Source organism: Lactuca sativa, chromosome 4 (genome assembly GCF_002870075.4).
Source record: "Lactuca sativa cultivar Salinas chromosome 4, Lsat_Salinas_v11, whole genome shotgun sequence".
Taxonomy (NCBI): domain Eukaryota; kingdom Viridiplantae; phylum Streptophyta; class Magnoliopsida; order Asterales; family Asteraceae; genus Lactuca; species Lactuca sativa.
The window spans coordinates 93,863,292-93,935,380 of NC_056626.2; the positions used below are offsets into that span (position 1 = coordinate 93,863,292).

General features: G+C 40.3%; 1 protein-coding gene across 2 annotated transcripts; it reads right to left on the reverse strand.

Moving 5' to 3' along the window:
- Window positions 1-29,027: 29,027 nt before the first annotated feature.
- Window positions 29,028-34,885, reverse strand: LOC111897134 (alpha-farnesene synthase). 2 transcript variants are annotated; one of them, XM_023893100.2, is made up of 7 exons: window positions 34,740-34,885; window positions 34,381-34,651; window positions 31,595-31,958; window positions 31,238-31,456; window positions 31,021-31,159; window positions 30,663-30,911; window positions 29,028-29,473 (listed from the first exon to the last, which is right to left on the reverse strand). In XM_023893100.2, exons 1-7 carry the CDS (start codon window positions 34,851-34,853, stop codon window positions 29,189-29,191), a joined length of 1,641 nt encoding a protein of 546 aa, XP_023748868.1. In that variant the 5' UTR covers window positions 34,854-34,885; the 3' UTR covers window positions 29,028-29,188. The 2 variants fall into 2 exon arrangements, with proteins under 2 accessions (XP_023748868.1, XP_042757797.1); XM_042901863.1 differs by having other exon boundaries at window positions 29,357-29,491.
- Between the last annotated feature and the right edge of the window lie 37,204 nt (window positions 34,886-72,089).

Sequence of the window (72,089 nt, forward strand, 5' to 3'; positions counted from 1 at the left end):
TTGTTTCTTCCTTCGAAGCACAAAGTGTCTGCAAAATTAGTGAGTAATGGAGTTCTCAGGCACCGAATTAGACTTTGGGACGTAGGCACGGGCTTTAGACTTTGATTGTGACTTAGGAACAACTTTGTGTTTCTGGGTGGTATGCTTTGAATTCTTTGGAAATAGATAGAAGGCTAATGTCTTTTCATCTATCCAGTAGCCATGTTCAATGACTTGAAGGTTCCGAATGGTCTTCTTCAGACCTTTGACTTCTGGAGTGTTGGTAACATTTGTAACCTCCGCAATTAGTGTTTTATCAAAGGAAGTTTTGGCTTTCCACACAAGATTTTTCTTTGAAGATTTTGAAAAAGATGTTTTCTTTCATTTGTGGATTTGTTGGATGACACATTGGTTTTTGAAAGATTTGATTTAAAAATTGTGCCATCAGATTTTGCAACAAAAACAGATGAAACAATCTGAGGAGAAGTGTTTTGGACTATTGTGTCATTCATATGAGATTCAGGCCAAGTAGAATTGTCTACTTTCATGGGTTCTACACGACTAGGAGATTCAGAAGATCTTTTGAGGATCTTAGTAGGAGCTAAGGAGTTTTAACTATGAGCTGATGCATAAGAATTCCGAGATACACATGGTTTGGAGTTTTCAATGAACCTGGAATTTTGTCTAGTCTTAACTTCCTTCTTATGTGCATTTAGAGCTTCTACTTTGGGATCAACAATATCCTTCACATTCAACATTGGTTTTCTCCTAGATGAGGATTTTGAATTTTGTCCTACGGATGGATTACTAAACTCAGGAGTAATGGGAATCAATTTCATTTTTGAAACTACTAAGGGATCAGATTCGCAAGAATCAGAGCATACACAACTTGATTATTCAACTTTATCATCTAAGGATGCCCATACAAACTCAGAGGTATGAGTTTCAGTTGTTAGGGAAGGAATTTCTTCAACTACGCAGTTGTTTCTATGATTACTCCTTGGAACATAATCTACGCAATTTGGAAGACTGTAATGAAATTCCGTGGTCCTATTAAGGTCCAGGTTTATCATAGGCAGAAGTTGCATGGAATCAGGACACTTGACAACAATTGGTTTGAACTCAGGAATTAAGGATCCAAAATGGTTTGTAGTCTCAGGAAGTGAAGACAATGGAGAAATAGGGGTATCCGAATGTTTGATGTTCGGAACCTCTCCCATGAATGCCAATTTTTGAAATTCCTTCAAGGGACTACCAATTGGTTTCGGAAACTCGCTTCCGAGACCAGGTGATTTAGACCATGGATGACGAAAATTATGAGTCATCCGAATGTCCGCTTCAAGCATGTCTACAGAATTATGCAAAGCATCTATCTTTGCATTGAGACGTTTGTTATCAGAAATTAAAATATTTCGTTCAAAATAGTTGATTTCACATTTGTCTTTAAAAATGATACATTCGTCTTTTGACATTACAAGCTCATGCTCTAAAGACTCGATTTTCAATTTTTTATCCTCAAAACGTAACCTAAGACGATTTAGTTCACAATCCTTTTTCTCACAGGCTTCTATGACAGACTCATAGGCTTTATAGATGGTGTTCATATCTGTTTGGATTTGGGTCAACTAAGGTTCACAAAGAGATAAATCAAAATTGTTATCAGAGACCATAGATTTTACCTGTTGAACAATGCTTCGACCTGGTGGATCATTGGTGGCCATGTAGCAATAGCGAGGTTCAGCAACATCATCTTCATCTTATAAACCAAAAGACCAATATCCTTCATCACGTTCAACCGTTTGTCTTTCCATCAGACACATATTCCTTCCAGTTACCATGTCATCATCATCCCCAGATGACCAATATCCTTCAACATCTCTTGACACTGTTATCACAAAGGCTTTTTCACTTTAAGCTATCTCTTGTGCTTTTCGGACGTAGTAGGCAGAATCCTTGATTTTTGGTTTCTATGAAGCATCGGCCAGGCAATGTTAAGCAAAATGATTTGCATGTCCACACTTATGACACATAATTTTTGGTTTGTCAGATTTGGAACTCTGAGAAGGTTTCGAAGTAGAGTTTGGCTTAGAGAGGTTCGATTTATATGCAGGAGGATTTTCCGAAGAAGGTTTAGGTTCCGGAGCTTAGTATGGTTGAGGATTGTTCTGGGGAGGAGCATGGAATTGGTTTTGGTAAGGTTTGTAAGGAGGATGGAAAGGAAGTTTGTACTTCATCGAGAGTATAGGGAACTCCTGCTGGGAATGGAGTTCGGAGTCCATGGCTTCGGAATCATCAACATGATAGATTTGTGTGGGTAAGGTGGGTGCGGATGTTTGAACATATGGAACAATGGGTTGGAAGGGATCTGAAGTAGATGAGTTCAGAATGGTTGATTCAAAAGAACTAACAAGGGCCTGAGGACCTCCGAAGAGTTCCCTTATGGTTTAAGGAAGTTCATCAAAAAGTTGATTGAGCTTCAACTTTTTCAAGGAATCATTGCTTTGAAGACAAGATTTTACATTTCCCCATCCTTTGCTGAGACTGTTTATGAATTTGAGATTGTACTCCAAAGGAGTTCGGACAATCCTAGCTCATGCGTGAAGACAAAATAGAGATTGTACTCCAAAGGACTTCAATGGCTTCTTCTATTCATGTTAACCACGATATGATAACGGTTGGAGGTTGAGGCAACTGATTCACCAAGAGTGGTGGTGAAGGTGTCGAAGTCGTTAACAACTGAGGTGAGACGCTTGACTTTCATATCTTCCGAACCTTCAATCAGGTCCGGAAGAGTGTCCCAAATCTCTTTGGCTGATTTGCATAGCTTGATGTGCTCAAAGAGTGAAAGAGGAACAACAAATACCATTTCTGAGAACGCAACTTTATCAGCATGCAACTTCTCGATATCATCTGCAGTTAGAGGAGCTGGGCGAGTTTCGTCTTCACGCATGAGTTGAGGGCCACCCACACTATTCGCAATTTGCATTGAGATCATTTGCTGAGGATTAGAAGAAGCCATTGAAGTTAAGATATCTTCAAGCTAAAGTGGTATATAGAAGAACTTTTATCCTTAAAACAGAAATGGTTGAAATAGCTAGGTAATATCAAACCAACTATAATATGATCTTATGGATTCAAAGGACAACCACTCAAGATGTGATACCAATTGAGAGAAAAAGATCGATCTAATGCGCATGGATAAGGATTGAAAACTCAAACCTTGAGTGAATGCTTAAGATCAATGTCTAGTTGCTAATAAATGTTCAAGTCAAGCCTGGAAAGACCAGTCAAGTCTTGGATACTAGATTCAGCAAATGATCAAGTCATTTAATGAATAATGAGAATAAACGATCAAGGTAAAGTCAATAAATGAAGAACAAGAAGAATGTTTGAAAGAGGTTTGAAATAAATTAGTAAAGTGCCAAAAATTGAATGAAAGATCCGTAATTGACTTGTATTGAATGCTCCTATAAATAGGAGTGAAGGTTACAATGAATTAACTATAGTGCTTACATAGGACTGGACAATAGAAATGTTATATTCTGATTGATCAAATACAACAAAATACTAAGTCCTATGAAACGTTACATCAATACAAAGACAAATTTAATAAATGTACTAAGAAAAAATAGAGTTGCGCCGGATCAGCATCCATTCCGGACATGAGAGCCATTCTGGAATGTCTTCAGCATCACGTCATCTTCTTTCCTTATCCGGACAGATTCTAGACCACTCTCCACTTCGGAACATACACACTTCGTAATGAGTACTTAGGATTGCTAGAGGTTCACTTTCAGTGTAACAGCCCAAAATCTCAAGTATTGTTAAATTGCATTTTGGGGGTGTTTTAAAGGGGAGACTCGGCGAGTTGGAGCCAGACTCGCCGAGTGGGGTCGCAGCTTGGGTCGCGGGTTCGCGACTGGACTCGACGAGTCCAGGTATGGACTCGGCGAGTCGACGCTGTTCAGTGGAAAACCCTAGCCGTTCAGTATTGGGTCGTATATAAGGGTTATTATGTCGTCATCTCACGACTTTGGATCGATTGGAAAGAACCCTAGGCGACTGGGGCGGCTAGAGCAAGTTTGAAGGTCATTGGTGACCTTGAAGGAATTGTTGTGCAAGGAGGAGAAGGGTTTTAGCTAAAGGAACTGCAGGGAGTTCGAGTTCTGAAGTTTGGGGACATGGAAGGTGCATCATTTAGGTAATAATTCGGATTACATTCTCCTGTGATTGATGTGTATATAGATTTAGGGTTTATGGAACCCATTTGGAGTCTAGATGGATTGTTGTGTTGTTATTCAACGTTTATAACCTTGTATTAGGACCCTTAGAGGTCCAGAAGGTCCTATGTTTGTATATTCGGGGAAATATGTATCTCAGGAAGCAGTTTGATCGACTGCATGGCGTGGACTCGCCGAGTCGGATGATCAGACTCGGCGAGTAGCTTGAAGATTTGTTGGGACTCGCCGAGTTGTTCTTCAGACTCGGCGAGTGGAGTCGGGGTGGCCCCGCGATTCTTCCAGGAGTGACTCGTCGAGTCAAAGAGGATACTCGACGAGTAGAAGGGGAATCTGAGAGGATTGAAGGACGACCAGACTCGCCGAGTCGCCAGGGAACTCGCCGAGTCCAGTCGAGCTGACAATGGTCTGTTGATCAGAGTTGACCGATGTGATTTCTTAGGGTCAGTTAACGTGGGAGATAGAAGTATTAATAAGGGATATATGGTGTTACAGGGAGCTTGTAGCTCGGAGGATCAAGTGCAAGAGATTTCAGGAGTTGCTATCTTCCAGTGTCCGCGAGGTGAGTCTTCTCACTATACTGCACCCGGAAGGGTTTGACTGTGTGACCGGAAGGTCGGATATGATATGTGATATGTATGCTATATGTGGTAAGTTATTTGTTATGTGTGCTATGTATGTTATGGGCCGGAAGGCGATTATATCATGGGCCGGAAGGCAATATTATGTGGACCGAAGGGTCCGGGCCGGAAGGCAATGCTATGTGGACCGAGAGGTCCGGGCCGGAGGGCGTATGTGCGTAAGGTATATTGGGGAACTCACTAAGCTTCGTGCTTACGTTGTTTATGTTATGTTGTTTCAGGTTCTTACAGTAACGCGGGATGGCAACGGTTGGAAGAATGGTTGTGCAAGGAAGAGAAGGGATTGGCTAAAGGAGCAGCAAGGGAGTCACATTCTGAGGATTGGGGGCAAAGAGGATACATTATTCAGGTAAGAACTCGAATTATCCTCTGCTATGTTGATGTGTTATGGGATTAGGGTTTGTGAAACCCATTTGGAGATTTGATGGATTATTGTGTTGTTATGCAAAAGTTTATACCCCAGTAATAGGATGATTAGAGGTCCAGGAGGCCCCATGATTGTGTATTTCGGGACCATACGTATTTCAGGAAGCAGTTACTCGTCTGCATGGCATGGACTCGCCGAGTTGTTCTTCAGACTCGGCGAGTAGCTTGAAGATGTACTGGGACTCGCCGAGTTGTTCATCAGACTCGGCGAGTAGAGTCGGGGTGGCCCCGCGATTCTTCCACGAGGACCTCGTCGAGTCAAGAGGGATACTCGACGAGTAGAAAGGGATTCTGCAGGATTTGGTGAGGACGACTAGACTCGCCGAGTTGCCAGGGAACTCGCCGAGTCCAGTCGAGCTGACAATGGACTGTTGACCAGAGTTGACTGGTGTGATTTCTTAGGGTCAGTTAACGTGGAAGATAGAAGTGCTAAAAAGGGATATATGCTGAGACAGGGAGCTTGCAGCTCGGAGGATCAAGTGCAAGGGATTTCGGGAGTTGCTATCTTCCAGTGACCGCGAGGTGAGTCTTCTCACTATACCTCACCCGGAAGGGTTTGATTGTGTGACCGGAAGGTCAAGTATGTTGTGTGTTATGCTTATATGCTATGAATGGAAAGTTAGTTGCTACGCGTGATATACATGATTATATATGGGCCGGAAGGCAAGGTATTATGTGACAGAAAGGTCAGGTATGATATGTGATATATGTGCTTTATGTGTTAGAGTATTTGTATTATGTGTTATATATGTGTATGGGCCGGAAGGCAATTATCTTGTGGACCAAAAGGTCAGGGCCGGAAGGCAATGTTATGTGGATCTAAGATCCGGGCCGGAAGGCAATATTATTTGGACTGAAAGGTCCGGGCCGGAGGGCGTATGTGCGTAAGGTATATTGGGGAACTCACTAAGCTTCGTGCTTACGTTGTTTATGTTATGATGTTTCAGGTTCTTACAGTAACGCGGGATGGCAACGGTTCGATTGTACACACCGAAGAAAGAGTTGTGTTTTGGAGGATCCTGGTCTTCTATTATAATGAAAATGAAACTATGTTTTGAAATTCGAATGTGAATAAGATATTAAATAAGTGTTTTAATATTAATTTGATTATCTAAATAAAAATTTTAGTTTTGGAAAATCACGGTGTTACAAATTGGTATCAGAGCCTTGGTTTGAGGGATTCGGACGCGCCTACGGGTAAATCTGGACTCAAACTGAGGAAGTAAGGAAAAGTTTTCCAAATAAATGGTTTTCTAAAAGTGATTAAGAGTTCAAAGAGAAAGCAAGAAAGAGCAGTGTGTACAATCAGCCAGAGCCAAACGGTGATTTCCCAAAATACCCTTACTTTTGTATTATGAAATATCTATTATGCACTTTATGAGACATTATTGCATGCTAGAGACAGGCTAGGTATTTCACATCTTAGGACTAGAGTGGCCTGATTTGTGATGCCTTAGTCTAGGGTTTGCTGTTATATGTGCGTTATGCTTTTGTGTGTATGTGATGAGTGAGAGTATCTAGTTAGAACGCTCAAGAGGTAAAGCTACGGGGTACAGAGGTACTTCCGAGGATGAGCCGAGAAGGTGGAGCTACCACAGATGGGGAGTCCTATGTATGCTTCAATGCTCGAATGCTGCTTGCTTTGTGCTTTGTGGAGTTATTGATGATGGGAGTCAGCTACCAAGTGAGTATGACGATACTCAGGAGGTAGAGGGCTGGCATCATTAGGAACTCTTCAGCAGCTGATAGCAAAGAAGTGGGAGGACGGCGGAAGGGACTAGGGAGTAAACCTAGCCAGATGAGTGCGCGGGTAGAGTAGAAGATTTCGCTGGAAAGCGAGCACGCGCGATGAGAAGGGGTGAAAGAGCAGGTTTATCAGCTACTTAGGAACTCTGGGATGGTCCGTGTGGAAGGTATGGGTAGATGTGGCAGGTAGTATGGGCCCGTACTACTGAAAGCAGAGGACCCATACTTGATACAGGGGGCATTCTGAAGGTCCTAAGGAACCGATTGAGGGATGATGTTATGGTTCGGATACCATACATCGGAGCGGATACAGAGTGAAGTTATGGTCCAGGCACCATACATCGGAACAGATTGAGATGGCTGTTGTGGTCCGAGTGCTATACAATGGAGCAGATTGAGGAGTGGTGCTATGGTTTAGGTACCATACACTGAAGCATGTTGAGGAAGGATGTCATGGGATGAATACCATGGTTCGTAGTGGATGATGTTTGTGACTATCTTGTTATCCGGTTATCGATCGGACGGGCACGAGCGAGCGGGATGCGAGGATTCGCGAGATCCTGCGTGATGAGATTGCTGCATTGTTGCGGGCTGAGTCGCCAGAATTGTTTGGGTCGATCAGGACCACTATGATTGAAGTAGTTTGATGAGCGATATGCGGTTTTCGCAAGAGACGGCTGCCGCGGCGGTTACAGCGGCTGTAGCAACGGCAGAGAAAGGGGCTAGTCGGGGTTTTTAGTATCGGGACTTCTATCGTGCGAAGCCTCCCACATTCGATGGAGTTCAGGACTCGATTGTTGCTATGAGATGGTTATCAGATGTGGAGGGGTGTTTCTCCATGGGTTTATGCCCTGCTGATCAGAAGGTGAAGTGTGCTCTGAACCTATTGAGGCTCGGGGCGAAGGATTGATGGAGATTGACTACGAGGTCATTTTCCGATGCGCCGAGGACTGCGGTTTTATGGGATCAATTCATAAAGATGTTCAGTACTCGCTATGTTCCGCGAGGTGAAAAGGAGAGATTGGCTTGGGAATTCCTTAAGCTGAAGCAGGATTTGGAGTCGGTGACTGAGAGCACCGGGATGTTTATTGAGAGGGCGACGTTTGCCCTGAGTTCGCTTCGGAGCAGGCTCAGATGCCCAAATATCCGAGTATGCTCAAAGGGGTATCAGACAGTTCGTGTCTGCGCAGAGGCGCGAGACCGTGTTGGTATCGCAGGAGGCCGCCATGTGGCGTGAGTTAGAGGTTGAGTAGCAGTTGCGTGAGATGAGGCAGGCCCCGATGCAGTCGCAGTCGGCGCCGAAACGGTCCATGACCATAGACGTTAGAATGGGGGATCGGAGCGGTCACACTTGTGGGAAGTGTGAGAGAGATGGCACCGGAGCTTGTTGGCCCAGTGGTGCATGCCGCAAGTGCGGAAAGGAGGGGCATGGTGCACGGGATTGTCGGCAGTCAGTGCCAATTCGGGATTCAGGATTTGTTATCAGTGTCGGCAGGTTGGACATTTGAGGGTCAACTGTCCACAATTTTTCTGCAGGACCGGTGCAGGCTCTAGCACCGGCCACCTCGAGGAGTTCAGGAGGAGGACAAGATGGAGCGGAGCCCCAAGGGCTCAGGGTTGTGCTTATTGGCTTGCGACAGGGGGAGACGGAGCAGTGCCGGAGGCAGCTGCGGGTATGATGCTGTTTTGACGTCTTGATTAGCTTACGTTGATTGTGGTGTATTGTTGGGCTGGTAGTGTGGATTTCGATGCGGTATTCGTTGTTTCGCGGGATTGGCATGGTTATGGATTGGTGCTTCAGGTTTTCGCTTTGGCATTCGTTATTCCCTGATGGTTGGATATGGTGATAATTGGTGTTTTAGTGTCAGTAGTCTTGTGCGGTTTCGATGTGGTGTTCATCCTTTGGGCAGATTGTGAGTTTGATTATGGGTTATTGTCGAGGATTCCTTTGGTTATCGTTCGTGGGGGTTGTTAGGGGAGACGCGGCACTGAGTTGATTGTCGGGTAGCATCTACAGTCGGGAGTGGATGATTGAAAGATCGGATTCTTTTGAGCGGATGGGTCAGGGAGGAGATGTGTTTTGCTGAGGGTTGCTTACGCTTGTGGGAAGCAGTCAGTGGGTAAATGTTCTCCTTGTGCAGGATGGTTCTGAAAGGTCGTTAGGTGACGATCGGTGGCAGTTAGTCAGTGCTTTAGTGGGGGAGAATTGTAAAATTCTCCGGGAGATCGATGAGTATGTAAGGGTGCTTAGCTGTTGGGATTCAGCAGTGTTGTCAGCGCAAAGTATAGACCGACGAGAGCGAGTGTTGAGTATGCGGGGCGAGATACAGACCTAGGGCATTTGATTGTGGAGGCCTGAGAGGAGGTCGGGATCAAGCTTGAGTAAGTAATTGGAATTTTGCGATCAGAGTATTGGTACGTTTGAGGTACGTGATGGGTTGTACTGCATTAATCCCACGGGATTATGTTGTGCATGTTTCTAGAGCTGGAACCGGAAGGTTCCCAGAGTTCGAACCTGAGGGTTCGCAGAGTTGGGTGTACGGACCCACAGAGATATAGCCTCGAGTGGCTAGTATGTATTATGAGAGTCGGTCCAGTCATACTGGAGACTCTGTTGGTATTGCTGGATTAGTTTGAGATTTGCAGATCGCGTATGTTGCAGTGTGATTGCATTGGAAGGTCTGGCCTCAGGTTATTGATCTTGTTTAGCGGGGGTAGTGATTTTGATGAGTGGAGAGAGTGTGTGGGATTGAGAGTCCCTGCAATGAGAACCAGAGTATGTGAATAACAGCTACGCAAAAAGGGTGGTGTCGCTTGGGGCGAGCACCGTGACACCGGTTGCAGTGGCATTATGTTCAAGAGAGTTCCGTGGAAAAGGAAAAGAGGAGGGTATGTAACTCCGAAGGGGGTGCAAGTTCACGAAAGTGAAAGCTGCAGAGCAGAATATGATCAGAGTGTTTCGAGTATGGTTTTGAGCATCGTGTTAGCGGCAGTGGAGTAGGAACCCATCCGGTTGGGATGTCTGTTAAGGCTCAGAAGGGATGCATGGAGAGAGAAAATTTTAAATTCGCAGAGTGAATCTGATCAGAGTGTAAGGTGGATGTAGTGGTTCATCTTGGGAGGTGTTCGAGGATATCATCAGTGTATCGGGTCTTTCCACCTGCGGGTGTTGGGACTAGTTCAGTACGTGTATGTGATGGCAAGAGGGAACTTGTGAGAGTTGATCTGAGAAGGGAGAACGGATCTCTCAGTCGGTCCGGAATGGGCAAAGTAGGCTTTGGATCGGGGTTCCGGTGGTTCAGGGTTTCCTAACCCTTATGGGTCGAGTGATCGTTGAGAGTTGGAGCAGAGAGTGATGAGCAGTTCAGAGTTCGTAATTAAGTTGTCAAAGCAGACTCAGCAGGTTAAAGAGAGTTAGTGATCGTCTAGAGTTAACAGGAAAGTTATGCAGGCAGACGCCGTTACGAGTATGGGATTCAGGTCAGCGACTTCGTATTCCTGAAGGGGTGCTTCGATTTAGGAAGAGGGTTAAATGGGGACCCGGTATGTTGGGTCTTTTCGTGATGGTGCGTAGGTAGGAAGGGTGGCCTATCGTTTGGAGCTGTCAGCGGAATGGGGACGGATCCATGACACTGGTATGTGTCGCGGTTGAAGAGGAGTATAGCGGATGAGTCAGCAATGGCTCTACTGGAGAACGATTAGGTGGATGCGAGCCTGTGTTGCGTCGAGAGGTCAGTGGCCGTCGGAGATCGGAAGATCAAGGTTCTGAGGAACAAGGAGGTACCTCTGGTATTGGTTCAGTGGCAGCCTCGGAAGAGATCGGTAGTGGCTAGGGAGGTCGGAACGTGAGATGCGGGAGCAGCATCCGGCACTATTTTCAGAGTGAGACTTCGAGGGCGAAGTCTAATTCTAGTGGGGGAGAATTGTAACAGCCCAAAATCTCAAGTATTGTTAAATTGCATTTTTGGGGTGTTTTAAAAGGGGGACTCGGCGAGTTGGAGCTTGACTCGCCGAGTATGACCGCGGACTTGGTCGCGGGTTCGCGACGTGACTCGACGAGTCCAGATATGGACTCGGCGAGTCGACGCTGTTCAGCAGAAACCCTAGCCGTTTCGTATTGGGTCGTATATAAGGGTTGTTATGTCGTCATTTCACGTCTTTAGGCCGATTGTGGAGAACCCTAAACGACTATGGCCTCTGGAGCAAAGTCTTAGAGCTATTGTTGATCTTGGAAGAATGGTTGTGCAAGGAAGAGAAGGGATTGGCTAAAGGAGCAGCAAGGGAGTCACATTCTGAGGATTGGGGGCAAAGAGGATACATTATTCAGGTAAGAACTCACTAAGCTTCGTGCTTACGTTGTTTATGTTATGTTGTTTCAGGTTCTTACAGTAACGCGGGATGGCAACGGTTCGATTGTACACACCGAAGAAAGAGTTGTGTTTTGGAGGATCCTGGTCTCCTATTATAACGAAAATGAAACTATGTTTTGTAGTTCAAATGTGAATAAGATTTTAAACAAGTGTTTTAATATTAAATTGATTATTTAAATGAAAATTTTGTTTTTGGAAAATCGGCGTTACAAATTGGTATCAGAGCCTTGGTTTGAGGGATTCGGACGCGCCTACAGGTGAGTCTAGACTCAAACTGAGGAATTAAGAAAAGGTTTTCAAATAAATAGTTTTCTAAAAGTGAATAAGAGTTCAAAGAGAAAGCAAGAAAGAGCAGTGTGTACAATCAGCCAGAGCCAAACGGTGATTTCCCAAAATACCTTTACTTTTGTATTATGAAATATCTATTATGCACTTTATGAGACATTATTGTATGCTAGAGACAGGCTAGGTATTTCACATCTTAGGACTAGAGTGGCCTGATTTGTAATGCCTTAGTCTAGGGTTTGCTGTTATATGTGCGTTATGCTTTTGTGTGTATGTGATGAGTGAGGGTATCTAGTTAGAACGCACGAGGGGTAGAGCTACAGAGTACAGTGGTACTTCTGAGGATGAGCCGAGAAGGTGGAGCTATCACAGCTGAGGAGTCCTATGTATGCTTCGATGCCCGAATGCTGCTTGCTTCGTGCTTTGTGGAGTTCTCGATGATGGGAGACAGCTACTAAGTGAGTATGACGATACTCAGGAGGTAGATGTTTGGCATCATCAGGAGCTCTTCAGCAGCTGATAGCAAAGAAGTGGGAGGACGGCGGAATGGGCTAGAGATTAAACCTAGCCAAGATGAGTGCGCTGGTAGAGTAGAGGATTTCGCTGGAAAGCGAGCACGCGCGATGAGATGGGTGAAAGAGCAGGTTTATCAGCTACTTAGGAACTCTGGGATGGTCCGTGTGGAGAGTATGGGTAGATGTGGCAGGTAGTATGGGCCCGTACTACTTAAAGCAGAGGACCCATACTTGATACAGGGGGCATCCTAAAGGTCCTAAGGAACAGATTGAGGGGTGATGTTATGATTTGGATACCATACATCGGAGCGGATACAGAGTGATGTTATGGTCCGGGCACCATACATCGGAACAGATTGAGATAGATGTCGTGGTCCGAGTGCTATATATTGGAGCGGATTGAGGAGTGGTGCTATGGTTCAGGTACCATACACTGAAGCATGTTGATGAGGGATGTCATGGGATGATACTTGTGGCTATCTTGTTATCCGGTTATGACCGATGAGGTAGAGATTGGACGCTATGGGTTTCAGGCCTGTAGACCATGATTGAGTACGGAGAGGCGTTCCTCGAGGGGAAAGTCAAGTGCCTAGCAGAGTATTTTGGTAAGAGTCAAAGACAGGGGAGAATTTCAGTTGAGTCGAGCAATCAGACGACAGAGGAGAGGTCACCTTTTGGGTGGGTAGTGTTATTTATGCTCGTGTGCAAGACGCGAGAGGTCTGGTGTTTCAGTTCTGGATTTGGGAGTACACCCTGCAGGTAGTTATCGATAATGACTTCCCTCAGGGCATCAGGTAGCGGGTGTACCTCGAGACAGAGATTTACCGTGAACGGACAGTCAGTTGGGGCTGAGGTAGTCGAGAACCACACCACACCTAATTGAGAATAATAGGTTGGGTTATAGTGGTAGCAGTGAAGAGTTCAGACGAGTTTTGCAGTGCGGGGAGTTGTCGTCTATGTTGAGAGTAAGTCCCTGTTCTTGGGATAAATCCGACGTTGGATACGGATTGATGAGTTGAGATGAGAGGAACGATGATGCTGCAGTGCATTCTACGAGCCAGATATGTTATCGAGCAGTGCAGGTGCTTAGTATTAGATCAGTATGGGACTTGGAACGATTAGAGGCAGCCGTGATGAGAAGTTCTTGGAAAATTAGCTAGAGGTTCAGAGTATGGGGGATTGATTGACTCCATAAGGGGAGGGACTATCGGGTGTTGCACAGCACTTTTTCTGGAGCAGATACGACTTCGCTGGTGAAAGATAGTCGTGGGTTGATTGTATACTAATTGGTGTTGGTTCGAACCCTAGTGGGGGAGAACCGGGTGCAGTATGTAAGAAAGCAAGAATTGTCAGGAGTAGTAATAAGTGGAGTATAGAGATGCAGTAGGAAAGCATGAGACTATAGGTGTCGATGATCGAGTAAAAAGAGGGTTACATCGGAGCTTGCGGGTCCGGTGGTGCATGCCGCAAGTGCGGAAAGGAGGGGCACTGTGCACGGGATTGTTGGCAGTCAGTGCCAATTCGGGATTTGAGGAGGACAGGATGGAGCGGAGCCCCAGAGGGCTCAGGGTCGTGTTTATCTGCGTGCGACAGAGGGAGACGGAGCGGTGCCGGAGGCAGCTGCGGGTATGATGTTTTCATGATGTCTTAATTGTCTTGCATTGATTTGGCGTAATGGTTGTGCTGGTATCTGGTATGGTTTTCGATGCGGTATTCGTTGTTTCGCGGGTCTGGCATGGTTATGGATTGGTGCTCCAGGTTTTCGCTTTGGCATACGTTATTCCCTGATGGTTGGGTATGGTTATAAGTGGTGTTTTAGTGTCAGTAGTCTTGTGCGGTCTTCGATGTGGTGTTCATCCTTTGGGCAGATTGTGAGTTTGGTTATGGGTTGATGTCGAGGATTCCTTTGGTTATCGTCCGTGGGGGTTGTTAGGGGAGATGCGGCACTGGGTTGATTGTCGGGTAGCATCTACAGTCGTGGAGTGGATGATTGAAGGACTAGATTCTTGCGAGTGGGCTGATCAGAGAGGAGGTGTGTGTTGCTGAGGGTTGCTTGTGTTTGTGGGAAGCAGTCAGTGTGTAAATGTTCTCTTGTGCAGGATTGTTCGGTAAGGTCGTTAATGACGATCGGTGGCAGTTAGTCAGTGTTTTAGTGGGGGAGAATTAGAAAATTCTCCGGGAGATCGATGAGTATATGAGGGTGCGTAGCTGCCGGGATTCAGCAGTGTTTGTCAGCGCAGAGTATAGGCCGACGAGAGCGAGTGTCGGGTATGCGGGGCGGGATTCAGACCTAGGGCATTCGATTGTGGAGGCCTGAGAGAAGGTCGGGATCAAGCTTGAGTAAGTGAACGGGGTTATGTGATCAGAGTACTGGTATGTTTGTGATACGTGATGGGTTGTACTGCATTAATCCCCCGGGATTATGTTGTGTATGTTTCTAGAGCTGGAACTGGAAGGTTCCAGAGTTAGAACCTGAGGGTTCGCAGAGTTGGGTGTACGGACCCACAGAGACATAGCCTCGAGTGGCTGGTATGTGTTATGAGAGTCGGTCCAGTCATGCTGGAGACTCTGTTGGTATTGCTGGATCAGTTTGAGATTGCGGATTGTGTATGTCGCAGTGTGATTGCATTGGAAGGTCTGGCCCCGGGTTAGTGATCTTGTTTAGCTGAGGCAGTGATTTTGAGGAGTGGAAGGAGTGCATGAGATTCAGAGCCCTGCAATGAGAACCAGAGCATGTGGTTAGCGGTTACGCAAAAAGGGTGGTGTCGCTTGGGGAGAGCACCGTGGCACCGGTTGGAGTGGCATTATGGCCAAGAGGGCTCCTTGGAAAAAGGAAAAGAGGAAGGTGTGTAACTCCGAAGGGGTGCAAGTTCACGAAAGTGAAAGCTGCAGAGCAGAATTATGGTTAGAGTATTTCAAGTATGGTTTCGAGCATCGTGTTTGCGGCAGTGAAGTAGGAACCCATCCGGGTTGGGATGACTGACGAGACTCAGAAAGGATGCAAGAGAATAGAGAATCTTGAATTCTCAGTGTGATTCTGATCAGGGTATAGGACGGATATTAGTGGTTCGTTTTGGGAGATGTTCGAGGATATCATCAGTGTATCGGGTTTTTTCAACCTGCGAGTGTTGGGACTAGTTCAGTATGTGTATGTGATGGCAAGAGGAACTTGTGAGAGTTGATCTGGGGGAGAGAATGGATCTCTCAGTCGGTCCGGAATGGGCAAAGTGGGCTTTGGATAGGGGATCCGGTGGTTCAGGATTTCCTAACCCTTATGGGTTGAGTGATCGTTGAGATTTGGAGCAGAGTGCATCTTGGGTAATTTCCGATTTCAGAGAGTGATGAGCAGTTCAGAGTTCGTGCTTTAGTTGACAGAGCAGACTCAGCAGGTTAGAGAGAGTTAGTGATCGTCTAGAGTTAACAGGAAGGTTATGCAGTCAGACGCCGTTACGAGCATGTGATTCAGGTCGACGACTTCGTATTTCTGACGGGGTGTTTCGATTTAGGAAGAGGGGTAAATGGGGGGCTCCGGTATGTTGGGTCTTTTCGTGAAGGTACGAAGGTAGGAAGGGTGACCTATTGTTGGAGCTGTCAACGAAATTGGGACGGATCCATGACGCTTGTATGTATCGCAATTGAAGAGGTGTATAGCGGATGAGTCAGCAGTGGTTCTACTTGAGAACGATTAGGTGGATACGAGCCTGTGTTACGTCGAGAGGCCAGTGGCCGTCGGAGATCGGAAGATCAAGGTTCTGAGGAACAAGGAGGTACCTCTGGTATTGGTTCAGTAGCGGCCTCGGAAGAGATCGGTAGTGTCTAGGGAAGCCGAAACGTGAGATGCGAGAGCAGCAGCCAGAACTATTTTCAGAGTGAGACTTCGAGGGCGAAGTCTAATTCTAGTGGGGGAGAATTGTAACAGCCCAAAATCTCAAGTATTGTTAAATTGCATTTTGGGGGTGTTTTAAAGGGGAGACTCGGCGAGTTGGAGCCAGACTCGCCGAGTGGGGTCGCAGCTTGGGTCGCGGGTTCGCGACTGGACTCGACGAGTCCAGGTATGGACTCGGCGAGTCGACGCTGTTCAGTGGAAAACCCTAGCCGTTCAGTATTGGGTCGTATATAAGGGTTATTATGTCGTCATCTCACGACTTTGGATCGATTGGAAAGAACCCTAGGCGACTGGGGCGGCTAGAGCAAGTTTGAAGGTCATTGGTGACCTTGAAGGAATTGTTGTGCAAGGAGGAGAAGGGTTTTAGCTAAAGGAACTGCAGGGAGTTCGAGTTCTGAAGTTTGGGGACATGGAAGGTGCATCATTCAGGTAATAATTCGGATTACATTCTCCTGTGATTGATGTGTATATAGATTTAGGGTTTATGGAACCCATTTGGAGTCTAGATGGATTGTTGTGTTGTTATTCAACGTTTATAACCTTGTATTAGGACCCTTAGAGGTCCAGAAGGTCCTATGTTTGTATATTCGGGGAAATATGTATCTCAGGAAGCAGTTTGATCGACTGCATGGCGTGGACTCGCCGAGTCGGATGATCAGACTCGGCGAGTAGCTTGAAGATTTGTTGGGACTCGCCGAGTTGTTCTTCAGACTCGGCGAGTGGAGTCGGGGTGGCCCCGCGATTCTTCCAGGAGTGACTCGTCGAGTCAAAGAGGATACTCGACGAGTAGAAGGGGAATCTGAGAGGATTGAAGGACGACCAGACTCGCCGAGTCGCCAGGGAACTCGCCGAGTCCAGTCGAGCTGACAATGGTCTGTTGATCAGAGTTGACCGATGTGATTTCTTAGGGTCAGTTAACGTGGGAGATAGAAGTATTAATAAGGGATATATGGTGTTACAGGGAGCTTGTAGCTCGGAGGATCAAGTGCAAGAGATTTCAGGAGTTGCTATCTTCCAGTGTCCGCGAGGTGAGTCTTCTCACTATACTGCACCCGGAAGGGTTTGACTGTGTGACCGGAAGGTCGGATATGATATGTGATATGTATGCTATATGTGGTAAGTTATTTGTTATGTGTGCTATGTATGTTATGGGCCGGAAGGCGATTATATTATGGGCCGGAAGGCAATATTATGTGGACCGAAGGGTCCGGGCCGGAAGGCAATGCTATGTGGACCGAGAGGTCCGGGCCGGAGGGCGTATGTGCGTAAGGTATATTGGGGAACTCACTAAGCTTCGTGCTTACGTTGTTTATGTTATGTTGTTTCAGGTTCTTACAGTAACGCGGGATGGCAACGGTTCGATTGTACACACCGAAGAAAGAGTTGTGTTTTGGAGGATCCTGGTCTCCTATTATAACGAAAATGAAACTATGTTTTGTAGTTCAAATGTGAATAAGATTTTAAACAAGTGTTTTAATATTAAATTGATTATTTAAATGAAAATTTTGTTTTTGGAAAATCGGCGTTACATTCAGGTTCCAACAGTGAAAGGAATGGTTGCATCATTAAAGGGAAGTTATGGTGACGTATATTTGTGGTGAGTATAAGTAAAAACAGACATCACAGGGTACCGTTTTTTGTAGTTTCTCGATCATTTTTTGATAACCGTCACCATAATCTACTTTCCCTCACAATTTGTTTTGTTTTCATGACTATTATTCACTTTTAGTGGCACTTAATATATCAAAACATGACCATAAACGAATATTATTCACATGTTTTTTCATTTGTTATATCTATTATTGACTTTTAGTGACACTTAATATATTTAACCAAGACCATAACCTACTTTTAGTCTCACATTTTGTTTGTTTGCATGACTATTATTGACTTTAGTGACACATAACAGATTAATCGGTGACCATAAAATACTATTAATCACATGTTCTTTTGTTTTTCTTGACTGATGTTGAATTTTAGTGACATGTAATATATTAAACTGTCACCATAAACTACTACTCCCTCCGTCTAGTAATTATAGTCCATTTTTTCCTTTTTGGTTTGTCCGAAAATAATAGTCAATTTCTAAAGATAAATAACATTTTTATCAAAATACCACCTCCTTATTACTTAACCAACTAAGCATTTAATGAAACATTAAATGCAAAGTAAGGACAAAATTGTCATTTTATTGTGTAAAGTTAGTGGTAATTAATGCTTCCTTAATCTGTGTGTTTTTTTGTAACTGGACTATAATTTTGGGACGGAGAGAGTATTAGTCACATGTTTCTTCATTTCTCATGACTACTGTTGACTTTTAGTGACACTGTAACATCACGAAATAAGGTATGTTTTTCATTCTTGAATCTTTTCCTAATGTGTCAAAATTAGTCACTAATAGAGAAAAGTTGGCAAGAGTAGTATGCGGGGCTTACGCGTGAGTACGTGCAGCTTACTCATGCACCATGCATAATCGTGGAGGACCACCTAGTATGCTGGGCGTACTAGGCTAAGGTTCAAAACATTAAATTGGAGTTGATCCTTATTTAAAGAACATTATGGCTTAATTTCAAACCACCCTTATCAACCTCCAACCCTCTCATAAACCCTAATCATGTGTGTGTGGCTTGTGAGTGTTGTTGCATGTTTTGACTGTTCTTGGCTCTTGTAGTTGAAGAAGGAGGTTAGAGAAGAAGGAGAAAGTGCTAGCAAGCTTAGAGATCCAGTAACTTCCCACCTTTGTGCATCATTTTCAGGTGTAAAGCTTATACCTTGGCGAGTGGCTTTCTAGATCTCTTTAGTTAAGATCTATGAGCTAAAGTGCCCAAGTTTGGACCTTTTTGGAGTTTGGGGCTCTCCAAAGAGTTTAAGCTATCCTTTCATGCGTCTTAGGACATTTAGATTTATAATAATACCTGAGATCTTTCCTTTTAACTCATGCATGAGTAAAGTGGACTAGAATGGGTAAAATGATTTTTTTAGCCTATCCAAGCCATGCAATGGCATAAAGCCCATGACTTTATGGAATAAGAAGCTTTAAGTTAGTAAGATCTGAAGTTAGGTTAAATGTCTTAACGGATTAAGACATTTATTGGAGGATTTGGATATATGGGGAGTAGGTCGTGCATACTCCTTGCTACGCGCAACATAGTCTTACTTTCCCCTGTCGCATGATTATTCAGTTGTACGACCAGCATTAGGTGTAGTACGCCCAATGTACTCGCTTGGTGTTGAATTTTTGTTGACTTTCATTAACTTTGACGCTTGGTTAAAGTTCGGGGTTTTTGGACCAAGGGAACGGAAAAATGGTCCTTTTGCCCTTAGTAGGTTTAGTCATGGTTTCCGACAGTTGGGGTGCTAGGTTTTTTGTGTCGTCAGTATCAAGTGAGTCGCCTCACTTACTCTTACCTATATGATATGATAGTTGTATTGTAATGACCAGCTGTGTCTAGCTGCCATGTGATGTTATGATATGATAATTATATGTGATTAAGGCTATTGATATCCATTTAGGGTTGCTGATAACCCTACGAGCGTGGTGTTAGCTCACGGGGACTCCTTATAGCCCAAGGGTTGTAGATAACCCATAGCTGTTTAGTTATGTTGTGTTAGATGTGGTATCTTGGAGAACTCACTGAGCTTTTTGCATACGTTTATGATTTTATATGTGGCAGATACTTCCCAGGACCGAGGGAAGGTGAAGGTCGGATTGTACACATGCGCTCGGAACTTTATTATTAGGATATGATCTTTTACGTACTCTGATAAATATGATATTTTTGGTTTTAGGGATGACATGTACTTGACAATTAGTTTTAAAACTATGTTTTTGGTAATTTGAAAATGGAAATTTTGGTTTGAAATTTGAGGTTTTAGAAATTGGTATTAGAGCCTTGGTTTGAGGGATTTAGATGAGCATTTTCAAGAAACTAACATGAAACGAAGCCTTTTTACAAACAGAAAACCTAAAGAAGCAATGTGTACAATCGACCAAGGCTCGAGCGACAGTTTCCCAAAATACCTCAGTTTACCTTTTTGTAGTGTAGAACATACATGTTCTATTATGAGCAGATAGTATAGCATGCTAGCTAGTGGTAGGCTAATGAATCTTAATCAAACAATATGAAACGTTGACTGGTTTATGATGCCTTACCCTAGGGGTTCATTCCTTATGGGATAGAATATGTCATTACTATTTGTTTGGCGTATGCCTTATAGTTGTACATAGTTAGGATTTTATAGCATTAGAATGCTTGATTTAGCCTTTCTTTGTGTACCTTGTATGGTTGTTGATTTGAGGTAGGATCATTTATTCGAATATCTATCGATTCTCGTACTATGTATAATTCGTAAATACGAAGCAAATAGCAAGGGCAACAGATATCTCGTGAGGCAGAGCAGTGTTGGGAGTAGTCTAGAACTAGTATCTAGACATATGATTGAGGTTCTTAGGAACCAGTAGGGAAAGTCCATTGCTGATATGAGAAGGTAGGGTTCTTAGGTTCTCGAGGGTACGATCCAAGACAAATAGGATTGGTGTGGGTGGTAGTATTGGGCCCATACTACTAAAAGCACCAGATATGTATGAAGCTCGAGGAATAACCTTTGCGGACTAAAGAACTGATAAGGGTGTGAGTATTATTATAGGTTTTTAGCATGTTTCTGATAATTTTTATTATGCATTTCAGTATGGTGGTTACCATAGTTTCAGACTCTACCGACCCCAAGAGGTCGAGTGTCAGTGATGACGAGATTTGCATGATTGTTGTTGTAAAGGTGGTTGCGGCAATCTGAGAGGCTATCCCAGAGATGTTTGGGCCTGTTAAGTTCATGCTGATTGACACCTTTGAAGAGCGCTATAATGCTATCACTAATGCTATTGTTGCTACAGCCACCGTAGCTCTCACTACTGCAAGACCGTATGGGGGTGATTTGTTATGGTATCGGGAGTTCACTAACACGAAGCCATCCAAGTTTGATGGGAACCAGGATCCAATTACTGCTATGAGATGGATCTATGACATTAAGGGATATTTCTATACCTAATCCAGTCCGGAGGATTTGAGGGTTCGATTTGCATTGAACCCGCTTCGCTTGGGAGCGAAGGACTGGTAGAAGTTTGTGACAACTGACTACACGCCTGCAGAGCATGTTGTGATGGCTTAGGAGAGGTTTACCAGCGATGTACAAGGATGAATTTTTACCCATAGTGGAACAGGAAAGGTTACCCTAGGAGTTCCTGTCTCTCAAGCAGAAGACAAAGACGATGATTGAGATCACAAGGATGTTTCATGAAAGGGATTTGTTTTGCCCTGAAAAGGTATCAATGGAGAAGGCTCGTGTGGCTTGGTATTTGAGTTTTCTGAGGAGGGATTTTAGGGAGTTCATGGCGGATACCACATATAAGACATTGGCTGAGCTGCAGACCAATGCTGGGAGGAGAGAGATCGAGCTGGAGACTCAAGCTAGGGAGGAGAGGGACACCCATGGGAGAGACAAGAGGCCAGTGCAGTCGCAACCGGTGACTAAGCGGGCAAAGCCGGTTATCAGAGAGTTAGAGGCCAGAAGGGCCGCACTTGCAGGAAGTGTGGTAAGGTTCACAAGGGACCATGTCAGTCCTTGTCGGCTTGTTACATATATGGCTAGCAGGGGCATGTGGCTAAGGAATGCCCCAAGGGATTTTAGGTTTGTTTCAGCTGCAACCAGACGGGTCACGTGATGGCCGAGTGTCCACAACATGCATCTAGGGTGGTTCAAACTCCCACCCCAGCGACACTACGTATCACTGATGGCCGGCAGGAGAAAGCCGAGGCACCGAGGGATTAAGGCAGAGCATTTTAGTTGAAAGTTGAGGAGGCCCACACAGCTCCAGATGTTGTTGCTGGTATGTGCTCTTTATATATATTTATGTTGATTTATTTCTTTTACTGATTATATTGTCGATTCTATGGGTACTTTCCTTGTGAATTATGTGTCTACGCTTGTGCTGTTTAACTCGGGTGCAAGTCGATCTTTAGAGTCATTGTCTTTTTATCGCAGTTTTAATATTCCACAAGAGACCTTGAGCATGCCCATGAGAGTCTCGATACCTGATGAGCATCCTGTCTTAGCTACTGATGTCTACCAACATTGTGTGTTAGAGATCTTTGATATTGGATACCCGATAGACCTCATCCTTATCGCGATGGGGGATGTTTGTGTGATTACATGAATAGATTGGTTGATTTCGTTTAGGGATCTAATTGACTGTGAGCGTTAGCTAGTGACAGTTCAGGAACCTAGTGGGGGAGTGCTGACTATATATGGCAAGGGTACTAGATCGGGATCAACCTTCTGTTCTACCGCCAGGCAAGATAGAGTTTACAACATCAGTGTATGGGTTTTATAGCATATGTAGTGGATACACAGGTTGAGAAGAAAGGATCGACTTTTGTTTCTGATGTTCTGGTGGTATGTAACTTTCCTTATGTTTTTCCCAAGGAGTTACGGGGTTTGACTCCTGAGTGGTAGGTGGAGTTTCGGATCGATTTGATTCCGGATATGACACCGATTTCCAAGGCACCATACCATCTTGCACCTCCTAAGATATAGGAATTATCCTCTCAGCTGCAGGAGTTGGTTGGAAAAGGGTTCATTAGACCGAGCAATTCTCTTTGGGGAGCCCCGATTCTATTCATCACAAAGAAGGATGGTTCGCACCGGATGTGCATAGATTATTGTGAAATAAACAAGCAGACGGTGAAACACCTTTACCCTTTGCCGAGGATAGATGATATTTTTGACCAGCTCCAGGGGGCATCTTGGTTTTCCAATATAGATTTGAGGTCGGGCTTGTTAGGTTTTGAGCACTATAACACTTCCTAAGTGCACATGCAATCCTAAATGCTTTGGATCTATGTTTTCTCTAATTATACATGCAATTTCATTTTCCAAACCATTCGCCCTAGCTAGCATACAATTGAAGCTATATATAATCAAAACATTGTTAGGATACATACCTCTTGAGTAGGGTAGAGTTCTTGACCTTTGGAAACTTGAGCACCTCAAGTGTGATGCCACTAATGGTTCACAAACACCGATATGTGAAGGAGGATCTAAGAGAATAAGTTACTTAACTCTTTTGAAAGTGCAACCGATTTTGGAGCATGGAGGGGACTATTTATAGTTGTAGCAAGTGCCAGGGTTACACTTTGTAAACCTTAATGATCCATGACTTTCCACGTTCCTATGATCCATAGGTTTAACCTCCATGGACTATACATGGGTTATATTATTCGTTTAAACCACTGACATAATCATGGATCACTTAGCCGATACTATAAATATTATTGATTTACATAATCAATCCCTCCATATTTAATTAGTCTCTTTTGACCACAAAATTAATTCTTGGACATATACTAATTAAATAACCATATTGAAATATTATACTTATAATATATTAATAAATCTTAAATAACCTTATTCTCATAAAACCATCCTATCAAATTGCACGAGTGAAGTCAACCCAACATGACCATGCTACTATCGGGTCATGTACATACCAGTTATAGTTATGGGCTTAAACACCAAATCCAACACGACTATCATCAGATGAGGGTGCGGGATGAGGATATTCAGAAGACGTCCTTTCAAACTTGTTATGGGCATTACGAGTTTGTTGTGATGCCTTTTAGTGTCACCAACGCACCGATGATGTTCATGGACCTCATGAACTGAGTGTGTAGGCCCATGTTGGATCGATCAATGATTGTTTTTATCGATGAAATTCTGGTATTCGAGGACTAGAGAACAACATGAGGAGCATCTTCGAGAGATTCTAAGGGTTTTGAGGATGGAGAAGGTTTATGCTAAATTCTTCAAGTATGATTTCTAGTTGCGAGAGGTTCAGTTTTTGTGGCATCTCGTCAATCGAAACAGTTTCGTGGTCAACGTAGCCACGAATAAGGCAGTGATGAAGTGGGAGGTGCCGTGATATCCATCTGAGATTCGGAGCTTCCTTGGTTACGGATGTTATTATCAGAAATTCATCATAGACTTCTCCAAGATGGTTGTTCCTCTCACCAAGTTGACCAGGAAGGATGTTGCCTTTAATTGGGGAACTGAGCAGTAGACATCACTTGAGACTCTCCACCAGAAGTTATGCACAACACCAATACTTGCCCACATGAAGAGAGTTAACGATTTCGTAGTCTATTGTGATGCATCCATTGCGGGATTGGCTGTCGCATTGATGCAGAGAGGGTGTATGATAGCCTACACTTCAAGGCAACTGAAACCTCATGTGGTGAGGTACCCCACTCATGATTTAGAGTTAGGGGCGGTGATTTTTGCCCTCTAGATTTGGTGCCACTATCTATATGGTGTTCGGTGTACCATCTATATGGACCATAAGATCTTGAGATATCTTATGGATCATCCTAATTTAAATATAAGATAGAGGAGGTGGTTGGACGTAGTGAAGGAATACGATTGTGAGATATGCTATCATCCAGGAAAGGCCAATATGGTGACCGATACCTTGAGCCGGAGGGCAGTAAGTACCCCGATGCGGGATTTGTGCTTATGATGACCTTGATGACTCTAGTTTTAGAGATCATCAAGGAAGCGCAGACAGAGGACATAAAATAGGAAAACTGAAAGAGTAAGTGAGTGATCGGTCAGATTTCGGCATTTGATATGGACAGAAGAGGGCTTTTGACTCTTCATGGGCGGGTATGGGTACGGTATGCAGGTGGGGCTTTACGAGTTTAAATGGAGGAGGCCCATAAATGGAGATTTTCTATCCACCCGGGGGCTACAAAAATGTATCTAGATTTGAATCACAATTATTGGTGGCCATGTATGAAAATAGATGTGTCATGGTTTGTGGAGCAATGTTTGACTTGCCGAAAAGTCAAGGAGGAGCACCAGCGCCCTCATGGCAAGTTGTAGCCTCTGGAGGTTCCCCTATGGAATTGGGAGCAAATTACTATGGATTTCATTACGAAGCTACCGGGGACTACGAGGGGTGTAGACACCATCTAGGTGATAGTGGATCGTTTGACAAAGAGTGCTCACTTATTAACCATTAGTGAGAACTCTTCTACAGAGAAGTTGGTGGAGATTTATGTTCGTGAGGTGGTGGCTCGACATGGGGTGCCGACATCATTGTGTCTGACCAGGATGTACACTTAACTTCCAAATTTTAGAAGATATTTCATGAGGAGTTGGGTACCCGGCTACACTTTAGTACCTTGTACCATCCACAGATAGACGGGTAGAGTGAGCGGACGATTTAGATGTTTAAGGATGTGATGTGCGCTTGTATTATTTTGGTGGGAGTTGATACCAAGTGACATAAACTTATGCTCAAGTGTATATGTATATACATACAATAAAAAAAATAGTTCATGAAGTTATTCCAGAAGGTCAGGTGTACTTTGAACCTGCTGAGGTCCAGAGCAAAGGACTGGTGGAGATTGATGGTGGGGTCGTACTCTGACGAGCAGAGAGCTACAGTTACTTGGGATCAGTTCAGGGAGATGCTACGCACTCGCTACATTCCACGGGTTGAGCGAGAGCATCTGGCATAGGAGTTTTTTGAGTTGAGACAGGGTACAAAGTCGGTGACGGAGATCACCCGTATGTTCATTGAGAGGGCGATGTTTTTCCCGGAGTTTGCTTCCGATCAGGCTCAGATGACTCGTTATCTGAGCATGCTCAAGAATAACATAAGATAGTTTGTTGCTACCCAACGATGTAACACATTACTGGAGTTACAGGAGGCCGCTAGGCGGCGTGAGCTTGAGATTGAGTTGCATTTGAGAGAGTAGAGGCAGGCCCCGATGCAGTCGTAGCTGGCACCGAAGCGGTCCAAGACCACTGATTCTAGGGTTGGAGGTCAGCGCGACCGCACTTATGGGAAGTACGGGAAGGCTCATTCTAGGATTTGTCGATTTGGTAGCGGGTGCCACAAACGCGGCAAAGAGGGGCATTATGCGATGGATTGTCACCAGCCTGCCCCGGTTTCGAGTGTGAGAATATGTTACCACTATGATCAGATTGGCCACGTGAAGGCCAACTGTCAGTTGCTCGCCGCCAAGCCGACGCATGCTCCCGCGCCAGCTACACTAAGGATTACTGACGGGAGTTAGGGTAGAGTAGAGCCCCCAAGGGCTTGGGGATGCGCTTTTCAACTTACAGTCGAGGAGGCCAGGACAACACCAGATGTGGTGGCTAGTATGTTTCTATCTCTTGTCTTGTTGATTGTAATTGTTTTATGCTTATATGTTTATACCTATGATTAGGTACATTTTTAGTGAACTCCTTGCTTGCTTTGGTATTATTTGACTCAGGGGCGAGTTAGTCATTTGTCTCTCAATCGTTCAGTAGGGAGTTCAGCTTGCTTATAGGAGAGCTAGAGTGTCCGTTACGAGTCTCTATCGCCAACGAACACGAGATTTCTACTTCTTCAGTTTATTGGGGTTGCATTCTGGAGATCTTCGGGTTACCCTTCCCTATAGACTTGATTCTGATTCCCATGAGTGACGTGTATGATTGTGGGTATGGACTCGCTGAGTCGTTTCGGTGCCATGATGGACTGTAAGGGTCAGCGGGTGGTAGTTCGAACCCCAAGTGGGCGAGAACTGGTTATATATGGCGAGGGCACCAAATTAGGTTCAGGGTTTTGCTTAGCTGTCAGGGCTCGACAGTATATTCAGCACGGGTGTGCGGGTTATTTGGCCTATGCAGTGGATATGTGGGTCAGGGATTAGGTTTCAGTTTCGGATATTCCGGTTGTCAGAGAGTTCGTTGACTCCCCGAAACCAACACCCTGCTAAATATTATGAATTTTAGGGCTACTATAAGATAATATAAAATATGAATTTACATCGTGGGGTTTAGGGTTTTTTATTTAACTACTTAATTTTTAAACGGAATGTCACAGTTGTTAATTAGGTCGAAATTGATGATAGTAACCTCAATAAATTGTTTTTTTTGTTACAACCTCAAACAAGATTTTGTTGCTAGTCCTGTTTAATCTGTCAATGTCAAACATGATCAATGGTTTGTAGAAATGGGTTTTGGGTTTAGAACAAGAAGGGATGATCTTGGCTATTGATATTGGTATGCTTTATGTTTGCTTTCACTCGGACATTTTTATTTTAACTTGTGTGCGCCTATGTGGAATCAAGATTAAGAATCAAAGTCTTGTGAGGAATCAAGAAATTAGAAAGTAAACGCTTCAAAAACAATTTGAAGATAAGAAAAGACAGTTACTGAAAATCAAAGTTTACATGAAGATATTACAGTCCCACATTCTAAATTTACTCGTCTAAGATTTTAATCAATCGGATTTAGATTAGAACCCTTAAAGGTAAAATCAATCAACGAGATTACATATAATGAGAAATGTGAAGTACCTAAATTTATTTTGATTTTGGATAAAATTAAAAGAGGTTGCAAACAATCAACAAGACCTTAATCCACTATGCTACAATGGAGTTTCTATCATCTGTTCTAAGTAACATATTTTATTCGTCACAAAACAAAACAGAAGGGTAAAATAATCATTTTTAGCATTCAACACAGTCAGTCAGATACATGATCAAACAATATGATTTCAGTCAATGACAGATGCAATCAGACCTACTGACTCAAAATCTAATTCAGTCAGATCTTACCCGGTCAATAACTATCAAACAATCCTAAAACATTATTGAAATTTAATTAATGACCTTTAGTAATGCAAATAACCAAAACCGTAACAACCTTTTTTTTTTTTAAATAATAATAAAATAAAGAAAAATTGTTGCCATCTATCCATTTTGTGCTAGTGGTAGGAGTAAAAACTCATCCCTGAATTAGCTTGTTTGGGTGTTAAAGTCCAATTTGGCTTTTGCTAATCATTGTAATCAGGGGCGGAGACAATGAGGTGACTAGCAGGTGCCCAACCTCCCCCAACATGCTTTAATTGTTTCAAAGAAAATATGTGATATTCATAATCTAAGTGTCTAAGTCCATCGGCCCCATGAGACCCAAATTCTTTAATTAGAGGAATTTCAATTTAATAATTTAATGAATTTATAAAAAATAAAAACACTCAACAGACTAATATGATATTCAACTAAAAAAACTAAATAGTTTATAGTTTTCAATTCCATAATTACAATCACGGACGCTTCTCTTTTAAACTTCGACTTTCAGAAAATGTCAATTAAAATTCTTATTAGTTATTATATCTTTTATTCATTTTATTTTTTTAGAACGTCTAGACACGCACCCAATATACTACTAATATTCTACATCTTTCGTATCAAATGAGACTTCTACCCTTAACCTTTGACTGATGAGCATCTATTCGTTAACTTTTAATACTGCTAGGTCAAAGATCATTTTGCTATTACAACTTTTATTTAATAGTAAGTGTACTAAAATGGAGCATCGATCGTAGCTATGCGTTTATATTCTAATTAACTAATTACTTTATTACTAGAAAGTTAACGATGATTATGAATAAGTGTTTATATTCATTTGGAAATTTTGGAAGATTCATTCATGCGAAATTTGATCTTTCTTTGTCAAAATTTCTGTTAAGCTTATCGGCTATATTATGTTATTAGTATATAAAATATATTTTATTATTTTATTACGACTTAAATCTCCTTTATCCTAAAATCTTAACTCCGTCCGTCACTCATTGTAATCCATTTTGCTGGCCCATAGATAGTATTTTATAACATTGTCGATTTGTAGACCTTGCAAAGTTAATTATCATTTTAATATGCTATACTCTTTGTAGATCTCAAAAACTTCTCACTCCGATGAGTATTTTTCCTCCAAAAGATGCAGTACATAAGCAAATATCATAACTTATTAAACATTAACAATTTTAAGTGGGAATAGTATAATTTTCAAGACCATCGAACTAAATTTTATATGATACATTACATGCTTTACCAATCAAACATGACCATTTAAGAAAGGCCCTCAATGATTCAATGCTCATAACACTTTTCAATTGTAAATAAGGATTAAAGTTCCTTCTTTTTAGTTTTCTTATATTTAACTTTTAGACCACATTACCTATCCTTAACCAAAATAAATAGAATTTGACCAACTAATCAACTGCAAGAGGATGAACTAAAAGAACTAGAACTTGATCTCTAGTCTCACGATCTTGGATGCCAAATCCATCTCCATTATGGTATATAAAATGTGCAACTCGAGCCATATTAGTAATATGTTTAATAGATGGGGATAAAGACGTAGATACGTTGTTGATTTGGGTCCATACATCGGTAATCATTCTTTTAATGAACTTCTTCGCAACCTCTTCTGTAACATTTGCTTCGGTCATATGACACATGATTGATGTCGGGGCATCACCTCTGGATAGCTCCGCCTATATATAAATAATAAACTGGCATGCATGTTATATGTGTATTTCCAAAAACTAAAAGTTAAATGCAATATTGACCTGGTGTCTGGACAGTGGTGTATCCAGATTTGAATTTTACTGAGGTCTATTATATAACATAATAAAATAAATAAAAGTATAAAGTATAATAATATTTAAGGTTCTCTTGATAGCTGAATAAAATTAAAATATAGTGATATTCGTATTTATTGCTTCCTTTTTGAGATTTTCAACAAAAATGATATATAATTAACTATATGAAAAATGGAAGTAAAAATAAAAATGTTATGTAGAAATTCTAAAACTTTCCATTTTTAGTGAGACCAAAACTATAAAAAAAAAAATTCGTCCATTTTTATGTATAATATAGGTGAACAACTATGTAAAAAATGATAAACAATTATATAAAAGAACATAAATAAAAATAAAAAGAGAAAATTCATCAAATAACCAAAATGAGGGTAATGTTTGAAACAAATGATCATGAAAAACACAATTTTATAAAATAACCATAACTTCCACAGAGAGGGCTCTGTAGATGTCCTCATGCTCTTGAAATAAGAAAACTCTTTTCATGATGCTCTTGAAACACGAAAACTCTATCAAGAAATAACGTGGAAGGGGTAAGCGACAAAAAAAAAATTATAAAATTGTAATTCCGCAGAGTGTGCATCGTTCCTCATAGATGCCCTCTATGGAAGTCATGGTTATTTTATAAAATTCTGTTTTTCTTGGTCATTTGTTTCAAACACTCCTCTCCTTTTGGTTATTTAAAAAATTTTCTCAAATAAAAATGCTCAAAAAAAACTCTAAAATTTTTCCATTTTTTAAGCGGCCAAACTATATGTTTTTTTTTTTTCTTTTTTGTAGGTGATGGGCGGCAGTGGCGGACCTATGTAGGGCATTTGGGGTCCCGGGCCACTGCTCAATTTCCGGCACGCAGTGTAAATTTATTTTTTTTTTTTATTTTTTTTTTATTTTTTTTTGTTTTTTCTATTAGTTGCACCCGCTTGAAGTACGAGGGACACCCCTACTAAAACAGTTTGCGTCCGCCACTGATGGGCGGCCACTTCAAGTAACTCCCACTACCAACATCAACATACTAAATTCACCACTATTTATTGATAAACTCCAAGAATATCGTAGTACATAACTAAAATAGTATATAACCTACCTTTGATGTCCCTTGATCGTTGCATAGTCGAATGATCATAGAGGTGTTGTAGACAAGATCACGATTAATTTTCAAAAAATTGATAGCCTCTTCTTGTCGTTCATATAAATCCCAAAAAACGGTATGAATCGATAGCAAAGGGCCACATGATGTCACCCAACCATTGTCTAAATACTCATGTAGACCTGGAGTGTAACCATTATGATACCATCTGGCTTCTGCTAGTAATCCCTTGCAGAAATCTTTCCACTGGAAACAATTACTATAAACTTTAATTTCCATTTCAGAATGTATTACATAAAACATAAACTGAAACAACATTTATTATCAAGTGAAAAATGAGCAACAATTTTTTTACCGCATTTTGTAAATATGTTTTCACCATATATCCTTTTTCACTCAGAAGTTCGTTGGAAATTTCATCAACAGTATCATATAAAATGTTTAAGCAAAACTTCATAGGCTCTGGAAGACGTTCAGTCCCTTCAGTGGCCCACCTGGAATTATATATATATTTAAGTTTTATCAAAAGTATCAGGAACATGTTGTTAATTATAGTAGGTAGGCGTACTTACCTTTCGATAATATGCGTGAAGGTTTCCAGTTCATCCAAAGTACCAAAAACATCATAAACGTCGTCAATAATAAGCACCAAATTGATGACTTTCGTTAAACATTTTCTGAGATATCCATATTGTGGTTCAAAGGCAACTCCCACCGACCATAAGTAACTTTCAACTACCCGATTTCTTGTAAAGCTTAGATTTTTCATAACTCCTACTTTCTTCCACCAACTATTGACAAAAAAGAAGCATAAATTAGGATAGAAATGAGCCTAGGAAACCTGATAAGATTATTTAATAAAAAGTGTCAAGACATATGCCACATTTCTAAACTCGGTAATTTTGTTTTCAACAGTATTGCATAGGTACCTTAACATATCTTTGAGCTCACTTTGGTGAACGGCTTGAACCATGTTGAAGTTGAGTTTCGCTAGCTTGAGCAAATTGGAATTTGAAGGACTCACTTTCGCATAACCTTGAATGTGACTTCTGATATTGAACCATTCCACTCTCATGTTCAAAGGAAATCTCAATGCATCATATATCTCTTTTCCATGCTCAACATCTAACTGTTGATAAACGTTCTTCAAATACAATGATGCTAAAGCTCGAGCCTTTCCTAATATGTCTTCACCTTCTAAAGCTAGATGTGAAGCCTCAAAAAGGCTAACCATTGCTTTTACATTCACTTTCATGTTTTTCTCCACATTTTCTACAAACCCTTTGAACATACCTGTAGTCAAACAAATAATTGGTATGTTTTATATACAAACAAAGTTCCAATTTAGTTTTTCTACTTTTTATATATTAACCAAAAGTAAAGCATGAGTTGCCCCCCCCCCCCCCTATATATGCTCCTTCTTCTGTATATTTCCTTTCTAGCTAGTGATCTTTATAAGTTTAATCCACCAAGTTTTTTAACAGAAAAGTGAAATTTAATCCGCTATGTGTGACAAAGGTAACAACAAGCAATCGAAACCCCATTAGGACGTCAAGGAGTTTAGAATATTGAACATCCAACTGAGGAATAACATTTTTACGGGTATCCATATGAGTTTAGAATATTGAACATCCAACTGAGGAACTAATCAAGCAAGAGAAAATTTAGTTGAATAAAGAAAGAATAAAATGCCCTCGTAATTAATAAGGATGTTTTGGATAAGATATCATGTGTTATATATGCCAAGGATGATGCTTCTAGAAACACATACGCCTATATCTTGTTGTATTTTTTGTATGGCCTTCAGTTAGGAATGTTCTGATTCCGTTAATCTTCTGATTTCATTACAAAGGAAGGAGATCGCTGTCACTATATCTAGATATACTTAACTTAAGTAATTTTAGTTCTATGTCTTGGTATTTATAGAATTATGTCTAATATATACTTATTTATTGATAGGATTAATCAAGGACCTATCACTTCCATATTCATTCTTAGCCCCTTTAATTACTATTTCTTTCGTCCCAACCTATACAATCGTATAGTACACATTTCTTTATGCCAACTTATACAATATATCGTGTAGTACGTATGAGACGATGGAGCTTCATGGTTTTTAAAAGGTTGGAGATAGAGGTAACCGGCTACTTACCACTAAAATTCTAATGCCAATGCTAGTAGAAACGATATGGTTAATTGTGCAGAAAAAGATAGAAAGTTGGTCATCTATGCCAATTGCAGTGCCGCGGAGGCTTGACGGACTGAGTCCTGACGTTGGTCACGCTCACCACTGGTTGACCGACACCATCTGCCGCCGCACACGACCCAGCATACTCTCCGGAAAGTTGTAAATTTATTCCCATGATTTTGTTTGATTTTGTGTTCAATTTTCAAAAATGGGTTTGATATTTTGAAATTTGATGTTGAGTTCCATTTTTAAACTGAAAAATATTTATTGTGCTTTTGATATTCTGATTTATGAACTAGTTTTTGCTTTGTGAACTGATTTTTCTTTGATTTGATACTCTCGACCGATTGATTTGTGTTGAATGGGTTTGAAATGATAAATGTAGAATATGGGTTGGTAGGAACCTTAATAGTTAATCTTAAGTAGAACAAGTTAAGTAAACAATTTGATTGTCTTTCCTCCTGTTCTAGAAAATATGTTTTGCTCTTAAGAGCAAATAAATTTTATCCATTTTGGTAAAGGTTGGTTGTATATTTGCAAATTTATTTGGGATTTATTGTTTATTAAAAGTATTTGCTTTTTAATTCTCATAATCGTATCCTAGGATCCAATCTTTTTAGGTGTTTTGTCAAATCAAGATTATAATAACATTGCTTCATAGCTACTGTATATGCTAAAACGGTTAAAGTAAAGAGTTGCTTCACTTCAACATGAAATATACTCGTTTATGCATTCCCGGGTAATCATAACGGATGTTTTCGAAATCAATTTTGGGGTAACCATTTTCAGACCATTTCGGGATGGTCAACGGTCAACGGACTGGTCAATGGTCAACTGTGCACACCACTTGACTTTCGGATTGAATCCGCCACTCTCTATAATGCAAGTTGTATGGGAGTTGATCAATGTGGTGGCAACTAGGATTAAATAAATGTTTAATTGAGTGTGGGTGATGAAATTGAGTGAAGTTGAATGGAGGTATTGATCAATGATCATTCAACTCTCAAACAGGGGTTGAATAGGGAGAAAAAAATTGTGTGGTGATTATAATTGAATATGTATTTAAAAGATTATGAGTGTTAAAAATAAAGTTGAATAAGAATAGATGATGTATCAATTCCATGAACTTTATAAAGTACGAGGAAGAAAATAAAAAAAGTTAAAGACAATAAATCTATATTGGACATATACTCAATTCTAAAAGACTTGGAAAAAAAAAAGATTATTGAAATTTAAAATAACTCGGTGTGACAACTACAAACTGAATAATGAGTGGCCAATGAAAGTCTAGAAGCATAATCTAAAGGTCTCAAGACATCATTAGGTAACCTCATGCCACATCAGAGTTTAATATATATATATATATATATATATATATATATATATATATATATATATATATATATATATATATATATATATATTAATGTTTAATATTATATATATTGCATACCAAAATATGATAAGATTTTGAAGTTAAATTAAGTTCAATATAACCGGCATATTAACTATGGGTGTACGGTGTACCTTGGGAAATGTTGAACCCATGCAACCTCAGTATCCTAAAGCAAAGAGAAGTGCCATAAAGATCCGATTCTATGTTGACATAGCCATTCTCATCCTTAAACGATTGAAAGCTATCTATAATTCCATTTATTTCCTTCTGGAAATAGGCTATCAACCCTAACTTTTCAACGTCATCTATTAGCTCTAACTTCGCCACAGGTTCCAAGGTTTCAACAAATAAACTCTTAACTTCGTCTCTGGCCTTCTGGACTTGTAGTCTATATTCTTCTTCCTGCATACAAAATAGCTATCTAGAACTCTATTTTGAAAAGGTAATATATCAAGGATAAATTGTCATACAGAAAGATAGGGATTATTACATGAAATTCGGATTTGAGAGATTGTAGGAAGTCGTAATTCCAAATGTTTGGTTTGTAATCAGCAGAACGCCTTTCTGAACATTGATTGATGATTCCAATCGCCTCAGTTGTCATGTTCAATTGTTGTTTGTTCAAACGTGTATATATCTTATTTACACTACTAGATATTTGCATGAAACAAGTAACACCCAGGATGATATTTATAGTAGCGTAGGTTTATTAAATCGTGTAATACTCTGCATGGTTAAACAGTAGTTCGGGTCGGGCCAGTAGAGAAGTAGTGCATTTATTTGTCTTGAAACGTGGAATATATGGACCATGCCACTTTATATCTTTTCTTATTTTTAATTATTTAATTTCCTGTTCACACTCTGTCTACCATGTATAAATGTATTTTAACGTGGAAAACATAGATAATTATATACATAAGAAGAAGCTAGGAAAATACTTATTTAATTTTTAAGATATCTGGACATTTCGCTGCTAAAAATCAGAAATTGAAAATTACAAGAAAAATCAATAACTGCCAATCTGTTATAAGGTGGAAATGTTTGTCAACTTTAAGTTATTCACTTTTGGTGTTAATTCTTCTGAAACGTTCCATGCTTATTATTTTCATATGGATTTGCGTACTAGATCGACAATAAGTTGCAGTTTATATCATTTAAGTTTAATCGGAGCTCAAATTAAACTGCAAAATATGGATAATATAACATTTTTTTTGTGTGATCAACTAATTTAGCACTTGAATATACTTCTTGATTCACCATTCGTTTTTAATTTTCTGTAATAGTGATTATCACATGCGGCTAATTAAATATACTTCTAAGACTATACGGCACGGGGACATTAACCCCCGTTTTTGTCTACGTGGATAATATTTAACGGTTGTAACAGGGTCAAACTGTCCCAGCCACCCATTGTGCTGTAAGGCTTTGGGGAGTGGATGACCAAAAAAGTGCTGCCACATGGATATCACGTCAGCTTCACATCCAAACCACCACCAACCCACTACACATACCACTTCACAATATATTTTTTTATATTAAATTAAATAAAAACCCTAATTAATAAAAGATAAAATGACACAAATGACCTACGAACTTTCTAGGGTTTATCCTTTTAGTCCTAAACAATTTTTGTGACCTTATGAGGAAACGAAGTCGTTTTTGTCGGGTCAATTATATCCTTTTGGCCAAAGTGAAGGGGTCACTCGGTTACCTCTTTGACACATTGACATTTGTTGACCAATTTTCCTATATTGACTTTGAATTTTCCCATAAGATGACCCACATATATATATATATATATATATATATATATATATATATATATATATATATATATATATATATATATATATATAGAGAGAGAGAGAGAGAGAGAGAGAGAGAACCTGCAACCAAAATCAAAAAGGATATATATATATATATATATATATATATATATATATATATATATATATATATATATATATATATATATATATATATATATATATATATATATCGTCGTCATCCCCACTGCACCCTTTTTCTCTATTTTCTCTCTTCTATTTAGAGAACCTGCAACCAAAATCAAAAAGGAAATGCATTCCCCATTTTTGTTATACTCACTTTTTTTGCATCGTCATGACCAACAAAACAGATTTAATTTTCAACCCTTCGATTTTGAATTCTTACAGATGTTACTTTGAGCTGTATGTTGTTCATCGGAGGTGCCTTTGATTGTGAGGATACTTTAACTTACTGCCGGTGTCCATGACGTTTTCGGCACCGTTCCGTTAACGACGGTGAAGACCACTTCAAATCCAGCAGGAATGTAACATCCGGATTTTCAGGTACATTATTTATTCATTCATTTAGGAGATTTTGGGAGGACTCGGCGAGTTGATGCTTAGACTCGCCGAGTAGTGTCGCGATTTTCCATCCGGGTTAATGACCGGACTCGGCGAGTCCATGCTGTTTAATGAAACCCTAATTCTCGGGGTTTGAGACCTATTTAAAGGCCCTTATGGCCTTCATTTGCATCTACCGGTTGATAGAGAGAAACCCCAGAGTGTGTGAACGTGTCGAGAGAGAAAGGAAGCCATTTTTGATCTTTGTGTGGGTGATTTTGCAAGAAGAAGGTGACCGAGGCAAGAGGAAACTGAAGAGGGTGCTAATATGTGGATTTCAGAGCTTAGGGACTTCATCTTGAGGTATATATTCGTTTCCCTTTCAGTTTTGGTGTAAGCTTTGAGAGTTAGGGTTTGTAGCCCCTTTTTGAGTATGATTTGGGAATCAATTGGTCCCTTCTTGTGTTAAGGCTATGGATCTGGATCCAAAGAGGTCCAGAGATCTAAGCCCCTTGATCTTTATGGGGTGTCATTGGGTTATATGAGCTTGGGATGGCATTTTGAGGCCATTTCTTCAAAAAGAGCCATTAGGTCTTTGTATGGGCATCAAGATCCAAACTTTACATGTTTTTATTGCTTTAGGAGGCCAGATCTATGAGTTAGAGGAACGGATCTGACCTCTGGAGCTCATTTGAGCGCGGGCATGGCATGAACTCACCGAGTACCAAGAGCAGACTCGACGAGTAGGGTTAGGGTTTCCCCATAAGTTCACTCAGTGGGTACTTGCCGAGTTAGGGGAATGACTCAGTGAGTCTGAAGGAATTAGAGGGCTGGAGTTCAATGCGGAACTCACCGAGTTCATATTGGGACTCGGCGAGTTGATTCGGGGTGGCTCTACGATTCATGCCAGGTGTAACCCGTCGAGTAGGGGAAAGACTCGATGTGTCATGTGGGACTAAAAGGATAGTGGACACGCATAGACTCGCCGAGTCACCCAGGTGCACTCGGCGAGTCGTGTCAAAGTCTGACCGTTGACTTTCTTGACCTTGAGGGTTGGTCAACAATGGAGTCTTTGTGTCAAAAGAGGGTTGAGTCTAGTCTCGAGAGTTATATTTATGATAGTATTTGACTTTCTGTGATTAGGCGGAGGCTAGACCGTATTGCTACCGAGTCATAGATTTACCGAGACATCCGAGGTGAGTCTTCTCACTATACTTTACCTAGAGTGGTAATAGAGTTATGTGATAGAGATATTATATACTATCTATGTGATGTGTGGCACTACATTATTTCTATGTGATTTATGTTGTGTGTATATCAGAGTTAGGACCGGAAGGTCCACAGAGCTAGGACCAGAGGGTCCACAGAGTTAGGGCCCAAGGGTCCATAGAGCTATAGCCTCGAGTGGCTAATATGTGCTATATCTGGTATTTTTAGAATTATGTGTCAGTGTATTTGTATGCTATTTATGTGTTGAGATTTATTGTGATATGTGATATGCATGATTCAAAATTATCTAAGTTAGGACCTTTGGGTGCATAGAGTCAGGGCCAGAGGGCCCATAGAGAGTTGGGACTGGAGGGTCCCACTGAGACACACTAACCAGAGGGTCAACAAAGATTATAGCCCCGAGTGGCCAATATGTATTAGAGTTGTATTTTGGGAACTCACTAAGCTTCGTGCTTATAGCGTTTGTGTTATGTGTTTCAAGTTTTCTTAGGATCACGGGACGGCACCGGCTCGATTGTACACACTAGAGGAAGCGTTTGTTTTGAGGATCCTGGTTTATCAATTGAATGAACAAAATAATCATGTATTGTAATCTAAACAAAAAATGGGATTTTTATGAAAAGTGCTAAAGAGATAAGCGATTTTAAATGAAAATTTTGTTTTGAAAATTTTGGTGTTACAAGTTGGTATCAAAGTCTTGGTTTGAGGGATTCGGATGCACCTTCGGGTAAATCTGGACTCAAACTGAGGAAGTAAGAAAAGTTTTCAAAGAAATGATTTTCTAAAAGTGAATAAGAGTTCAAAGAGAAAGCGAGAAAGAGGAGTGTTTACAATCAGCCAGAGCCCGAACGGTGTTTTCCCAAAATACCCTTATTTCTGTGTTATGAGATATTTATGATACATTTTATGAGATATTATGCATGCTAGAGACAGGCTAGGTATTTCATATCTTAGGACTAGAGTGGCCTGATTTGTGATGCCTTAGCCTAGGACTTGTTGTTATATGTGATGTGCTTTTGAGTATGAGTGAGAGTATTCAGTTGGAATCCTTTTTGGGGATTCGAGTAGAGGAGTAATCTAGAAGAGGTATCTATATGACCACATGAGGAGTCTGCTGAGAGGGTAGCCAGAGGCCATGTGGGGCGAAGATGTTAGAGTTCGGTGATATCCTTCGAGTATGAGGAAAGCGAGTGGATAATAAACTTGCAAGGTTTTATGTGTAGAAGGAGATGCTTCCATGCCCGAATGCTACTTGCTTCGTGCTTTATGGAGCTCTCGATGATGGGAGTCAGCTACTAAGTGAATATGACGATATTCAGGAGGTAGATGGCTGGCATCATTAGGAGTTCTTCAGCACCTGATGGCGGAGAAGTGGTAGAACCAAGAAAGAGCCTAGGTAGTAACCTTAGCCAGATGAGTACGCTGGGGGAGTAGAGCATTTCGCTGTGGAGCGATAACGCGTGGCGGAATTAGTAAACGAGAAGGTTGAGCAGCTACTTAGGAGCTCTGGAATGGTCCGTGTGGAAAGTATGGGTAGATGTGACAGGTAGTATGGGCCCGTACTACCGAAAGCAGAGGACCCATACTGAATACAGGGAGTATTCTGAAGGTTCTAAGTAGCAGATTGAGGAGTGATGTTATGGTTCAAGTACCATACATCGGACCAGATTGGGAAGTGATGACATGGTTCGAGTACCATGCATCTTAGCAGATTGGGGAGTGATGTTATGGTTTGAGTACCATACATCGGAGCATATTGAGGAGTGATGTTATGGTCCGAGTACCATACATCGGAGCAGATTGGGAAGTGATGCCATGGTTCGAGTACCATGCATCTTAGCAGATTAGGGATTGATGTTATGGTTTGAGTACCATACATCGGAGCAGATTGAGGAGTGATGTTATGGTCCGAGTACCATACATCAGAGCAGACTGGGAAGTGAGGCCATGGTTCGAGTACCATGCATCTTAGCAGATTAAGGGGTGATGGTATAGTTCGAGTGCCATGCATTGTAGCAGATTGAGAAGTGATGTCAGGGGCTGAGTACCATAGTTCTTAGCAAATGATGCTTGTGATTCTCCGGTTGTCTGATCAGGATTGATTGGTGGAGTTTGGACGCGATAGGCTTTTAGGCCTAAGGGCCATGATTGAGTTCGAAAAGGAATCCCTTGACAGGGAGGCCGAGAGCATTTCATAGTACCTTGGTAAGATGTCAGATGTAGTCGCAAGACTCAGGGATTAGTAGAGAATGCTTTTTTGGGGGATTGCAGTCTGAGTGACCAATCAGCCGATGGACGAGATGTCACCTTCTGTGACTTGTTGGGTGCTATTTATGTTTCCTATGGGAAGTAGGAGAGGTGTGAGATTTTAGTTTTGGGTTTAGGAGTAAACCCTACGGGTTGACGTTGATGACGATTTGTCCACCAGAGTATCAGGCAGCCTGTCTGCCGCGAGGAAATGATCTACCATGAGCAGGTAGTCAGTGGGGACTAAGATGGTCAACGACCACATTACACCCTAATTGAGTATAGTAGGGCATGTGGTAGCAATATCAGTGGGTAATCCAATCGAGTATATCAGAGCGGTAGCCCTTCTGTCTATGATGGGCATTGAGTATGGTAGGGGAGTTCCTATTCTCGTGATGATTCACGTGTTGGAACGGGGGTTGAAAAGTCGAGGATGAGGAGTATGATGATTTATTGTTTCAGTATAAGAGTCAGTGATAGTACTGAATAGTTGGGATGTTCAATATTGGGATTGTATGAGACTTCGAATGGTTAGAGGCAGTCGTGATGAGAAGTTCCTGAGGATTTCTTCGGAGATTTAGGGTAGTTGAGGTTTCTTGATCTCTATGTGGGGAGATCATGGGGCGTTGTGTGGCACCTTCCAAGCGTAGGTGCGATGTTTCTGGAAGAAACCGCCTGTGGGGTAGAGTATTGATGCATCAATTGGTGATGGTTCGAACCCTAAGTGGGGGAGAACCGGGTATTTTATTGAGGTAACCAGAGATTTGTGTAAGAGCGGTTAGGGGTTGGATATAGAAACCTGCGGCTTGAATTCATGAGGCCAAGGTCGTTGGTGATCAAGGAAAGGTGCAGAGCGAGATAATGCATGTGGTATGTGTCTGAGAAAGGATGGGTGTCTCCTCGGCAGGTGGCCAATGGTCAGGAATCTGGTGGTGGTCCGGGTCGTTTCAAGTGGAAGACTCGTTATGATGGTATGGGCAGTTGAGAACTTCTAGGTCGAAGTATGGATTGTATATGCCCTTTTTGGGGTGGATAGAAGATTATCGAGCAGCCGACTCCCGACCCGGCATGTGTATTCTTGCTTGGATTTTTAGCAGTAGGGGAAAGGGTTTCAGAGGATCATCAGCGTGTTCTGAAGTGTTTGCGCATTCTTTGTATTCCAATGGAGTGTTTGAATACATTGAAGTTGCGCATTGGGTAAAAAGAATAATTATTCATGGAGTTCAGTGGAAATGTATTGTTGTATTTGTATGGTGCTGGGAGTAGGAGATCAATGGTTGAGGCAGGACATCGTGATGTTCTGTTATGGTGTTTCGTTGTGACCGGGTATAATGTCCCGATTTCGGAGTTATTTAGAATCTTGAGTTTGAAACGACTAGTGGTGTATCATGTATTTACGGTTCCAGTGGGAGGCCTTCGGGTATGGACATAAAGAGGGATTATTTAAGGAAGTGGATCTCCGCAGAGGAAGGTATTTTGTTATAGCAGTTGCCGCCAGAGTCTGTGATGCATAGGTGGGACAAGTGTGTGTAGCTATCTATGATAGTCTACGGAGCATGAGATAGTGGACGTAGTGTGGCGTTGGGATGAGAATGAGAGTATGGGGTAAAGCTACAGGGAGCCGTAGTATTCACTAGTCAGAGGGTGTTGTGATGCTACGGGGAGCCGTAGTACTCACAAGTCAGAGAGAGGGAGTCGTGGTACTATGGGGAGTTGTAGTACTCACTAGACAATTGGTGTTGTGGTGCTGCGGGGAGCCGTAGCACTCACTAGTCAGAGGCTGTTGTGATGTTGCGGGGAGCCATAGTACTCACTAGACGGAAATAGAGTGTGATGTTGGAGTGTTCTCCGATCAGTGTGTGATGTAGAAGAGTTTAGGCTTGAGTAGCCTTAGTATTGAGTTTTTGGAGCATGGTGGTTGAACCAGGGGCGAGACTGGGGTCTCCGTCTCTGTCAGGGCTAAGTCGATTTCCGGTTGGACTGTAGTTTTCATTTGAGAATTTTGTGACTTGTGTGTCATAGGGCCGAGATATTAGATGCGAAGAGGAAGTCAGTGGAAGCTCTTCTGCGGAGAGCCGGGCAGAGTGAGCAGACGATTTAGACGCTCAAGGACATGCTTCGGGCATGTGTATTGGATTTCGGAGGGAGTGGGACACGTACTTACCCTTGGCTGAGTTTCCTATTACAACGGCCATCATTCAAGCATTGGTATGCCACCCTTTGAGCTGTTGTATGGGAGGAGGTGTCGGACTCCCATTTGCTAGGGAGAGGTAGAGCAACGTGTGATGGGTAGTACAGAGATTGTGCTTCAGATGACGGAGCGAATTCAGCAGGTCAGACAGAGGTACTGACGGCCCAGAGCCGTTAGAAAAGTTATGCGGATAGACGGCGGTTAGAGCTCGAGTTCCAGGTTGGTGACTTCGTACACCTGAAGGTATCTCCTTGGAAAGGAGTGATCCAGTTCAGGAAGAGGGGCAAGCTGGGGCCCCGTTATATTGGTCCATTCCGAGTGATTGCAAGGGTAGGCCGGGTAGCCTACCGGTTAGAGTTACCTGCAGATTTGGATCATATTCATGGCACCTTCCACGTGTCTCAACTGAGAAAGTGCATCGCTGATGAGTCGGAAGTGGTTCCATTAGAGGACATTCAGGTGAATGCAATCTTGAACTATGTTGAGAGTCCGATCGCGATTCGGTATAGAAGGATCAAGAGCTTGAGAAACAAGGAGGTGCCATTGGTTCAGGTCCAGTGGCAACATCGGAAGGGTTTCGAGATGACCTGGGAGCCGGAGTTGGAGATGCGTGAGCAACATCAAAAGTTATTTGTGGAAAGACACTTCGAGGGCGAAGTCTGATTCTAGTGTGAGAGAATTGTTACATCCGGATTTTCAGGTACATTATTTATTCATTCATTTTTGGAGATTTTGGGAGGGACTCGGCGAGTTGATGCTTAGACTCGCCGAGTAGTTTCGCGATTTTCAATCCGGGTTAATGACCGGACTCGGCGAGTCGACTAGTGGACTCGGCGAGTCCATGCTGTTTAATGAAACCCTAATTCTCGGGGTTTGAGACCTATTTAAAGGCCCTTATGGCCTTCATTTGCGACTACCAGTTGATAGAGAGAAACCCCAGAGTGTGTGAACGTGTCGAGAGAGAAAGGAAGCCATTTTTGATCTTTGTGTGGGTGATTTTGCAAGAAGAAGGTGACCAAGGCAAGAGGAAACTGAAGAGGGTGCTAATCTGTGGATTTCAGAGCTTAGGGACTTCATCTTGAGGTATATATTCGTTTCCCTTTCAGTTTTGGTGTAAGCTTTGAGAGTTAGGGTTTCTAGCCCCTTTTGATTAAATTGTGATTCACTTACCATATCCTAAAATATTATGTTATTGTACACATGTATGGGGCTAGTCAAAATGGTAGTTTCAAATTTGTGTATGTAGATATATCATATGTCGATGTAGTAATTTTAGTTTGATGAGGTAATGAAGATGTATTGTGTGTACCTTTTGTTGTATGAAATGTAAGTTTATTTATTAGGATTTCATTTTCTTAATGAATATAATGACCATTTTTGAGATATATATTGTCCATTTAGTCGATGTTAGATTGGAAATATATAGTATTAATTAATTAAGTTTTGGGTCTTAATTAAATGTTAAAAACAGAACTTGGAAGTGTTTCTTAAATTGACTTATTAGAGTATTTAGAATGGTTAACCTATCATATGACTTGTAAGTCCCCAAAATTGCTTGTGTATCAATCAGATCCAATTGATGGTGCGGAATCCCAATCAATTGGATGATGTCAGATCAAAATAGAAGAGAATGAGAAGAAGAAGAAGAAGATGAATCTATGATGTATTAATGAAATTGAGTGATGCTCCTTACAATAGATTCTCTCTCACACACACTTCTTCTCTCTAACTTTCTCTCTCTTCTCTAGCCTTACACTCCCACATGCACTCCTCTATTTATAGCACTCCCAGCAGTACACGAGTGTACAGCTGCACACGCGTGTACGGCCGTACATAGGGTGTGCGGCCGCACACACATGTGCAGCCGTACACAGCCACAAAATTTCATATTACATTATAGAAAAATATATTTTCCTAGAAAAGCAAAGTATAAACCATATTTTTTGACCCAACAATCTCCACCTTGGTTTATAGCTTTCTTTTCTAATTAACCCAACAAACTCCCCTAAAAAGTAGCTGGCTATTCTTTTTAGTCTTCATTGGGAACTTGGCTTCAACAATAATCTTCAAATTCTTCACAGCTTCAAGATGAACTTGATGAATCTTCATAGAATGACTTCATATTGAGCGGTTGGGCTTTTCTTCAAAATTTGGCTTTGAACGCACGTCGGGTGAGGAGGCTTGATGTACTGATTCTTGAAAGATAGCGCTTTCAGCTTGAGAATCTTCTGAGAGAACATCAGAGATAAATTATCTTCTGGATCACTTCAGCAGGTACAAGATAGCAGCAGACTAATTAATGAGGCTTCAATGCAATCTGTCACATAATCTTCAAGAACAGCTTCACCTTGCTTCTGAGGTTGAAAGATTGAATGATGGAAGAATAGTCTTCAATTCTTGCTCCTTCGAATGAAAATTCTTCGATGCTCACGGATGAAGCATTGGCTCAGAAAATCTTCGATACAGTCTCCATGAGTCTCATCTACATCTGAATTCATTTTTCAAGACAAAACAAAACTAAAAGAAAAATTAGCACACAAAAAAATATTTTTGGATTTTTTATATTTTCTGGAAAAATAAAAACAGAAACAAAAATATTTTTGGAATTTCTGATTTTTCTGTACAAGAAATAACACTATTTTTGGATTTTTAATTTTCTGATTTTTGTTTGATTTTTGAATTATTTTTAATTCCCCCCCTAAAATTTGTGCATAAAGGAAAACTATGAACAAAAATAAAATGATATCTAACTTTAAGAACGATTTGGGATCAAAGTTTTTAGACAGCCTTTATCCACTTGTCGGTACCTTCCATCTTCACGTCTTTGTCTGGTCGATCACCGGTATTTTTGTCCACTTAAACACGGAAAATTGTGACAAAATTAGGACATACTATAAGTGACAAGACAATGTGATCCTAAGTTCCTAGATACTATATCTGATCCTAAGTTTCTAGATACTATATCTTAAGGACCATTGAGCTGACGACGACCAGGGATATTGTTGTCCACCTAAATTGAGCAACGAGATCTATAGACAATCTTTGAGTGTTCAATTTTAATTGTACTGGAATATGTTTCCCGCTTCCTGATATGCCCTAGTAATCAAGGACTTCCAGAGTACTCCTTACATCGGGTGAGCAGACAATCATTAGGAGAGAAGATAGATTAAGATTATTATCACTTATAGTTTTAGAGGGATTGAGAAGTAGAAGGATGCATATGCTGTGTACCAGGTCGGATTGTTAATCACACACAAGAGACAACATATGGCTAACAGATAAGAAGAATTTCATAGATATAATATGCAGATAAATAGATTTGCATATGTTGCAGTTGTAACGCCTGTGTTTCGGGCTTGCCATTTGTAGCAATGTAATAGTCTAGGTTAACCTTTGTAACCCGTTTTGAAATAATAAGATTGTATTATTTGAGTATTGTGTGTTTTGTGCTTAATTGCTTAATTATGTGGTTTGATTAATTAAGAATAAAAATAAGCGTCAAAATTTAAGTGTAAAATAAACTTAATATATTTGGTTAATGTTGTAGTAGTTGAAACGAGGTTTCCGAATATATATAGAACGCCCAAATCTGACTTCGTATGAGGAAGTTATGATTTATCGAAGTTCCGGCTTAGCGATATACAGCCTGTTTTACTCGATTTAAGATCGAGCGGTTGTTAGCCGAAGCAATCTAAATGAGAATCGAAGATCTCATTGTTGGTATTGAAACGATAAAAAGTTAGGCGAGAACAGACGTCAAACGAAGAAGTTATGAATTTATAACGAAAGTTTCTGTCCCGGCCTATTAAAAATAATTAATAAAAATAAAGTCAAAATTAGCCGACGGAGTCTAAACGAAAGTCGTAGAGCATGGTCTCACCTTTCCGTGGATATAAAGAACGTCGAAAACGGAGTTCGTATGAAGAAGTTATGAATTTCCGAAGTTTATTAATCATTTTGTATTTATTTTTAAATCAAAATTCGGAAGCATTATCCGAAGGAGTCACCGATCTGATCCGAGGTACGCCCCGCGTACTCGAGTACGCCCCGCGTACTCCGAGGGATGTCGACACTCGCACTCGAGCACTTCGGATACGTAAGCAATGACGTTTTGGGCAGTACGCCCCGCGTACTCCGAGGCTCCAGCCTCCTATAAATAGGATGCGAGGGTTCCAGGTATTTTTGCCAATTCTCTCTCGTTTTCGTGTCGAAGCTCTGTGCAAAAACCCCCGAAGCTACCCCGAAGTCCCGGTATCATACTCTAGCCCCGAGGCAAGTCCCGAGATCCTGAAGATCCCGAAAAGTGCGGTTCCCAAGTCGAAGCTCTGCCCGCGAGAAGTTCGATTTTCGAGAAGATCTTCCAGATCTGCTGTGGATTACTACTTCTATAAGCCGTAGTGCTGTCCGATCATCTTCTGATCAAGTGAGTGTGTAGTTATTTCTTCTAATACAATAATACGAAGTATTTTACATAAAAATACGTGCTATGTGTATATATTTGGTTGTGTTATGTGTGAATGAGTATTCACTCTCTTCTATCTTATAAATCTGCTTATTTCTTTATGAGATATGTGTTATGTGTGTGTGTGCCTCATCTGTTATGTGATATATGTGTTGATTAAAGCATGCTATACAGGTTTTCTTTAAACTATGTATACAAATGTATATTTTTATCTACTAATATGTTGGGTAGAACATGGGTAGACAGTTGGTGTGTAATAAACAGATGAGAGGCCTCGTTGTTGTTTGATTGAGTCATCTAGCGGAGTTTAGATGACGACCACTGGCTATTCTAGACAGTCTTGTGGAAACATTAGCAGGTTCGCCACCTGTAGGTGTTAATGAACTTGGGTGTTCATTCGCTGTACTCCATCCCCCTCATGGTTGCCTTATTTGACTTATATTGCTGAGGTACCCCCGAAGCATGTGTTGTCGCCCCGATGAAATATTCTTAGACTAGGTCCCTTATGTTAGTTGTTTTAGGGACATTAAAGTGAGAATAACGGGAATGGGTAATTGGGTTATTGTTGGTTGGTGAAAATTAAATATGATATTTATTGTGGGTTGAAAACCCTATATGCTCACCAGGCTCCCAAGCCTGACCCACTCAGTTTTAAATTGTATTACAGGTAGTGGCGGAAGGGCATGAGATGGATGAACCATCAAGTTGTTTTGTTTACAAGTCTGCATATGTTTATATTTGTTATATGACTTGTAATGTATTCGTTTATGCTTATTGGTCTGTATCGGAACATGACACCCCGAGTTTTGATTATAATGAAAATACATTTCTTTTATGAAATGCTTCGGTAAACAATGTTTTATCATGTTTTGTTTTTGGGAACAAATTCCGCAACTCTTTCAAATCAAAAGGATTTACTCTGAAAATATTTAAAAGCATAAATGAAAATCGGTCTTTTCTGGCCGAGATTTTGGGGATGTCATAGTTGGTATCAGAGCATTAGTTTAAGCGAACTAGGAATTTGTAGGATTTCTAGACTTAAACTTAGAATGCTAAGTGAAGTTTTGAGATGTGTGTCTGTTGTGGTTTAGACACGAGCACTAGTTTATTTTAGGAAAGTTGCCTAAAATGCTTTATGTGCTAAATGTTATATGTTGCCATATATGATATTATTTGCTCGGATCTATGGTCTGTTGCCGACCGGATCTAGAAACCTTATGTGTGTAGGATTCTAAGCGTACATCTACGATATTAGAACTAGCATGTAAACGTTTCGGAGTGATAAGGATGATTTGAATATCCATCATGATTGAGGATCTAATTTCACCTTATTCGGTGTAGATCAAAATGGTGAGAACAAGAAGTGGAGTTGGAAATGCTGACGAAAACAGGAATCAACCACCAGTGATTGAGCCAATACCTGTCGTAGCAGCAGCACCTGAGCCAATAACCATGGCTGGTGTGCAATTGATGATTCAGACGATGTTGGATCGTCAGATGGATGAAACTAGACGGTTGCTTCAACAAAATCGTGAAGAACTGTCGATTCGTGTGGAAGAGCCTGAACTGAATGAAGGGCACTCGGAAGGTGGAAACTTCAGTGGGTCTGTTGGTCCAGCCAACCCACCGATAGTTAGGCAAGATAACCATGATGGAAGGAATGATGGAATGGGATGCAAGTACAAGGACTTTTTGACTTGTAAACCATCGACCTTCAATGGAAAGGAGGATCCGATTGGGGTTATGGATTGGATCTCCGAAATGGAGTTAGCCTTTATGACATGTGGCTGTAGAGGCAAGTTGCAGACTATCTATGCCGTGCGACAATTCCGAGGTGGAGCCGTTCGTTGGTGGAACACTCTAGGGAAGACCTTAAGCCCTAGCGAGCCACTGCAATTGTCATGGGCAGAGTTCTTGGTGCAGTTCAAGCGCAAGTTCTGCTCGGCTCAAAATCTGTTGGAGTTGGAGAATAAGTTTCTGACATTGACGAAGGGTAGCATGTCAGTTGATGAATACACCAATAACTTCACCGATAAGATGGAGTTTGCCTTGCGTATCGTTCCAGACGAGCTGACAAAGGTGGATCGGTATGCGAAGGGACTTCCATGGGAGTATGAGGTGCCGGTACGTCAGGCCCTTACTCTAGAGGCAGCTATCTGGGCTGCCAAGTCTGTGGAGAACATGATCAAGGGGAGAACCACCGACAAGGTTGAGGTTGGTGAGAAAAGGAAGTTTGAAGGAACATCTGGTTCCAGTAAGAAGAGTAAATTTTCGAAATTTGATTCGAAAAAGTTTGGAGGAAAAGGAGGCGAAGCGAAGTGGTGTGATAAGTGTAGGAAAAAGCACTTTGGGAAATGTAGCGAGGATGTAACCTGCTACAAGTGTGGAAAGGTTGGACATTTTGCCAATGAATGTCCGAACAACAAAAGGATGTGTTTTGGGTGTAATGAAGAGGGGCATATTTTGAAAGACTGTCCGAAGAAGAAGGAGGCAGCTAGGCCCAACATTCCACCAAAGCCGAAGGCGAGAGCCTTCCAGATGACACTTGAGGCTGCGAAAGATGAAGCTGATGTCGCTTCAGGTACCTTTCTCGTAAACGAATTACCTGCTCATATATTGTTTGATTCTGGAGCCAACTACTCCTTTATTTCGCATGAGTTTGGTAGAAAGCTAGCTTTGCCTGTTGATAGACTAAATAATGCTTTATTAGTCGAAGTAGCTAGTGGCAAGTTTGTACCTGTTAGCCATCGTATGAAAAACGTCTTGATCGACCTTAATGGGAATAAGTTTCTCGAAGAATTATTGCCTATCGAACTAAATGGTTTCGACATCGTCTTGGGAATGGATTGGCTTAGCGCCAATGATGCCGAAATTTTGTGCAAGAAGAAGATAGTTAAAGTAAACCCGCCTGGGAAAGATTCGTTTATGGTGTATGGGGACAAACGCAGAGTGAATTCTGGAATCATTTCTCTAATGAAAGCCAGAAAGTGTTTGACCAAGGGATGTACATCATATTTAGCATTCGTGATTGATGCTAAGAAGGAAAAGAAGGTGATGCAGAGCATTCCAGTGGTGTGTGATTATCCGGAAGTATTTCCCGAGGATCTTCCTGGATTACCACCTGATAGACAAGTGGAGTTCAGAATAGACTTGTTACCGGGAACCACGCCAATAGCAAAAGCACCTTATCGATTAGCACCGACGGAGATGAAGGAGCTGATGATGCAACTTCAGGAGTTATTGGACAAAGGTTTCATTAGACCTAGTTCATCGCCCTGGGGAGCTCCGGTGTTATTTGTAAAGAAGAAAGATGGAAGTATGAGAATGTGCATCGATTACAGAGAGCTGAACAAGGCAACAATAAAGAATAGATATCCGTTGCCGAGGATTGATGACCTGTTTGATCAATTGCAAGGTTCGAGCTATTTCTCGAAGATCGATCTTAGGTCAGGATATCATCAGCTGAAAGTAAGAGAGCAAGATATCGAGAAGACTGCATTCAGAACTAGATATGGACACTACGAGTTCTTGGTTATGTCGTTTGGACTAACCAATGCTCCAGCAGCGTTCATGGATTTGATGAATAGGGTTTGTAACCCGTTCCTTGATAAATTTGTGATAGTGTTCATAGACGACATTCTGATCTACTCGAAAAGCCAGGAGGAGCATGGCAGGCACTTGCGAGAAGTGTTAGAAGTTTTGAAGAAGGAGAAGCTTTATGCAAAGTTCTCCAAATGTGATTTTTGGATTCGTGAGGTCCAATTCTTGGGTCACGTGGTCAACCAAGAAGGGATAATGGTTGATCCAGCGAAGATCGAAGCTGTGATGAAGTGGGAACAACCGAAAAGTCCCACGGAGATTCGAAGCTTTTTAGGATTAGCCGGATATTACCGAAGGTTTATCCAAGGTTTTTCTTCGATTGCTACTCCATTAACAGCTTTGACCCACAAAGGAGCTACTTATGCTTGGAGTGAGAAGCATAAAGAAGCATTCGAGAAGTTAAAGAAGAAGCTATGCGAGGCACCGATACTTTCTCTACCCGATGGAGTCGAAGACTTCGCTGTTTATAGCAATGCGTCTGGTGTTGGATTGGGTTGTGTTTTGACCCAAAGAGAAAAGGTGATAGCATATGCGTCTCGACAGTTGAAAGAGCATGAAAAGAATTACCCGACTCATGATTTGGAGTTGGCAGCGGTAGTTTTCGCTCTGAAAATATGGAGGCATTACCTCTATGGCACGAAGTGCAAACTTTTCACTGATCATAAGAGTCTCCAATACCTCTTTAATCAGAAAGAATTGAATATGAGGCAACGACGCTGGCTAGAATTACTTAAAGACTACGACTGCGAGATACTTTACCACCCCGGTAAAGCTAATGTTGTTGCTGATGCTCTCAGTCGGAAAGTCAATCTTGAAAGGAAGAGGCCAAGAGCGTTGAAAATTGAAGTTGTCTCGACTATTTTGGAAAGTATAAACAAAGCTCAAGAGGAAGCTTCTGAGAAAAATGACCGAAAGGAGGAACGTTTGGGTAAAACGTTGGTGTTTGGTACTAATGGTCATGGACTGAAGGTATTCCAAGATCGTATTTGGGTACCTAAGTCAGGAGGAATTAGGGATCTTCTGATGGAAGAAGCTCACAAGACCATGTACTCGATTCATCCGGGTAGCACTAAAATGTATAGGGACCTGAAACCCTACTACTGGTGGCCGACGATGAAGCTTGATGTTGCAAAGTATGTGGCCGAGTGTGTGACTTGTGCGAGAGTCAAGACACAACATCAGAAACCTTACGGGAGTTTAGAACCTTTGTCTGTGCCTATGGGTAAGTGGGAAGACATTGCTATGGATTTTGTCACTAAACTGCCCAGAACAAAGAATGGTCACGACATGATTTGGGTGGTCGTTGATCGATTCACTAAAAGTGCGCATTTCATAGCGGCCAAGGAGAAGTGGTCTATGGAGAAGCTTGCAAATTCTTATGTGAAGGAAATTGTGAGGCTTCACGGTGTTCCGTTAACGATTGTATCGGATCGTGATAGCCGTTTCACCTCAAGGTTTTGGAAAAGTCTACAAGAGGAAATGGGTACCAAGTTATGTTTAAGCACAGCTTACCATCCGCAGACTGATGGTCAGAGTGAAAGAACAATACAAACACTTGAAGATATGCTGAGAGCATGTACCTTGGAATTCCTAGGTAATTGGGATGAACATTTACCGTTGGTAGAATTTTCCTATAATAATGGTTTTCACTCGAGCATTAAGATGGCACCGTACCAAGCTTTGTATGGACAAAAGTGTCGTACGCCGTCTTGTTGGCTTGAGGCTGGGGAAAAGCAGTTTATGGGACCGGAGTTGGTTCATCAAACTGCTGAAAAGTTGAAAATAATTAGGGAAAGAATGTTAGCAGCTCAAGATCGTCAAAGGAGCTATGCTGACAAGAAGCGAAGACCGATGACTTTTGAGGTTGGAGATTCGGTTTTGCTTAAAGTCTCGCCGTGGAAGGGACTTATAAGATTTGGTAAAAGGGGAAAGTTGAGTCCAAGGTTTATTGGACCGTTTAGAGTCCTTCAGAGGATTGGGAATCAAGCTTACAAGCTCGAATTACCCGAAGAACTGAATGGAATTCACAACACCTTTCATGTGTGTTATTTGAGGAAGTTCACGGGAGAAGTTCCCGATATAATTCCAATTTCTGAATTGAGAATTGATGAGAACAAAAGGTTGATTGAAGAACCAGAGGCAATTGTTGACCGAAAGACTAAGAAGTTGCGACGCAAAATGGTTGGGTTAGTGCTTGTCCGATGGAAACACACGAATGGGCCGAATCTCACCTGGGAGACGGAGAGTGACATGTTGAGTCGCTATCCGCATTTGTTTGTTGATGTGTGATTCCGGGGACGGAATCATTCTAAGGTGGAGAGAATTGTAACGCCTGTGTTTCGGGCTTGCCATTTGTAGCAATGTAATAGTCTAGGTTAACCTTTGTAACCCGTTTTGAAATAATAAGATTGTATTATTTGAGTATTGTGTGTTTTGTGCTTAATTGCTTAATTATGTGGTTTGATTAATTAAGAATAAAAATAAGCGTCAAAATTTAAGTGTAAAATAAACTTAATATATTTGGTTAATGTTGTAGTAGTTGAAACGAGGTTTCCGAATATATATAGAACGCCCAAATCTGACTTCGTATGAGGAAGTTATGATTTATCGAAGTTCCGGCTTAGCGATATACAGCCTGTTTTACTCGATTTGAGATCAAGCGGTTGTTAGCCGAAGCAATCTAAATGAGAATCGAAGATCTCATTGTTGGTATTGAAACGATAAAAAGTTAGGCGAGAACGGACGTCAAACGAAGAAGTTATGAATTTATAACGAAAGTTTCTGTCCCGGCCTATTAAAAATAATTAATAAAAATAAAGTCAAAATTAGCCGACGGAGTCTAAACGAAAGTCGTAGAGCATGGTCTCACCTTTCCGTGGATATAAAGAACGTCGAAAACGGAGTTCGTATGAAGAAGTTATGAATTTCCGAAGTTTATTAATCATTTTGTATTTATTTTTAAATCAAAATTCGGAAGCATTATCCGAAGGAGTCACCGATCTGATCCGAGGTACGCCCCGCGTACTCGAGTACGCCCCGCGTACTCCGAGGGATGTCGACACTCGCACTCGAGCACTTCGGATACGTAAGCAATGACGTTTTGGGCAGTACGCCCCGCGTAACGCAGTACGCCCCGCGTACTCCGAGGCTCCAGCCTCCTATAAATAGGATGCGAGGGTTCCGGGTATTTTTGCCAATTCTCTCTCGTTTTCGTGTCGAAGCTCTGTGCAAAAACCCCCGAAGCTACCCCGAAGTCCCGGTATCATACTCTAGCCCCGAGGCAAGTCCCGAGATCCTGAAGATCCCGAAAAGTGCGGTTCCCGAGTCGAAGCTCTGCCCGCGAGAAGTTCGATTTTCGAGAAGATCTTCCAGATCTGCTGTGGATTACTACTTCTATAAGCCGTAGTGCTGTCCGATCATCTTCTGATCAAGTGAGTGTGTAGTTATTTCTTCTAATACAATAATACGAAGTATTTTACATAAAAATACGTGCTATGTGTATATATTTGGTTGTGTTATGTGTGAATGAGTATTCACTCTCTTCTATCTTATAGATCTGCTTATTTCTTTATGAGATATGTGTTATGTGTGTGTGTGCCTCATCTGTTATGTGATATATGTGTTGATTAAAGCATGCTATACAGGTTTTCTTTAAACTATGTATACAAATGTATATTTTTATCTACTAATATGTTGGGTAGAACATGGGTAGACAGTTGGTGTGTAATAAACAGATGAGAGGCCTCGTTGTTGTTTGATTGAGTCATCTAGCGGAGTTTAGATGACGACCACTGGCTATTCTAGACAGTCTTGTGGAAACATTAGCAGGTTCGCCACCTGTAGGTGTTAATGAACTTGGGTGTTCATTCGCTGTACTCCATCCCCCTCATGGTTGCCTTATTTGACTTATATTGCTGAGGTACCCCCGAAGCATGTGTTGTCGCCCCGATGAAATATTCTTAGACTAGGTCCCTTATGTTAGTTGTTTTAGGGACATTAAAGTGAGAATAACGGGAATGGGTAATTGGGTTATTGTTGGTTGGTGAAAATTAAATATGATATTTATTGTGGGTTGAAAACCCTATATGCTCACCAGGCTCCCAAGCCTGACCCACTCAGTTTTAAATTGTATTACAGGTAGTGGCGGAAGGGCATGAGATGGATGAACCATCAAGTTGTTTTGTTTACAAGTCTGCATATGTTTATATTTGTTATATGACTTGTAATGTATTCGTTTATGCTTATTGGTCTGTATCGGAACATGACACCCCGAGTTTTGATTATAATGAAAATACATTTCTTTTATGAAATGCTTCGGTAAACAATGTTTTATCATGTTTTGTTTTTGGGAACAAATTCCGCAACTCTTTCAAATCAAAAGGATTTACTCTGAAAATATTTAAAAGCATAAATGAAAATCGGTCTTTTCTGGCCGAGATTTTGGGGATGTCACAGCAGTCCAGGTCGGATCTCTTCCAATCACGCAGAGGAGGCAACATATGACTAACAGTAAGAAAGAAATAAAATAATTTTCTACAGACCTAATTCATCGGAATTTACCAGTCGCCCCATCAATACCGGAATTAAGGACAGAATCCGCACATCAAGGAAAAGCTAAACCACGGTTCCAGATACGGGTTCATTTAATGTGACAAGTAGATTCCCATATATATCTTTCTACTCAATCTATCCAAGCGTCGTATTGTCAGGCTAAACGGATCTAACTAGGTTAAGATTTGACAAGTCTATAAATTTCCTAAGTTCAACTCTGCCTAGTCATGTCCATTTAGAATCTTTCGTGCCTACCGACGCATCAAACCAAAGCATAGACCCTTCAACTTTGGGTACTTTACGCAGACTCAGATTGACTGTTATCAGTTGTTAATATCACTTCCTAAAACATCTCCCTCAAGCACATTCCATAACCAACATTTTTTTTTATTTTCTATTTTTTTTTAAATTTTTAAAATTTTTGTTTTGTTTTTATTTCTCCCCCTAAATTTGTGCTTAGGAGAGAAACGAAAGTAAATGCGCAAATTTAAACTTTCCTAAAACAAAAATTTGTCTTTAAAGTGAATCAGTTTAAGAAAAACTCAGGAGTATAGAGAAGAAAACTCAAACCGTAAGTCACCGATTGAATTTACATCAAGAAGGTCTGAGAACAGCACACGTAATCTCAGAACAGATCCGAAAATTCTTCACTTTGTTAAGCACAAACCCCATGTGATGCTCTCCTTCTTTCCTTTCTCCCGCAAATGACACATACTCTCAAACAAAGTTCTGAGTGTTGCACAACTGATAAATGTCCCCTATCAAGTGCCTGGAACAGCCACTACCAACAAACTGAAGTCTGATGATATGCCTCTATAGCTGCTCCGACATATAGCAGGATCAATTGGTCTTTTGAACCCAGTCCATTTTGAAACTGGGTTTCCCTTTGTCATCCTTGCATGGTACTCTCTCCCATGACATGTCCTGCTTATCACAAACAGAAGATGTAGAAATATTAGAATTGTTAGTGGATTTAGGAGAGTGAGCCTTTGGAACCCATTTGTAGTTGGGTTTAACCCATTTCTTTTTCGTTCTGATGGGTGGCTAGGTACTTGCTTTTGATCTTGATGTCGGCCGTTGAGATGACTTTGATTTTGACTTCATGGGAGCATCTCTTGGATTTGGCTTCTTGGCCGATATTCCCTTCTTGCCCTTAGGATTCAGATTCTTGGCCTTGTGGGTTTGTTTCTTGGCCTTCTGCGCGTTCCAGTCACCATTGTCTGAACGTGACCTGGAAGGGTTTCTTTTGTAGAATCTCCCACATTTTGCCAGCCTTATGCATAGTAAGGAACGTATGCTCGATTAGGACAATTATTGGCAATGTGTCCAGGTGTTCCACAGTGAAAGCAACTCTTTTTCTTCACTATGAAGTTATTTCTTCCTGCCCCTGGTGGTGTATCAATGCCTTGTCTCTTGCTTTTCCCACATGCACAGTTACAACAGGCTCTCTGTTTAGCTTGAAATGGTGGCCTGTATTTACCAACAGCGGGTTTGTTAGGAGTAACTGAGTTAGAAGCAACAGATTCAGAGTTCAAGGATTCATTGGATTGTTCAATAGTTTTCTCCTTGTTCTCATCCTCTACTACATTACCTGCACATGAAGTAGAATCATTAGTATCGTTCATCTCAACACCCTCAGTTGCCTGTTCAACAACTGGTTTACCGTATACCATAAATGGTTCTCGGTCAATCTCTTCCTGAGTCAAAGGTATGGATATATAGTTATGATTGAAAGGGGGAGGAACACTATCATACCCTAGACCATTGTTTTGATTATCTTTGAATTTTAATTGGTTTTCAAATAAGGAATCGACTGTCTCACTTGACACAGTGTAATTTTTGAAACTAATATCTGTTTTTCCACACTTAATTTTCAAAGCATCAAGTTCTTCAGTTACAGCAGCAAGTTTTTTCTTAATGTAATCATAATTTTCACACTTGTTGCTGTAATCTTCTTGGAGTTTTCGGAAATCCTTGATTTTGGTTTCTAATTGAGATTTTAACGGTTTTTGTTCTTTCCTAATAGTGTATCTTTCATATTTTAGGTCATCATTCTCTCTCTTGATTAGATCTATTGATTCTCGTAAGAATTTAATATTTTTAACACAAGATGGAGTACATGAAACTTCATTTACCAGAATTGATGTGGAACTCATTTTCTTTTCCTTTCTTTTCCTTTTTTTTAATTTTTTTATTATATTTTTTTAAATTGCCCTTTGACTTAAAAACAAAACGAGAAAGTCAACCTTAAAATTCAAATTTAAAAAATCAAACTCCAAAAGTCAAACTCAAAAAGTCAAACCGAAAAGCTAAATTTGAAAATTTGAAAGTTAAATGAAAAAGTCAAAGTTTAAAGTCAAAGGTCAAACTACAAAAGTCAAATTCAAAATTTAAGTAAAAAGTCAAAATTAAAAATCAAAAATTAAAAAATAAAATTTTTGGGTTGAAAATGTAATTTAAAAATAAAAGAAATTGATTTTTGGGGTTAAAAGTGTCAAAATACGAAATAAGATTCGAAATAGGACGAGTTATATTTTAAGTTTCGGAAGAATGACACAAAGAGCCTCCTAGATGAGTTGGTTAAGGCGTTGTGCCAATGACCAAAAGGTCCCTGGTTCGATCCTCGGCACCTCAATTTCGTTCCCCCTTTTTTTTATAAAGGCGCGCTGTTGTCGAAGTGATCTGCTGTTGAGCCAAGCCAACCAAGCCGATCACCGTTCACCGAGCCGCACACGTCGAGCCGGCCGCACACTCCCTATCCACACACCTTCAACAGATTCGCAAAAAAACCACGTTTTTCACCATTTTTTGCTCCAAAACTCGATCAAAAACTCGTTTTTATGAAAAATGCAAAGAAGAAACCCCTCTTATTTTTCAGATATCTATCCAAAAACGCAACTATCTTTTCAAAATAAGATCAAATAAGCTCTAGATCTGACAAATTTGATTGATACAACCTTGCTCTGATACCAATTGTAAGTCCCCAAAATTGCTTGTGTATCAATCAGATCCAATTGATGGTGCGGAATCCCAATCAATTGGATGATGTCAGATCAAAATAGAAGAGAATGAGAAGAAGAAGAAGATGAATCTATGATGTATTAATGAAATTGAGTGATGCTCCATACAATAGATTCTCTCTTACACACACTTCTTCTCTCTAACTTTCTCTCTCTTCTCTAACCTTACACTCCCACATGCACTCCTCTATTTATAGCACTCCTAGAAGTACACGAGTGTACAGCTGCACACGCGTGTACGGCCGTACATAGGGTGTGCGGCCGCACACACATGTGCAGCCGTACACATGTTAGGGTACAAAGTTTTCCATGAATGACTTTGTAATGTTTGACTTTTGTAAAACCCACTTGCATGTGGAGTATTAGCCTTGTGACACATGAGAGATAGAGAGTGAGAGAGAGACATGTAAACACCTCTATAGATAGTGGGTTCATACCACTTGTAGAGGTGTGCTTGAGATATGTAAAAGTGAGTGTGTAAGTGTGTGTTATTTATGTAGTCTAGATCAAGATCCTTTTTGTGTAACACCATATACATTCAATATATTTCTTAAACACCCAAATCACCATGTTCAATTCTGCAAGCTATAATTCCGCATGCCAAACCATGTTCTATGTCACTACAATTGGTATCAGAGCTTGATTTTCATGATCAACGTGACTTTTGAAGAATGATTCTCGGTTTGGCAATTTTTGTCACAATTTGATCAATTTTGGTGAGTCTCTCTCTATGATCTCTCGTAATATTTGGATTCGTGCTTTGCGTTCTTGATTTTTGATCGTTTTGATTCATTAGATCTATTTCGTTTCAAACCTCATTGTTAATCCAATCAATTTTTGTTTAGATCAAATTCAAACCAAAAACAAAATAAAATTTACTGTTCATATATTCGAAGCCCAATCAATGATCGATATATGATCCATAACTTTGAGCCCAGAATCTCGATCCATTACTATTCATTCAACCAGATTGAAGCCCAAACTTGTAATCCAACTGATAGATTTGATGTATCTGATTGTATTCGCATATCCGACATCTATTCTCTTGTTCTAGCAAATCGATAATCACGATCTTGTATGTTGAATCGAAAGTCGGTTGTATCAAATCAGTTTCGTTGATGGATATTAATCATTGTTTTTCTATCGATTTATCTAGTCTTGAATCGATCCGATTGCGTTTGATATTGATATTTTATCGATCATTCATAATCAGTTGTTCTTCAGCTCTTAATCTGGACTTCTCATTGTATTTTTCTCGATCGATGTTGAATGTATATCTGATAATGAGTGTCGATTTCTTATGATTTGGAATATGATGAACTCGATTTTATACAAGTTCCAGTGAAGAAGTCGGAGATTGATCTTTTGATTTTGATAAAATTGGTCAAGAACACGATGAGGAACAGTTGGAGAATGTTACGATTTATGTTAAAAGTGGGTGTTTGATCCAAAATTAGATTAAAGATTGATAGTTTTGGTGTTTATCGGGGTCAACCAAAAAGTCAAAATTGAAGGTTCATCACTGAAATGTGATTTGGAATTGATATTATGTTTGTGGCTTAAGAACGATTGTCAATTTTGGAATATATCTCAGTCTTGAAAAGCGAAGGGTGAAGGATTAACTCGGTCGATGGGTATAAGAAGGATGCGAAAGTGATTCAGGTTGTTATTCGCTTCGCATTTGGTGAATCAATTTAAAGATTAAAACTGGGTTGGCACATAAAGTTGTAATACGGTTCGTAATTTGAGAGTCAAACAAGATGGTCATTCGCATTTTGTTATGTAATGGTGATATTCGCATGTGAGATCAAGAACAGTTTGCATATGAATGACATCAATTGAGTTCGCATTTGAGGAAAAGAACGGTTCGCATATGAGATCAAAATCATTTTCGCATTTGGTTAAAGAGATAACATTGGGTTCGCATTTGCTTATAAACATTGGATTCACATTTGGTTATAGAGATTGTGTTCGCATATTTGATTAATTGAGTTAAAGATGCGAAACATTTATAAGAAACATGCGAAGTAATTGACTGTATAAGTAAATTGGGGCAGAAGAAAGCAAATAGTTTCGCATTTGGCCCCTGATCTTTTCACGAAATAATACAAATGGTCCAACTTCGCAAAATGGGGTTATAAAATGACAAAAATGCAGAATTTTCATTTCGCATCCTTGCAGTTTTCGCAAGATGGCAAATTTTACCCAGTTTTGCATTTGGGGTAAAAAATTTTAGAAGTGGGAATATTTTCGAATCTGGTCCCTTCAGTTTGTGCGAATTTACACATTCTACCCAGTTTCACAAATGGGAGTGTGTTTCGCATATTTGGCTGTATTGGGCGCAACGGGTCACTGCAGAATTTTGAAATTGACAACTTCTACCCATTTTTGAGAAATTTTGTCAAAGGCGATCCGTGAACGAAGCTAAAAATTCAATATTTTTTAGATTTTTCGGATTGAAGCACAAAGTTTATGCCACATGTTAAGGGGGAGTTTTGACATGAAAAATTCCGAATAGAGCACGTTCTTTTTCCTTGGAGTTTTATAATCAAATTTCGATAATAAAAAGGGGGAGAAGTTTTATATGGAAATTCGAACTTGAATTTTTCATATTACGCGGATTTGAAGACCGAAATGATCTTAAAGTTTTGAAGCTATGAGATGATGCAATTGGAAGTTCGGAAGTGATGTATTCGAAATGGGTTTGGAATTATTGAAGATTTTTAGGGTGTGTTTTTATGCGCAACTTTAGGGTGATTATTTGGAGTTTGGAATACTCTTGATCATTCGTTGCTGTTCGGATTGTATTGTCTCACATACTAGAGCCCAAATTGAAGAATCATGGAAGAATTGAAGATTGAAGTTCGTGTCAACATGTGTCACCTTTGAGGCTCGAACCGCGTAGTGTTTGACTTTGGAAGATTTGAAGTGGGTCATTCATTCCTAACTTTAAGGGGGAGAATGTTAGGGTACAAAGTTTTCCATGAATGACATTATAATGTTTGACTTTTGTAAAACCCACTTGCATGTGGAGTATTAGCCTTGTGACACATGAGATATAGAGAGTGAGAGAGAGACATGTAAACACCTCTATAAATAGTGGGTTCATACCACTTGTAGAGGTGTGCTTGAGAGATGTAAAAGTGAGTGTGTAAGTGTGTGTTATTTATGTAGTCTAGATCTAGATCATTTTTGTGTAACACCATATACATTCAATATATCTCTTAAACACCCAAATCATCATGTTCAATTATGCAAGCTTTAATTCCGCATGCCAAACCATATTCTATGTCACTACAACACAGCCACAAAATTACATTTTACATTATAGAAAAATATATTTTCCTAGAAAAGCAAAGTATAAACCATATTTTTTGACCCAACATGACTTAAAAAAATTGTCAACTCATCATTCCACTAAACATTTAAATGAACAAAATCTCCAATGGCTATTGTTTTTTTTTTTTTTTTACTTTTTAAAACTAATCTAATCCTTATTTATCTAAAATGTACTATAAAACTCCATCATCGATTTAGTCACTTTTTAAAAATATATTATATAATAAACGTTGCAAACAAACAAAAATATAAATATATATTAGGTTTTTATTTTATATACACAAAATACGAAAAATGTAATATGACATAGTTATAAAAATAAAAAATGATTCAAAATGGTATATAATTGAAACAAAACTTATATTTTACAAATGATTCAAAAAAATATATTAAGAAAGATAAACATTGTTGCAACAAATTCGAAAGAAAAAAGAAAAGCTAATATACATGCATGTGGTGTGGAGTAAACAATAAAAAATGAGTAGTTTTTGTGTTTTTATTTTTCTTATCGCTAAATAACTCATTTTAATAAATAAGTTTAAAACTATACCTATTCGGTAAATAAGTTTTTCAAAAACACATGTTTGGATAAATACTACATTTTCTTCATATTTCTCCTCCTAACCATTATTGATAGCAATAATAGTAATACCATACCATCAATTCTCTCTCACCAACCCCATTCATGAATGCATTCTTTCTTGATTTTTAAATTCAACAATTGTGTATAAATAAAATTAATAGTGTGTCTTCTCATCCACTTACCCCCAATTAATTATCAATCCCCAACTACTCCTGATAAGTAATTAATTAATAATTATAAATACATTCTTTGTCCTTATTTATCAACATTTCGTTTTATTAATGAATATCTTGACCATCTTTTGAGATATATTTTGTCCACCGGTCGTTGATATGTAGATTGGAAATATATTAAATTTTGGGTATTAAATGTTAAAAACTGAACTTGAGAGTGCTTCTTTAAACATAAAGGCTCATATCATGGCTTATTGGCCCTTTAAAAATAAAATTACCATTATACCCATCCAACTTATTGACTCTATAGCATTTTCCACCAGAAGAAGTCAGGAATACGTGGCTTCCACCAGAAAACACAATTATCAACGAAGGTTTTCGAACAAAAGTTATAAATTATCATCTACGGTCTTCTAACAAAGTTTTGACGTTGAATTCATAATAGGTTTGTCATTTACTAATCTTTTTCTAACCATGATAAATCTACAGAATGTTGATTTAGGCTTGTAATTTATTCATCTGTTAGTAACCCTATAAAATCCCATTCATCTCATTTATTCATACAAATTACTTCATCCATTTTAATATTACATGTTATATTAATACACCTCATTCGTTATTCAGTATATTAATTAATTTTCCGTTTGTGCATATTGATTTAGGCTAACATCATGAACGTGGAGTTACCCGAGGATCTTAGTCATATTCACAACACTCTTCACGTCTCTCAACTACGGAAGTGTTTGGTCGATGATTCCACAATGGTGCCATTGGAGGATATTCAGGTGGATGAGCGCCTTAACTACATAGAAAGACCGATTGTGATCCTCGATAGGAAGACGGAGACTCTGCGAAACAACGTAGTGGGTTTAGTGAAGGTTCAGTGGGAGCACCAAAAAGGCTCAAAGTGGACATAGGAACCTGAGGAGAGGATGTGAGAGCACTATCTAGAGTTTTTTGCGGAGGCGGACTTTGAGGACGAAGTCTGAATCAAGTGGGGAAGACTCGTAATGCTTGTGTTCCAGGTATTTTTCATAAAGGATCTTATTATAAATATGTTTGCAAAATTGTTCCCTACGTTGGGCGTATGTGATAGGTATACCAGGCGTAGGTCATTTAATGTGATCGCGGGTTCCCTCAAGTTTGTTGGGCGTATATGGTAGGTACACAGAGCGTACTCATGCAGGTCCCAAACCCTAATTTTTAGGGCTTGGACCCTATTTAAACACCTTAATACCCTCAAGACCTCCCTCATCACCAGCCTCCACTGACCCAAAGCACCATTTCGAAATCCTAGCCACCTTGTTAGGTCGTTGAGCTCTTAGACTGATTCTTGTGTGTTTTGGTTCATTTTGAAGAAGAATGACTCCATTGGAGAGGTGGTGGGAAGCTTGGAACTTGTAGATCCAAACTTAGTTTCTCATCTAACATCTTCTGGAGGTATAAAGCTTCAAACTTTATGGCTTTTTAGTGTAGATCTAGTTTTTGGGTATGTTTTGGCATGTTTTAGTCCCATGGTTTTGATCTTGTGAGTAGAAGTTAATCCAGAACCTTTTAGCATCATTTCTAGCCATTTCTAAGGTCATTAAGTCATAAAAATTTAATCTTGTTTGGAAACATGATAGCAGCAGTTCAAGTGTGTGATGGGTCAAGTAGGGAATGGTAAAATGATCTTTTACCCTTAGCATGATAGAATATGACATGGACCATTTATTATGGGTTATGTTAGAACAAAGTTCTATCAGGATCGATAGATTCTAAGCAAGTTAATAATTAAGAACGTAATGAAGAACACAAGTATGGCTTTGAATAAGTCATATGATTAATACATCGACACCTCAGAAGAGCTCGACTAAGAACTTCGACTGTAGAGGTGTTCTAGGGTTGCAAAATAAGAACGTGATAATCAACTCTATATAATGCATACATGCATATATATATATATATATATATATATATATATATATATATATATATATATATATATATATATATATATAAACCCTACTAACTAATCTAGAAAATCACGGCTGGACAGGCCCAAGACGCAACACTAACGACTCAACAATCTCCCCCTTTACATCTTTGGAGCCGAAACCTCAATTCTGTTTAGCAACAGAAGACTTCTTCACAGTCTTAAAAACACTCTCGGTATGATGCCAAAAGATGATACCGAAAAGTAATGTACCACCGAAGCATATATGTAAAATTCTTCTTGTTAGCCTCTGAATTCTGCTTGCACCGATGTATTATGTTGATGACGTGCTCCAAGCAATCAGTAGAGAATAAGTGTTTATTTACCAGAGCAAACAAAAATATGCGACCTTCTCCTATAGTAAACATCACAGTGAGATGTGTTGAATCATTTGGACCTAACTTCATTCTGTTCACATCCCCTGGCTTTGGTGTAGGCTTGACTGTTGGCTTCTTGTTCATAACCTTTGCTATCTCTTAATCCATAGTCGCAACTTCATAAATGTAGGAGGCCAACACTCGCTTTAAGTGTTCAAGAATTGGCTCATATTCCGTCGGATTAGTGAGCAGAATGTTGTATAGCAAAATCCAATCATGGGGATTGAGATTAGGAAGATCTGCAAGAGAGATAGTCGACACCGTGTTTGCTGTACCACGAGTGATCTTGAAATTGACATTTGTAAATCTCCCAGCAGGTGAGGGTTTGAGAACCTTGATTGTTATGATCCTTTGTGCACCCCAAGTCAGGTACTGCGGTTGGCCAAACTTGAAATAGAAATCAATCAGCTCACGATCTATCTTTGGATGAGGAAAAGGAACCTCCACAGTTGAATCAAAACAATGGAACGTGAATGCCTTCCTTGTAATCGACATATCAAACTGTGAGTCCTTTGAATTATCACAGTCAAATGAAGCGACAGGTTCCAACCAATAGACAGATGGAAACTCTATAGCTTGATTGACAAGTACTTCCTTCGTCCACAAGGGAAACAAGGCCTTTTTACAATTCAAGGAATCTTCTTCTTCCTTGTTTCTCCTTTCCCTCTCCTCTGCTTCTTTTAACTCTCGTTCCTCTTTTTCCTTTGAAGAGCTTCAGAAATAGTTTCACCAACATCACTATCACTGTCATCAGCAGTTTGCTTTTCCTTTTCATTTGGACCAGAACCTGAAGCTACATTATCCTTCAGTTCGGTTGGGTGAACAGTCTTTGTTTCAATTATCACAGTTACTTTCGGTTGATCACTTTCTGTCTTTACAACCACTTTCGGTTGATCAACACGAACACCTTCTCCCCTTGTTTCGGAGGTACGAAATACATCCCTTTCTATCTTCAACAAAGAAATTTCTTTCTCTACTTCGGCTAACTGCACCTTCTGGACTTTGATGATAGAGGCTTGTTTAGCAAGATCTGCCTTTAGTGCACTTTCAGTTGCTAGGTCAGCTTGAAGAGAGGCAAACCAAGAATTCACTGAACTTAAAAATGACTTGTTCTCGGTTTTAATAGATGATCTCGTAGCTTGAAACTTGGTGCTCTCCTCCTGAAGGGACTTCGAAAATAAATCCACAGAGGCTTGTATCTTCGCTGCACTTGTATCGACATGATTTTTTAAGGAGTCTAGAAACATCTGAGTTGTATGAACAACCTCAGTAACATCAGTAAGTGCCTTTTTATAGGAGGAAGTAGATGCATCAATAGCAGAAGTGGATTTTTCAATGGAAGAGGTGTATTGTTCAATAGCAGTCTCTAGAAAAGCCTTAAGAACCACACCACTATAGGCCTTGTTGTCTTCAAGCAAACGATCCAACTTGACATGAATGCCCTGTAAATGGTGACTGCTGACAGGAGCATCATTGTCTTCATCAGAAGGAAGGCGATATGGACTGAAGTATGTAGAGTCATACTCATCATTCTCTCCTCCTAGAGTGGCACTAGAATCGGTTGATTTGGTAGGTAAAAGAGGCTTAGTGAAAACTGGAGGTTTGGTTGTAGTAGTGGTGGCCCCCGCATCAGATACGTTGACTCCCACTATTGGGTCAGGAATTGTAGTGGTGGTTGATTGTGAAATTACAGGAGGTGGTAATGGTGAAGTGGAAATGGGAATGGTAGTAACTGGTGGAGATTGTGGTAAAGAAACCGTTGGTGGTGAAGTAGTGGGTGGAGGAGCAATGGGAACCGAAATTGCAATTGTATGTTTTAGGGATGGAGGTGGTGTTGGGATTTTGGTATGGATGGTTTCGGTTGGAGTTGGGGATCTGGGAGGGGTATTACCTCTCGGTGATTCATGATGAACTTCCTCTTCATCATCTTCTTTGTCATTATCTGAACTAGAAGGAGTGGGACTCTTGGACCTTCTCGCTATTTTCTTAAGCTTCTTGGGCTTAGAAGATTCTCCTTTATGAGATTTACGTTTTTGAAACTTGGAGGCTTGAGTCTTATCCTCTTCTTTGGACTCCTTCTTAGTAGTATGTTTGCCTCGGTTGCCAGGCTTGTCTACTACATCCAAGGTAGCCTGTTGTTCTGGATTAAGGACTCGCGGTTCATTTGGAGGAAGTTTTCTGTATTCTGCCATAACCTTACTTTCAGCTGAGACACAACGAAACATGGATTCAGGAATGGATCCGTTGTGATGAAACTTTGTGGGATCAGAGATGATGATCTTCTTTGTGTGAAACGTAGCAATTGAAGCAACTAGGGCATCCTTCATCACAGGAATGTCCAAAGTATTGATCGCCCTCCTTGTAATAAGTGTCCAGAAGCGCCCACATGATATCTCTGAATACCTCATGGAAGTATTGATACTTTGCACCACTTGAGACTAGAAGATCGTCCCATAGTCGAGGTTAAGACCATTGTAAAGACCATATAAGAGGGTAAGAAAACCCTTGCTGGTGCCATCTGATCCACTACTCCTTGCCGCCAAACTCTTGATGAGAAGAGTTAACAATCCATTCCACTGAGACGCCAAGCATGACATCTTAACTTTTGTGATCATGGTAAGAACATCTGTATATCCCATTTCGTAAAGCATGGAGAACATCTGTGTAGTTGTGATAAAATCTGGTGAAACAACTGAAGAATCAACAGCAAGATTCATCAATGAGCAAAACCTCCCGTTTGAAATCGAAGCCTTCTTGTTATGAATCTGAAAGAGAATACGTTCTTTGTTCTTGTCATATGAGGCCGTGGAGTAGACCTGTGATAAGAGTGACATGGGCTTCAATTTCAGTTAGGGCAACCACCAGTGGGGAATACTTCAAGCACTCGACCACTTGAAGCATATACGAATGATACAAGAACAGGTTAAGTTCGATGATCATATTCTGATTAAGCTTTATCGTAAGCAATGTGGAAGATGCAATCTGTTCTTGAACTAAGGAAGAAGTCGCCATTGTTGATTGAAGAAGGAAGATAAACAGTTGATGCTTGCTTCGTAATCTTGAGAGAATTTGTTGGTGGTAAAAGAAAAATAAAGGAAAATCTCTTTATATACCGTTTCCAGGAGAGAGAACGTAGACGATGATAATGACGTGATCACTAAAATGTCACCTGGAAAAGCGCGATGTGACAGGTTGGGTACCCCCAGGTAAGCATCAGCACACATGGGTATAGGGACCGTTCAAATTCACACGCCCAAATCCTTATCCTCAAATGTCGTTTGAAATTCAGTGCGACTTCAAGAAGCATAAGTGTCCCTGGTTAAACAAAACTTTGAACGAACAGCTACGAGAGTTATGAAAATAAAATTTTCGTGAAATAGAGTGACAATTGATAAAGAAACAAAGCAAGTGTATATGGGATGTGAGTGAAGTCTCATTATAAGACCAAAAGAAGATGATCATGGGCAAGAATCGCTTCCTTCAGAGTCAAGAGAGACTTGAAGTGTTTGTGTGGTTTTCCGAAAAATAAGATCAAGTGTTTGTTGAGAACCACTAAAAGGCTTCTTTTAATTGTTAGGCTATGTGTAGCTTATCTTCAACCACTTTGAGTCTTAACATAAGACTAAACGTTGGTGGAAGTACTTGTGAGACAAATGTAGTCTATTGAAAAAGTAGGTGAGATGTAAGTTGAAGTGACAAATGAAGTAATAGAAATCCAAAAAAAATAAAATAAATTGGATCTTTTTTGGAAGAAATGCCTTGGTTTTAGACAATTTCATAAAGACCACGCAAAAATAAAAAGGATTTCATTGGGTAACCGGTAAGTTCTTGAATTTAATAATTCACCGTCAATTCATTATTGGAGTTGGATTTTGGGTTTCACTTAGCACGTGGTATACGTATCCAAGATCACAAACAAAGACTTTGTGCAACCATAAACCTCAGTGGTAAGAACCGAGAGTCTTAAGGGTTACATTGGTGAAATGAAAGTCAATGGAGAATATAAGAAGGTGGTTTAAGAACCGAAAGTACCTTCTGCTGTAAAAATATGACCAAGCAGATAAACTCTTGACTCATATCAGAAGAGTAAGGTAGCTCTAGACCGAGCTGATGTAGACGGCCTTATTAGGAAGAAACGATAGGTATAGATCGAATCATTAAGGCCTGCTCGAAATCATAGAGGCTTTGGTCAACATGCAGCAGCATGCTTCTAGGGACCCTTAACTAGTTCGTATAGAAATAATTGTACCTGTCATAACTCCAAATTTTGTGGTTCTTGTACCCTTGGGACCTAATTAAAGTAAGAACAAACAAACATAACACACAAAACAAAAAATATGTTGAAGGATTGAGTTTTCGAAAAAAAATAAATAAATAAAAAAAAACGAAATTAGAAAATATTTTTGGATTTTTGAAGTTTTCTAAAAAAATAAAAATAGAAATAGAAAATGTTTTTTGATTTTTGAAGTTTATTGAGAAGAAAAAAAAGAAAAAAAATAAAAACAGAAAGCAGATAAATTAAATAAGCATAGACCATATTTAAGAGAAGAGAAGAAATTTACACAGTATACAACCAAAACCTTATCTCAATTGAGTGAAACGAAATAGACCGAACGTTCGGTTCATTTCGGTTCTTAAAAATTTTAGAGCCGAAATAGACCGAGCATTCGGTTCATTTCGGTTCCCAAAAATTAAGGAGCCGAAATAGACCGAGCATTCGCTCCATTTCGCTTGTTTAATTTTAGTGAGAGATTTGAGTGTTCGGTACTGACTCTGCTTCCATCATACCCAAGCCTTGCAAGATTTTATTAAAGAGTGCTTCAGGTAATGCCTTAGTGAATGTGTCGGCCAGTTGATCAGTAGATCTAACAAAATGTACTTCCATGTTCCCATCTTCTACATGATCCTTGATGAAATGATATCTAAGTGCAATGTGCTTAGTTTTTGAGTGTTGCACGAGATTGTGACAAATCCTTATTGCACTTTCTAAGTCACAATATAGAGGAATCTTCTTCATACTTAGCCCATAATCTCTTAGTTGAATTTGAATCCATATTACTTGTGAAGTGCAAGATGCTGCAGCTATGTATTCAGCTTCGGCTGTGGATAGTGATACACAAGTTTTCTTTTTGGACTGCCAACTAACAAGTTTTCCGTCAAGAAATTAACATCCACCGATAGTGCTCTTTCTGTCCAGTCCACATACTCCTAAATCAGCATTAGAAAAAGATTGAATGAAGAATCCAGATCTTGCAGGATACCAAAGACCAAGAGAAGAGGTTCGCTTCAGGTAACAGAATAAATTCTTCACTGTAAGCATGTGAGGTTCTCTTAGATTAGCTTAAAACCTATCACAATAACAAAAAAAAACATAATATCCAGTCTACTAAGTGTTAGATACATAAGGGACCCTATCATTTGACGATATAGTGTTATGTCGACAACAGGTTTTTCCAGAGATGGTGTTAACTTGGTGCCAAATGCCATTGGAACCTTCACTTTTGAGTCGCCCGTCATACCGAATTTCGTCAGTAAGTTCTTTGTATAGGCTTCCTGGTTGATGAATATACCTTCTGTTTAATGTCTAATATTTAAACCAAGGAAAAAGTTAATTGGACCCATTGCGCTCATTTCAAATTTAGTCTCCATCAACATTCTGAATTCAGCAGTTAAGCTAGGATTCGTAGAGCCAAAGATGATATCATCAATATAAATCTGAACGATCATAAGGTGTTCGCCTTCTTTCTTTCGGAAAAAGGTTGGATCAATCGAACCTTGTTTAAATTTTGACATTTTTAAGAAGCGGGTTAAAGTTTCATACCAGGCTCTCGGTACTTGCTTTAATCCATAAACTGCTTTGTCCAATACATAGAAATGATTAGGGAGTTTCTCATTCACAAACCCTGGTGGTTGCTCGACATAGATAGTTTCTTCTAATTCTCCATTCAAAAAGGCACATTTGCATCCATTTGGAAAACTTCGAAGTTTTTATGAACAGCGTACGCCAAGAAGATTCTAACTAATTCCAACCTAGCTACTGGAGTGAAGATTTCCTCATAATCTATACCTTCCTCTTGACAATATCCTTTCACCACCAACCGAGCCTTGATGCAAATGACATTCCCCTCTTTGTCTACCTTGTTTCTGAAGACCCATTTCAAGCCTACCATAGACACATCCTTTGGTGTAGGTATCAGCCTCCAAACTGTGTTACGTTCAAACTCATGAAGCTCATCTTGCATTGCTTGGACCCAATCAGAATGATCAAGTGCAACTTTTACAGTTTTAGGTTCAATCTTGGAAACAAACGAATTAAACATACAAAATTCAAATTTAGAGAATAATGCAGTTTGTTTCGCTTTTAATTGAGAACGAGTAAGAACTTTTTCTGAAGTTTCACCAATAATCTATGCTTTGGCATGGTCTTTGGTACATTTCACTAATGGAGGATAACTTGAGTCATATGTTGGATCCAATTCAGCATTCATTTCTATTTCAACTTCTGATAGATCAACCTCGCCTTCGTCAGTTTTACTTTCACTCTCTTTCTCCCCCTCGACTGGCGAAGTGTAATTTGTGGCAGCATTAAAGTTTGCACCTACTATGGGAGGTGTATTCTCCCCCTCGATCGAACTAATACTTGGTGGTTTTGGATCAGTACATTCTCCTTCTCCTGATCCTTTATTAGATGGAGACAGAATGGGATTCTCCCCCTCAAAAGATGCTCTGTTTGATGTTGAGGCTGTTGAACCTTCCCGTTGAAATGGTGGATTGCTCTTAGCGGTAGGAGGTTCACTTTCCATTTCTTTGGCAGCTTCATCTATAATTTTCTTGACACTATCAATTGTATTATCTGCGGCTTTCGCTTCCGATTGTGCTACTTTCTCTGGTTCATCAAACAAGCGCATGTATTCTTCAAACAGGTTGGCTATTGGAACCGAGACCTATCCAGATTCTGGAAAAATTTCTCCTAACTCACTTTCAATTCTTTGAACCTTCTTCATGTAATTATCGTCGAAGGTGACATAATAGGTTTTTTCAATTCATTTTGAGCATTTATTCAACACTCTGTATGCCTTCGATGTTAGTGAATAACCCAAAAAAATTTGTTCATCGGCTTTGACATCAAATTTATTACGGTTCTCTTTAGAATTGAAAATAAAACACCTCGAACCGGATATGTGGAAAAATTTGACATTTGGATTTTGGTTGTTTAAGATCTCATATGGAGTTATAGAGAATCTCTTATTTAGTAAGGACCGATTTTGAGTATAGCAAGCTGTTGCAACAGCATCAGCCCAAAAGTATAACGGAAGTGAAGCGAAATTGAGCAGTGTTCTAGCTGCCTCACATAAAGAACGGTTTCGTATTTCAACAATCCCATTCTATTGTAGTGTATAAGGGGCAGAAAAATTATGAGTTATTCCCTTTTTAGCCAGAAAGCTCTCAAAATCGTTATTCTTGAATTCCAGACCATTGTCACTTCTTATATTCCTTACTGTTTTCCTCAGCTGCACTTCCACTTGCTTGATGAATGTCTTCAACTTGGGAGTTGCATTTGATTTCTGTTTAAGAAAGAAAGCCCAGGTGAAGCGTGAAAAGTCATCTACAATTACAAGAATATACTTACTACCACCGAAGCTTTTAATAGCAGAAGGTCCACATAAGTCGATGTGTAAGAGTTCAAGAGCTTCAACTATCTTTGTATTGATTCTTGTAGGGTGGCTTTTTCTGCTTTGTTTTCCCATTTCACATGCTGCACACA

Excerpts from the sequence above, each read along its gene's own strand:
- LOC111897134 (XM_023893100.2), bottom strand. The coding sequence starts at position 34,853 with ATGACAACTGAGGCGATTGGAATCATCAATCAATGTTCAGAAAGGCGT. Across the intron at positions 31,457-31,594 it reads GAGCTCAAAGATATGTTAAG|TTGGTGGAAGAAAGTAGGAG; the intron begins GTACCTATGCAA and ends TTTTGTCAATAG. Across the intron at positions 30,912-31,020 it reads AAACATATTTACAAAATGCG|TGGAAAGATTTCTGCAAGGG; the intron begins GTAAAAAAATTG and ends AATTGTTTCCAG.